Source organism: Thalia democratica, chromosome 6, assembly GCF_965202585.1.
Source record: "Thalia democratica chromosome 6, ktThaDemo2.hap1.1, whole genome shotgun sequence".
In the NCBI taxonomy this organism is placed as follows: Eukaryota; Metazoa; Chordata; class Thaliacea; order Salpida; family Salpidae; genus Thalia; species Thalia democratica.
The window spans coordinates 44,383,107-44,455,195 of NC_139170.1; the positions used below are offsets into that span (position 1 = coordinate 44,383,107).

Sequence of the window (72,089 nt, forward strand, 5' to 3'; positions counted from 1 at the left end):
AAAACAGTTTTATAATAACTAATTTACAATTTAGTTTTGATAACTTTTTTAGTTTTTATTAAATTTTTTAAGTTTTAAAATTAGCTTTGCTGCTATGAGAAGTTAAATCGTTTTTGTGATACAAGCAAACATAGTTTGATGGCGACTTTAAAAACTACTAATCCTTTATTCTACTTATACTTGTGTTGATGTGTTATTGAATTTTTTTTTCTTTTTTTCAAATTACAGCTAATAACATTTAAAATCTAATTGTAAATTTATATGTAAGAAACACACTGAAAATAAAATCTTTTTGTTTAAATAAAATCTATAGTAAACGAAAAAGACTAACGAAATATCTAAACTTCAATATTCTAAATAAGCGTAGAACACAAAAATTTTGAAAATCATCTGTGAAACCTTTACTTATATAAAACTAAGTGCTCCTTTCGTATAATGGGACTTTAATTTAAAACTTTTACGCTTGAAAATATAAAAAAATTCACACGATACTATTAGTTAAAAAAATTTCACGATGAAGTTTTTTATTTTTTACTTAACTTTTTATAACATTCTGTGGTACAAATAGCTATAAATTATTATTTAATTAGATAGTGTGTTTAGCTGTTAAACTGGATTTTGTACGTAAACAATAAAAAAAAGTCTTTGAAATTAATTATAATTTAAAACTATGTATATAGAGTTTTTATAAAATTATTAAGTAGATATTTTGTTTTTTATCAATTAAGCATAAAATTGTCACACAATTCAACTATTTGTTTTACTGTACAAAATGAATGTACCTATAAAGATAATAAAGTATTATTATTTTAATAGTATAGTAACTAATCCTTATAGGACATGACATGTAAACAAAACTTATGTAGGGTGTGCGATTCGATGCAACTCTTTTCACTTCGTGCACCCAAGTCCTTGACCAAAAGTTTGTTTGTGCATATGTTTATTTCGTTTTGTTTTCATTAAACTTCTAATATACTCGTTTATATTTCGCTAGTTCGACCAGAAATATACTTTATATAAACAAAATATTAAAAATGTTGCTCATTTATATAAGAACTATCAAAAACTAAAGATTAATCAAAATATTTTAAACATATTTAACTTAACAAAAATAAAGGTTAAACAAAGTTTTGTTTTCAAAAAATTTGGTCTACTAAAACAACATAAATAAATCTGATACAAAAGTCTACCTAAAAATTATGAGCTCTTCTAGCAAAGTAAGTTGTTAGCTTTTGTTGAGTTTTTATCACTGTGACACTGTTTTATACTTCTGAACAAAAAATACTGTGTATTCGTAAAGTTTTTGACTTTTGGTTTTAAAGTTGTGAATTAGATGTTTAAACCTATTTATTACTAAAACAAATTTAATTCAGTTACAAAGATAAAAATACTTACTATTTCACACTCTTAAGCTGTTTTTAATACTATACTAATTAAAATCGTTTGCTTTCAAACTAATTAAATTATGTTACTGTTAAATATTTTAATTTACTATGTAACGATTCGGATCAAATCAATTACTAATCCTTTAATCTACAAAGTGCTGTTCGAACAGCAGATTAAAAATAATCATACGTTCCGATTTGGCCAAGCTTACTTAAACTTTGAAAAATATATAATGAAGTTTACATGAAAGTTATTCGAAGTGTTCTTAATAAAGCTCGTTTTATTTTTAAAACTTTACATTAAGCAAATTAACCGTAAAAATATTGCTTCATCAGTGTTTGGAAAACAAACTAATTTTTTGAACTTATTTTGATTACTGTTTAAATTTCAAGCTCTTAAATTTGCTATACTTATCAATAACTTTTGTTAAATTTATGCTTTAAAACTTAGTTTACTTTTAAGATGATTTATTTGATAGAAACAAAAAAGTCTGTTTATTTAAAACAAATTAAATTTTTATATATTTTAGAAATAACGGCCAAAAAGAATAATTGCAGTAATAACATCAAGACAAAGTTTATTCAACTCCAAAAATTATTGCATTTTAAACTCTAAAGTATTTTGTACTTCATCTTTGTAAGTCAAAATACAGATTAAAAAATGTGTAAGTAAATCTTTTACTTTGATGTCGACTAATTAAATTACTTGGCTCACAAATTTAATCAATGTTCCACAAAATGATATAATTTTGTTTACATGCTAATGATTCACTTTTAATTACGTTTGATTACAAAATTTGTAACGAAAATCAAAATTTTTTATTCAAAAACCGTTGAAGTTGTTTAGGGTTTTTGTAAAATAAACAGAAAAAAAACTATTATTATAAAAAAATTTGATAACTAAACATTATTTAGTACTTAATAAATCGTTTTATCGTTTTGATATATTGAGAAGAACCAATGTTTTTTGTACAACTAATATTATTATATTCCTAAGTTATAGTCGTAATTTCAAAAGAACTTAATAAGCTTCACTATTTAACTTTCGTAAGACTATTTTAATACTTCATCAATAATAAAACATTGATGTAGATTCATAAATTGTAAAAATATGATAACTGAATGATTTATACTTAACTGTGTTTGTAAAAAAAGTACTACTGAACAACAGTTTTTGAAATACTTTTGTGATTATTTACTTGAAAAAATTTTGTAGAACACTTGTTTTTTTTTCTACTAATTAACTATCAAGTAATATTTATAGGCGATAACTTTTAATTTACAAAGTTTAATGTTGTAAAAGTTAATGTTTTATTAACTACAAAGCACAAAAACTTGCAGTAGTTTAGCAACTGCAATAGTAAGTTACTTTAATGTCAAGTTTAATTGTGTTTTTTGTTTGAGTTCAATCATCAAAACTCACTTTTTAAAAGTTATAAGAAGAGTAAAACTTGTGGGTGGTAAGCATTTAAATCTTTTTCATAAAATTTTGTGTAATAAAAAACTGTAACAGTTTTGTTAAGTACAATTTTCTAGGCCTGTAATTTAATACTTAAAGTAAAAAAAAATATAAATACAAATAAACAGGTTAATTTATAAAAAAATTAATCACTAATCAGTATAAAACAAAGCTATTTTAACCCAAAACTTAAAAAAACCGCTTATATCAAATCTTGAATAGTGTAATAACTACAACCAAAACATAACATATAAAAGTTTATCCTTAAACTGAAATTACAAACTAATTGCTCTTTTTTAAGCCTAAAAATATCTAAAAAGTGACAGTTATTGCTATTGTTTGACCTATCAACATTAAGTTGTGTTTTTTGTAACTAAATAGTTCGAAACGTTTGCATTGGTAATGATACGTTACTTGAAACGCGCAAATGTTTCTGCATTGTGTTACGTTTTACTGAACAGAAAACTTTTTTATCGGTTTTTTGTGCATAGGATGCTATTTAGATTAAATAAAATTGTTGCGGAAGCATTTAGTAGCATAGCTGTTAACATTTTTACATTAAACTTAATGTTGTTGCTAATGTATAATTTAAATATTTTAGCTAATCTTATAAATACATTTAAAATAAGTTTCTATCTTAAAAAAAACAATAAACTGAGCAATAAAACTGTATTCAATTTTTTCATTTTAAAGTGAGTGCTAAAGTTATTCGATTATAGATTGTCATATATTTTATTATATAACTAAAATTATGTAATTAACTAAAGTTATTTTGTAGCTGTTTGTATCAAGTCACTTTTCAACACTGATGAAGCTTTATACAAACTTTATTCTTTTTAACTGTTTGTTGTATTATTTGTTTCAAAAGCCTATGATTGTACTAGTAGCTATGTTTAAAAAACAAATAAATTACAAAACGCATCGCACTGATTGTTTATCCTACAAACGTTTCATTCTTTTAAGTATCTGATATCTTGCACTGGGTATAGATTATTAAATAATACAAATATTTTTATGAAACTGGTAAGAAAGTATAAACACTTTTGTGTTACTTTTAATTTATAAATATCAAATGTCTGATTTTAGGCTTTGTAAGCTTTAATCATCAAAAATTAATATAGGTAAGTTGTTTTTTTGTATAATTTTACAAACTTAATAAAGTTTACGTTTGTATGCATTATAGCTTATCACTAAACTCAGTAGTAATTTTAATTAAAACTTAATGTTTGTTTACTAAAACTATACAAAAATTGCATAAACTTAAATAAAGCAAACATTTATAACAGTCATGTACTTTAATTATTATGTTTTTGATGCAGCTCCAAATAATGTTTTTGACCCATTAGTTTTGGTTACGTAATTAAACATATGTTGTTTTAAAAAAAAATCCTTCATTAATTCAGAACATAAATGTGGATCATTAACTTCATCTGAAAATAAATTATTTAATTTGTTTAATAATAAATAGTTTAAAGTATTAAGCTATAATAACAGATTTCTTATAATTAGTTTTGAGTTTATCTTATACTCAATTAGCAAGCACTGAACAGTAAACCAAAACTAGAATTTTTTTTTTTGCAATATTTAACATGAAAAAAGGACTTTATATTAATGTAGTGATATTGATGTAATCAATATAAAGCGTTAAAACATACAAAATTGCTTTAAATTATAATAAAAGCCAATTAGTTTTCAAAAAAAATTAAACTAACTTAGTTTAAGTAATAAATGATACATAAAATTTAAGTTATTGAAACATTTTTGAGTTCAAGACTTTTTTTAGATTAAGGTTAGTTTTTTTTTTTTATTATTATTATATTGTTTATTGTGCAATGTTGGACTCAGGTATCAAAACCTGAGCCACTTAAACAGGACACACAAAAAGAGAAAAAGAAAATAGACTTATATTCAAAACTTTAAGATAAATTATACATATATATATATACAAACATAATTTAAATGGAAACACAAAGTTAAACACAATATGATAAACAAATGAACTAAATTGAAAACTCAGTTCAAAAAATTCAAATTTATATGTTACTTAGTACACACAGTAAAGAAGTTTGTCTAAAATCATGGCTTATAAAACAATATTCATAACTACAAAATATATAAGTAAACTAATAGTTTGTAGGGGGGAGGCGTAGGGAAACGAATATTTTTCCTTTTGTTACAGTGGAAAATTAGTTAATTTTACTGGTATTTATCGTATTTAAGTCAAATCTTTTTAGCTTTAAACGAAATTGTTCTACCCTCTCACAAGATACTATATCCTGAGGTAGTCTGTTCCACATAGCTTTTGCTCTGTGAAAAAATGCGCCTTGCCACTGACTGTTTTGAAAATCATGTTTACATTTTATTTTAAAATTATTTCCTCTTAGTTGATATTTATTTTGGGAAAAATTAAAAAACTGGTCAAAAAAACTTTTATATTTGCCATTGATAATTTTGTAAAGAATTAATAAATCAAATTCCCATCTTCTATATTCCAGTGATTTCAATCCAAATTTAATCATTCTATCATTATATGACGTGTAAGATATGTTGCAACGATTACAAATATGACGGGTAAAACTCTTTTGCACAGATTCAATTTTGTTAATATCCTTTTTTAAATGGGGTGACCAAATTTGGGTACTAAACTCAAGTTTAGGGCGAAGGTATGTTTTAAATAGTTTTGTCAGAATTGAAGCAGAATTAGTTTTAAAACTTTTCAATATTTGATAACATGTAGTTTTTGCAATCTTATATAAATAGTTGATATGTTCATTCCATTTCAAATCTTTGGAAATATAAATTCCTAAATCTTTAAAAACTTTAATTTCTGGTAACTTGATGTTATTGATTAAGAGGTCAGTTGGAGAAGATTCTTTTTTGTTAATGGTTAGAATTTTACATTTGCTAGGATTTAAGTTTAGTTTTCTTGTTTTTAACCATATGTAAATATTATCTAAAGATAGTTGTAATGAAGTATTTGACTGACTAAAGATTTTGGCATCATCTGCAAATAAGCTTAACTCACTTTTAATATCAATGTTTGAACAAATATCATTAATATAAATTAAAAAGAGAAGGGGACCAACTACACCACCTTGTGGTACTCCACTGTAGATTGTTAAAGAGTCAGAAAGCGTATTATTGATGAGTACTCTTTGTGATCTATTATTTAAAAAGTTATCAAACCAATCAATTAAGCTTTCATGTAGCCCATACTGATTTAAAATTTTTAATAATCTTTTGTGTGATACTGAATCAAAGGCTTTTTGAATATCCGTATAAACGACTTTAGTAAATTCATTTTTGAGATAAGGAACTAACCAAGAATGTAAGCATGTTAACAGTTGAATGGTTGATGAGCGGTTTGGAACAAAACCAAACTGTTTGTTAGTTAATAATTTGTTATCAAAGAGGTGATTGAGAATTTTTACAGTTTTAGTTGACAGTTTAGTTGACAGTTTATTTAGTTTAAACAGTTTACTAACGGTTGAGTATACTTACATTCTAAGTAGTTAAAATTGGCACATTTAAAAAGTTTAAAACTCTTCAGTGCAAAATGTTACACCTAAACTAAACAGGTTTAATTTTTAGATAAAACAGATTATTTTGTCCTATAATAGTAATTTTTAGATAGTAAATATATTTCTTACATTTCATAAAATTTTATCTAGAAGCAAAGCAATAACAATTTTATGTACATACTTCATTTATAAAGCTCGCGGCAATAACAATTAAATTAGTTTTTTGTTGTTATGATTTGTACACAAACAAATCATTTGTCAAAAGATGCAACTAAGGTGGTGGTCTGTCAAATTAAACATAAAAATAAAATATTTTAAGTTTAAATTTAATGCAAGTTATGTCAATAAAAATAAAACTGTGAAAACTAACTACGAAATTATATCTGGGGAACCATTGAGTTTTATTTTTCTTTAAAACAGGTGATTTAATGTTCTATATGACAAAGTTAATATATTAAAAACTATTTTAAGTGTTAACTGTTTTCTTTACACAATTGCTGAAAACTTACACACTGTTGAGTGAAATAATTCTTATAATTAAAGACACGAATAAAAAAAAGGTAATAGAACTTGTAACAAAACTAGTTTCATAAAACTTTTAGCAAAACACATCTATAATAAAACGAATTTATTTTTTAATCAATTTCTTTAATTCTTTAAAGCAAGTTCTAAGTGATAAACTTTCTGCAATACAAAAATCTACTTTTTTTTATAAATTGTAAATCTTAATATTGAAATCTAAATATTGGACAACAAAAAGTTAGTTATAATAAACTTGTATGTAAAATATTTCAATATATAACATAAAACATTTACAAACAACATTTTACCTAAACATGTTTTTATCTATACTAGCTCAACAAAAAACTCACATTTGACATTTTCATTTTTGTATATACTAAACATATAAAAGTTTTGTAGCTGTAAGTATATACACTTACAAGAAAGGTTAATTTCTAATTTTAACATTAACTAGAGTAATTAACAAAACAACTAGAAAGTAAAGATTTTGTAAAACAAGATAACATGCTTGTATTTAATTTTAGTTTTTACGAGTTACTTCTTTGATACAATTTTTCTAAATAAGTAAATATATTTATTTTAATTTATGCTCTAAGTGCTCTTAAAATTATTTTACATTTTCTTATACTTAGAATTATTTTGTTAATGTTTACAGTAGCTTTTATTTTAAGTGCTCAAAAAATAAACTATTTGAATGGAGTCACAATTTAATTTTGTATATAATTTCAACTTTTTTTACTATAGAAGACAAACATCAACCTACAATGTTTATTTATTTAGTTATACTCATTTGCAAAAATAAAAGCTTGATTAAACCATCTAAAAGGAATAATACTTAAACACATATAAATTTGTATACATTTTATAACTTACTGCAGACTTTAAAATCTTAAAAGACCGTTAAAACTATCAAGGCTAAACATACTGTAATATTTTACTAGTTTAAAAGTATTTTCATGTAAGAGTTTTCAGAGATAAATATTTAGGATAAAGTTTTATGTTTTTTTACACTTAGTTAACAATTTACTTGAAAAAAATTGATTTTTCTGCTAACAAACTGTTTAGCTACACAATCTGTATCAGCCTCAACCTGGAAATTTTGCAATTAATTTCTGAGTGTTAAAAAAAAAATTTACCAACAGTGTTCTAAGTTTAAATAATAGTTTAACTTTATACGCAGTGTAATAAGTTACGGACTCAATTTGTTTATTTTAGAAGCTTATACAAGTTATTTATTTACATTTTACAACAACCGATCTACATAAGACTGAAAAAATAGTTAGATTTTCTATAAAAAAAAGGCGTTTTACTTTTGTTGTTGAGTGAACAAATTCTAGTACATAACTAAACCAATAGAAAATAATTTTAATTACTAATAAATATTTGTTGAATAATTCAGACAGTTTGAGTTTCACCGGATTATCAAAATATGATTCTGAAAAATTCAACAAAATGACTAACCATTTAAAAATTTTGTTAAATTTATATAAACAATTTTAAAAATAATAACAATATTATATAATGATATAGTTGTATATTCTTTAAAAACTAAAAAATTATTATCTGAATTTTTTACAAAAATTTTAAAATAAAAACGAATATAGTTGAATAGTTGTTTTTTTTAATAACTTAAATGTATTAAAACTTGCTGTAATATAATTATAATAAAGTTTTATGCTTTAGTTAAGAATTGTGTTACTATTTAGTACAACAATTTTTAATTGAAAACGATTATTTACAAAAACTAAAATGGTATAATAAACTTAAAATTTTATTTTGAATGGGGTTTTTACTAATGTAAAGAAAATTTATACACTAAAACACAAAAATTCACTAATAAACCCACTATAACTAATAAAATCATAAAAATGAACAAAATTTATAGTATCCTTTAACAAAAAAAAATATAAATAAATGAACCATTTAAATACTAAGGATGGGTACAACACTTGTTTAAAGCAATAAATATATTTGAAAAATGTTTATCAATAAAACATCCTTTAAATAACGCGGTAATTGAATTATTGATTTACTTCTTCAATTTATGGATTTTATTTATTCTGATAGTGTAATATTCTTTTAGATTTCACAGGGTGAGCATATTAATTCGGTTGGCGTCACAGGCTCAGTAATACTCGATTTCATTGAATATTTAGATTATTATCGTTTAAGTTTCATAAGTTGTTTGCTAATTGTGTTCAGTTTTATGCTTGTTTTTACTAGTATTAGGAAAAAAGTTTTATGCTGACAGTATCTTGTTTTGAACTTAATTTTTGTTATTAGTGTTTTTAGTTTTCTTTTTGTTGATCCTTTATATAATTTATAACCGGTTTCAGAATTATAAACTTTTGCTTGGTAGATTACGTTAGGTAAAGAACACTTAATATTAACCGAATTAAATTTTGGATTCGCAATTACATAAGCTTTTATCATTAATTCTCTTTTTCACGAGTTTATTTGTTGTGTCTTGTTATGACAGCCGTAATAGTTAGTGTCGAAATTAGATATTATCACCCAATTTCTGTTAATGATTTTACGGTAGATGCTGTCATTGTATTTTTTTTTTCAATAACTCTATAACATGTTTTCCATTTTTAAATTGAATTTATTTATAAAATGGGGGGAGGGAGCTATAGTATAGTTTTTTTGTTTTTATTTTTATTCTCACAGCAGTGAAACTTAGTAACTGTCTAATTTTTTAATAAACATATGATTTTTTTAAATATGAGTCTTCATCTTTAATTTCGTTCTTAAGCCTGTTTTAATTACTTACTTAAGCTATAGCTACCATTATGTTTAAAAATATAAGTCATTTTAGAAAGCTCCAGAGTTAACTAAAAAGTTATCTTTTAAATTGTGATTCTCAAGGTTATTAGTGATCATTCCTACTCGTCTATTGACTTTTGTTTAGGGAGTTAATAGTGTTTGTCATTTAATACCCAATCTTTTTATTAATGTTCTTTTTAAAGTTGATTTGTTTGGTTACGATAGCAGTGGTTTAGTTTAGGTTGTAGCATTTTCTAGCTCAGGGGTCGGCAAACTGTGGCCCTCGAAGGATAAATCTGCGGCCCGTGAGCACGTAATTCTTTTGAACGGAATGCGGCCCTCGAAAGAAAATCTTACGGCCCGCGAGCATGCAAATGTGGCCCGCTGAGCAGAAATATATTTTTAGAATTTTTTTTGTTATTTGGTTTAAATTGTTTTATTTCGTTTTAGTTCCTGTATAACATTTTAAAAGAATTAAAAAACTTTACTACTTTAGCTTAAAAATGTAAAAACGACAGATTAGCATTCCATCAGGATTTTATCTCAGTTTTATAACAATTTACTTCTCACAACACCAACTTATTATCTGAAAAAACAGTGTTAAGAGTGCTTTGTTTTAGTAAGTTACTTATATAACACGTATTTAGTAAGTAAACTACATGTAATTTTTTCCATTTTGTACGAAAGTAATGAACAGCAAATTAACTACGATGTCATTTATTTGCAGTTTAGATACTTTTTTAAGTTTTTTATTTATAAGTCTAATTTATAGATGTTTTTTTACTAAATATTATATTTTAGAGCGCAAAAAAAAAAAGATAATAATAAGAAATTAAGTTTATTTTGTTTTGGTTTTGACACGTTTACATTTTTTAGAAGTTTTCTGTGCACTTTAAATAAACTCCTATGCACCGCAATGTACAAAGATGCATATATTTTAAACCAATTTTTATAAAATAACTAAGTTAGATTAAGTTTAGTATATGCATAACTTTCGAAGATAGTTGTTTCTACAGGTAATATCTAATTGTGTACAAATACATTATAAAAAATGTATAAGACATACATTAAAATAGGTTTTGTCTGGTGTACATTTTCATTTTAAAAACAATTTTTTTTTTGGAAACTAAGTTATTTTTTATGCGTAGCATACTGATATACACAGTTGCTGTTTTTTGGAAATAGCTATTTAATACAAGCTAGATTTGGGTATGGCAAATTTGTTAAGTTTGTAAATTTTTTATCTAAGTAGTTCAAATTCAAGCAATTAAACAACTAAACATTGCGAAAAATTCAGACTATGACTATTTGAAGACGTCAAATTTCAGTCCAATTTATTATTTTTTAAGTTTTGGATATAAGTTTAAATCTTTTTAAATTATAATTATTAGCACAATTAAATTTTAACAAAAAAAGTGTTAAAATTTGTTTTCACATTTCGGATTTAATTAAACTTGAGGCTATTTGTATTTTAATAAGAAAACCTAAATTTTGTAAACATAAAGATTTTGATTATACTGTTTCGTTGTTTTCTTAAATTATTTTATAAGTTGTTGCTCTATTTTATTATTTTTTTAGTTGTATTGTAATTAGAAGTACTTATGTATTGTTAATTACTCTTTGCTTTATCATTATTAATTACGTTGATTGCATTTTCACTATATAAGTTAGATTTCAAATTTTATTTTTATTGTTTAGTATACAACTGATGAAAGAAGCATGAAATATATTTTGTTCTGAAAAATTGAGTCTTATTTATATTGTTTGAAAGAATTTATTTTAGTGTCAAATAATGTGTATTTACTCTTTTTAAATACAATATTTTTATTGCAGATAAAGATTGCTATAATGCTTAATAAGTTTTCTCTACTTCATTAATGGCTTAATAAAATGTTATATTTTTTTTAGAAATATTTTAGTAACTTAATTGTCCATTCAAGCTGACTTATTATGTTTTTTTTGCTATATTTTAACTTACTGTTATTAAACTTTATTATTTCTTTATTTTTTGAACTTTATTTTAAACAGCGTTGCCAAACACACAGGCTAGTTTAAAAATTTGAAAAACTCAGACTATTTTATACCTATTAAAGATAATTTTTAACAACTCAAGTGTGTGTTAAGCATCGATTTCGATCACTTTGAATAATTCTTCGAAGTCTCAGAATAATTTTATGTGTAGTGAAGCTCACTAATTGTTTTTTAAATATTGTGCTATTTTTTTAATGATGATATTTTAGTTAGGTATTTAACCTTGATTTTTAATTTTTTTAACTTTAATAAATTTAAGCTGGTTTGATATAACTCAGATATTTTTTGCTTTTAAAGTGGCAACCATGAAAAAAACTAATTAGTTACTAATAATGTATTTTATGAAAGTGTTTGACCATTAATTATGTTAAAGAATTTGTTTTAGATTTCTATAACACAAATAGGTATAAGTTTTATTTCATTTACTAATTACTGATATTTTAAAAACTGAAAATGAAAAACTTTAGACGCAAAAAGTTTTTTTCAAATGTAAGTTTTTTTAAAATATGAAAAGTTGTTCATAGTACAAAAAATGTTTAAAAATATCCCAAAAATGTTTTTCAAGCTCGGTTATTATAGATAGTTAGGTTGCAAGTAAAATAAAAGAAAACATTAAGTTTAGCTTATTAAGTTTTTAAGAAAGTTGGTATTATATTAAAACTTAAGTATACTAGTCAATGTAAATTTATTCTAATACATATTTATAGTTTAAATTTAAACTATTTGAGCATAAAAGTCTTTTATAAATATTACAGTAATTAAAAGTAAACATTTTCTGTAGAGTGACTAAAACTAAAACAAAATTAATATTAAAATATCACTAAAACTAAAACTTGCGGCCCGCAAACATTTTGGGAACTTGAATTTTGGCCCGCAAGCACCAACTGCCTGTTCTAGCTAGTTATTCTTAAGATTATTCTTTAAGATTACTATTTTGAATTAAGTTCAGAATACTTTCAAACATTTTTTTTCTTATGCTTACAATTTCTTTTTTAGCATGCAAATATTGAAAAAAATATAGTTATAGATGTTTATAATCTAGTAGAAACTACAGTGTTCAAGTAGTAAGCTGAGATAGCTGTTTCAAGCAAACTTATATTAAAAACCCTCTTTTTTTGAGAAAATCAACGAAAAATTCTTCATTTTATGTTTGCAAATATTGTTAGCTCTCTATTATTACAGTTTTAGACTTGGACAAGTATTCAAAAAGAATAAAAAAGTATATTTTAAAGTAGAAGGAAACTTGTTGTCGTTAACATTAGTATATTTAAATTAATTATTGTTTTTTTTCTTATTAAAACCATAAATTTTACAGTACTTATCTTCATATTTTTATTAATAAAAGTTAAATTCAGATATACTAGAATTAACTTCTTATAAATTCTTTAAAAATATTACAATAGTATATTTAACTATAAATTACTATTAAATTATTTTTACTGTTCAAGTTAAATTATTAAATAAAAAAAAAATTACCTTTTTAGTACAAAATACTGATAAAAATTTTGATAAAAATATTTCAGCGTATTACATTTTTACTTTCGTAAAAAAAGTTGGAACCTATAATTCAAGTATTCACACGTTTGCTATTAGTGTTGTTTAACTTCTTTTAAAATTTAATTTAAAGTTATATATACTTTTCAGTTTTTATGTTACTTAACAAAATTTAAAGTACATTATTAAAACAAAATTCTGTTAATTTCATAAAGTTTTTATTTCTTTCAATTTTCATTTAATTTAATTGATTTTTTTATTACTAAACATTTAAATATTTAAATGATAAAAAAACTATGTGTAATAGCTCGTAAGAAACTTTATAAGCATGTGGTGTACGACTCGAAAACCAAAAGGTTCCTCTTTACACCAGATCCTTAGACCAAAATTTTCGAGCGCTTTTTTTATCATTTAATGAACCACATGTAAATCAAAATATAGTATACACATGTCTAAAATCTCGAACTGTTTATAAAAATTCAAAGAAGTAACTCTGAAATTGTATGGAAATTAAAGTATAAAACGATTAATATTTTAAATCTTTTAAGCTGCTTCTAAAATATTTTTTTTAAGTTAAACTAAAATGCAGATTTTTATACGGAAAAGGTTTATTATATTTTAGTTATTTAGTTATATTTTTTAAACCACTGATCATAACGACTTGTTACAGACAATATTTTAGAACTTTGTTTGCGGTCGAAACTAATATTAAGCTTTGAAAAGTTACAAAAGTTAATTAATTTTAAAATAGTTTTTAACTAAAGTAAAAACTTACTAATTTTTTACATTAAAATTTTTAATAAAACCAGATAAATAATTTTTCTTTGTACAAAGTGTATGTTTTGTATAGGTAAACTCAGTTTTTTTCAGTTTTATATATTTATGATCTATTTTTAAATAACAAGTTTAAATAGACCAATTAAATGTATCTACTGAAAAAGGTTTACAGTAGAAAAATAGAAATGTATAAAAAATAACTCTACATTTTAATCGAGTATAAAGAAGGTATAATAATACGCCAAGTGTGTTATCTTACCTAAACTAACAAAACGTTATTTTTCTAAACAAAAACAAAACTTATGGCTGGCAAACTTTTTCTAAATCCTAATTTCTGAAAACTCCTACCTTAGTTAAAATTAAACGAAATGTATTTTTTTAAAACCGTGTTTCAATAATTGCATAGAGTTTTGAAATAAATAGGTAGTCTAAATTTGTAATGCTTTAACATAAAAAAAAATGACTCAGATTCTTTTTTGCCACATTTCAGTGACTGCAAAAATTTAGGTACATATTTTATTATTGTTTAATATATTATTGTCAGAAAACTTTCTAAGTATATATTCTAGCTTTGTGATGTGAGCTACTAAAAAAGAATTGTTACGTCACAAAGGCCCTCACAAACCATATTCCTTATAACTATCATTACGCGTGAATCATGCTGTACTAAAATATTTTAGCTTTTGCATTTTATTATTGTTATCAGTACATGTTTGCATCAATTCATGAGCAAGTTGTAAAGTTATAAAAGTTAAACTACTGTTACTTAAGGGTAGAAAATAAGTTATGTGTTGCAAACTTTTAACAGTTTAAATTTTATAGCATTTGAAAACGCGGTCATATTAAAGAAGATTTTCATACTTCTTTTATTACGATTTTTTTTCTTTGGTATCTTTGAAAGTTTAAAGTTAACTAAACCTACCCATTTCATTCGAACTACTCAAACACGACACAACTATAGTGACATTTAAACATTTTCCTTGTACAATATTTAACTTGGACATTTTTTATTGTTTTATCTTACTAAGATAGTTTTATGATACTGACATAACAACAGTAATTTTTTAATAGTTAAGTTTACAATTTTAATGTAAAAGTCAATGTATTTTAATTACATAATCTTATTAAAAAGTTGTTAATCAACTTGTTTACCTAAGAGTATATTTTTCCGTATCTGACTCATAATTTAATTTGTCTTAAAGTTTTAATCAACTGATAATACAACAAATAGCTGTAATTTAGTTTAATAAAACTTTTTAACAGTTTTTTTAAGCTGTTAGTGTGTTATGTTTTTTATTAACTTCTTAGTCAAAAGTTAAAGTCTACTACTACTATATTCTACATTACTCCAGTATTTTCCAGGTTTCTTTGTTTTTAATAACTATATAGAAGTTTAGCTTATTTCAAGAGGCACTGTTTATCAGAAAAAAATTAGAAAATAAAAGTAAACATAATTGACTTAAAATATAATGTAAGTTTACATTCCAATAAACAAATGCTTAAAAACTTTAGTTGACAGTTGCATAATTTAAAAAAAGTGTTTTGTTAAATGCAATTATAGAAAATATTCAGCAACTAAACAAATAATATAAGGGCTACTAAATGTTTAAAAGATAAGAATCAATTTTAAAAAAATTAACTTTAAACTAATTTTACAAGTATACTTCTTAGTGTTATACAAATAAGCTTTTTTTCAAAGCTAAGAGATACTCAACTTTAGCTAGTGGTTAAAATTTTGAAACCTAGAATACTAAACTTTAAATGATCTGTTTTCTAGTTCAATTTATAACTAAACTTTTAACAATAGATAACAATGTTTGTTTTTACTATTAGATTTCAGTTATAAATTCAAAAAAAACGTCTTCGGCAGACTTCGAACCTTTTATACTGAATCCAAATGTTTTAGAGCTAATAACATTGGACCATCACAAGTTATTGTTTTTTTTTCGACATTTTTAATTGTGTTTTATTTTAGCAAAAAAAGTGAGTCTAATAAGTTTACTTGTAGATATTCTTAAAATACGCAATTTAAAAAAAAATAAAAACTATAGTATTGTTGGTAATTTTATTAGCATAAGAATATAAACAAGTGTTGTAAGAACTGAATAAGTTTATAAAAAGAATCATTTTATTTTACACAAATGAAGGTTTATGCTAGATTCACTTAGAATGTTAGTTTGTGTTTACCTGGAAACTTTGCTGTCTTAAAGCTCTTTTAAAATAATTATTATCAATAAATGCTATAATACTAAATTATCTAGCCATCGTAAACTTGTAAATTAAACCTACATGAAATTTTTAAAGTGAAAATGTGTTTTTTGTTTTTTGAGATAAAGCTAAAATAATTTTTCAAATCTAGTAAACTGGAATCTTAATACCTAGACCACAATTAGATTTTTTCTTTTTTCTTTTACTTCTAATAAGTAGTTCATAAACATTATTTAAAGAACTTGAATTGTCAGAATCTTAATTGTCATGTCACAATTTTTTTTAAGGTGACCACTGTAATCAATTTTATCTACACCAGGGTTTTCTTTTAATAAGTTCTTTTAATAAAACCCCCTTTAAAGAATTAAAAACAACTATGGCCCCCTCCGTCAAGATTTTTAAGAAAACTACCATTATATACGCCTAAGACATTTATCTATTTTTTTATGCTTTTCATCATCAACTCCAGAGAAAAATTATAATAAAAAACTGAATACGTTGCTTAATTTTCAAATTATGGCCTGTGGCCCCGCTGTGGCTCTACTACTACTCACGCCCCCTTTTGCTGCTTATTTCTGTAATGGCCCACTCTTGGAAACCCTGCAAAACATGTTTACTTTTTATATTAGAAGAATGTGACACTTTTATATAAATCGTGTATAACTATCAAACTTTTGTTTTCTCATTCATTTAGTTCAAAACTTGCTTAAACTAATTTTTTAAAGCAGAAACATTGTTAAGGTTTAAATGATGTTTTATTAACAAATATTAGCAAATATTAGCTCATTTCTATCTTGTCATCACACGTAATAAGGTTCGTTAATGAAACGTGTTTGTGCAACTGTTGTTTATTTTACCTTTTTATATATTTTTTTTTTCGCTTCAAAGGGCTTATGTAATACAGAAAACAAATGTTTTTTAGAAAGTGTTAACAAAAAAGTTTTTTTTATGTTTTATGACACTTATAAACTACTAGTATGTGAAAGTAGTTTTGTTTTTATTTTTTTATTTCCTTTTTATAATTTAATTTTACCAGGTGTAGTTTAGTTTAAAGTTGGGAAAAAAAACATTAAAATATAAAATCTAAACACTATTGAAATTGCTAGAACAAATATAAACTCATGTAATATTTTGTCTAAATTAAGTATTTCATATGCTAACTAAAACTGAGTTCTTTAAAAATAACAATGCTAAATATATCTTGTATTACTTAGGGAAATTAAAAAATATATATCACTTTCCTATGCTAGTAGTAAAGTGAAAACTTTTAGGTTTCGAAAATTTCAGGTTTAATCTTTTTTTCTGAAAATAAAAACGATTTGCTTAATTATTTGTAGTAAAAAGCTATTAACTTTCATTAAGATACACAAAAACTTATATTAAACATTTAGGAGCATTTAAATTTTTTTTTTTTGAAGCCAAATTAGGTAAATAATTTTTGTTTGTTTACCGCTAAATTTAGTTTTAGCATTTTTGCTTAATGTTATCTTAGCTAAAATATATAATAAGTATAGCAATTTTTAGTACGACTTACTTCTAGTTTTAATTAAAATTGCTTAAGTACAAGTTCACAGCTTATAGCAGTATTTATGTTTGCTCAAAAAATAAATCTACCTAAGGCGTTTTATGTTAAATTTCTTAGAAAAACCACATTAAACCACTTTTAGTGTATTTGCTGAGTAAACAATTGTAAAGCTAGAATAGCACTTGTATTACTCCCATACACTGCAATAAAGTTGCTTCTCTTTTTTCAATTACACTGTTCATTTCAACCGCCACTCAAGCCAATCGATTTCCTTTATTAAAAAATAACACAGTTGGGCAACACATGGTAGTAAATTTGTGTTATTTTTGTTTTTTTATGTAGTATATAGCTGAAGAGTGTTACATTTTTTAGCAAATGTAGTTCTGTTTATAAAAGTTTGTTTGTAGATTACTCAAGTTATCATACTTTTTATATTGGTTTTAGTTAAAATGATAATACTTCGAAATGGTTTTAGTAGTTGTTTTAGAAGTATAACTTGTTGAAATTTATTTCCATCTGAGTTTAAATTATAAAGAGATAGAAAACAAGTTAAAGTAAACCATTTATTACAGAAAGTATTAGTTTTTGTTTTATTTCATGGTAAGTTTAAAATTTTATAAATTAATAGATTTATCAATACAAATATTTAAACATTTTGTACCTGATTAGAATATTTAAAAAAAACTTCTAGATATAACACATGATCATTTTTTTTTAATTTAAGTAAAAAGTTTTAAGTAGAAGGTATGTTTAGTCAAATGTATTTTCGTTCTTTTGTTTAAAATTTCTTTTTTTTTACTGCAAAAAATGTATTATTTTAAAATGTTTGACAATAAGTAAATTTAATTTTGTTTTCAAAACGATAATAGATGTTTTATACTAGAGCTTTATGATTAGGCTTAAATTTGATTAGTAAAATAAAACTTGAAACAGATTTTAATTTGGTTAACAGTACACAAAAACATATACATCAAAGTTTAGAAAAGACCTAAATAAGAAATGTGGTATAAAATGCTTTGTTTAGCTTTTATGATAATAATTACCAGTTTATGAAAATAACAGTAAAGTTCTAATTTGTTTATAAGCAACTTATATGTAAACTTTTAGAAATTTCATAAAATAGAACAGTTGTTTTATAGAAATACAAATAAATTTGATATATAAATCAGTATTTAGCTAACTTTTTGTTATTTTAATGTATATAAACAAATCTTCGTAGTTTCTGAGTTTAAAACTGAATACGTTCTTTTGTACTTTAAACATCTTTCAAAATATAATAATAAAAAGCAAACCAGTCCATAGCTTACATTTATTCGCTTTAAAATGTACTTAATTGTCTTGGATAGTTGGAAAAACGACGTATTTAAATGCTTGATTTATTTTACAACGCAACTTTATACATTTTAGTTTAACTATACTGCAATCGCTATATAAAAGTTTTTGTTTTATTAAAATTAATATTATACGTACTTACGAATCAGTAAGCCGCAACAATCTACTTGATAATACACGTCCTATATAGCTTAGAAGTAAAAAGAAGTTTAGCTAAAAAGTTATAAAAAGTAAAACAATGAGACCAGAATAAAAATCTAAGTAAAATGTCTTTATACACTAGCTGTTATGATCTAAGTTGTAGATGTCAATAGAATAATTTTTAAATTAAAAACTACTCCAAACTTATTTTTAAACAAAACTTGCATAGCATAGTGAATTATAATTTTCATTTGTTTTTCTATTGATTCCGTGCATTTAGCTTTTATGTAATTAATACTTTTATTCTTAGTATCATACAAAAGATATATTGAAAATACATAAAAGTAATTTTGTATAAAATCAAACAGGTAATAAATACATATTTTTATTATAACAAAGCAACAGAGATGCCTAAAAAGTTCCCTGATGGTAGCCCTGACAAGTTTCTTGAACACGTGATCGCGAATGCGGAGAAAGGAAACTTATCTGACGTCATAGCAACCATCGACGAGTACTGCTGGAACAAGGAGTGGCACATGAACGTTGGCGACGTCAAAGGAGAAATTCTCGATAAAATGATTGAAGAACAAGCTCCGAAGACTTTGCTGGTGAGAAAGTACATCTAAAACCTAGCTGTAGTCCGATAAATACCAAGTTATTTCAAAATAAGATTCTTCAATGTTACGTAGAAAGTATAAAAAATAAAGGAGTGAGTATGAGCTATGTAACTAGGAATATATAATGTTCTATATTTGTTTAGCTGGTAACATTTTTAAACGTTACGTTGAATCAATTCTTTCTTGAGCTAAAGTTCCGCTTTTTTTTAATAATAATATTTAAGTTTTATAATCCACATGAGTTGAGTAATAACAAATTGAAATAAAAGTAGAATTGAAAAATAAAATCAACAATGAAAACATTTAGTTGAAATAACAAAAGTTTGAGTGATATCCGACAGGATTACTTTTCTCTTTAGTATTTTATAAAAATAACTGTATATTGTACAAGTTTTTCGTAAAGGGATTTAATTTTTTCCGAATTTTAGCTAGTTAGCATGGACTTTGAGTTTAAAATTTGTTTTAACTTTCAATTGCTCGATCTTAAGTTGGTTTACATAGAGCTTAAGCAATTAACCAGTATAAATAAACATAATTAAATTACAACATAATTTCCTTAGTCGAGCCAATCGTAAAAAAGGTAACTGTTGCAAAACATTCATGTAATAAAAAGATTTAATTTTTTTTTATACTCTTTTTAAAAAAGATATAATCACCATCAACAACTATTAACAAACTAATACTACTATCAATATCATTAAAACTTCCAGAAAGAAATTAATATACTACAAAGTTTAAATATAATAACCACTCCCAGGAACTGGGAACGTATCTGGGTTACAGCGGTCTGCGAACGGTGCGAAAGATGCCCTCCGACGCCACCCTGTGGACGGCCGAAGTGAACCCGAAGCACGCGGAGATCGCCAGGCAGGTGTTCGCGCACGCCGGGGTGTCCGGCAGGGTGAACGTGGTGGAGGGCGACTCGGGGGAGGTGATCAAGGGGATGAAGGGTCAAGGGGTGGACAAGTTCGACTTCGTGTTCATCGACCACTGGAAGAACTTGTACAAGCGGGACCTGATCTTGCTGGAGGAGGAGGGTCTGCTGAGGAAGGGGTGCGTCGTCGCTGCTGACAACGTCGTTTATCCGGGTTACTTTTAAGTTTTTACAATAGAGTTATGTCAAACACTATATGCTGAGTTTGAGTTTTTTGTTAGTGCAACTGAGTGAGGTAGAAACAAAGTTTTACAATTTTTAATATTTTTGCTTAGCTGTACATTTGTCCTATACAGTAACCTCTCGGATCTTTACGCACTCTCGTTTAGTTACGCGTTTCAAAATTCTATAAAATTCAGAAAATAAAAATTTTAATTTTTTTAATATTGCACAAATACGTTTAATGTATATTTTTAAATTAAAATATGTTTTTGAATGCTAACACACCTCTCTATATCTTTAGACTTTGTAAATTTATGTTCTTTCACTAATTAATAAACATTTAGTTATACCTCAGAATATCAGAAATTTTGTTAACAATAAGAGATTAAATCGAAATTCTGAAATAAACAAGACTGAGTTTAATAATGAAAGTATAATAAAATAGTTAGAGTTTAAAACACAAAGAAATAATACAGCAGTCTTGCCCTATATATTAATAAACACCATTTTATAATTGTAAAGAAATTCTTAATTATAAATTGAATTTGTAAGTAGAATACAATATAAATGTCACATATAAATAGAGATAAATATAATTTCTACTTATTATTAAAATAGTAAAATTATTTCTACTCGTATTATTATTATTTTATAGAAATTCAAATCCTTTTTTTTAATATATGTATAGTTTTATCTGTTGTTTTCATATTTATAAATGAAGTAAACAAATAGTTATAAGAGGGAAAGTGCCCAGTCTGCTTTTAATTGAAGCAATATTAAAAAACAGCGATTGTAGTGTGTATATTTGGTACCTCTCGTTTTTTTACGATCTCTCATATCTTTACGCACTTTTTCTGTGGACACAATGTGCGTAAATAAGCGAGAGGTTACTGTAATTGCTTTTTGAATAAAAAAATGCATATGCTGATTTTCTAACACAAAAAACATATGTAAACACTCGTTCATTTTATTAAAAACAAGTCTAAAAAAGCTTTTATTAATAATTTATTTTTTTTTTTTTGCTTGTTATTTTTATTTTTTACTATGTGATTTTTTCTTGTTTTGATAAACATTTTTTTTTGTTGCATAGTAAATATATTGAAGCGAAAAAATAAAACGATGGTTTGTGTGTACCAGTGCTTATCAAAACTAAAAGTTTACGCGCCAGTTTCAGCTTTGTGCTTCATAAACTTGTTTAAACAAACAAACATGATTTGTATTTTTAGCTTCACTGTATGTTTAGGTAAAAAATGCGAAATCATTGAACTAAGTGTAGACAGTTTTTTTTTTTTTCAAACTTTGTTATAATTTAATTAAAAGATATTTTTTAGTATAGTACTTTTAAGTAAAACAAGTAACGTTTGTAAAAAACATCCATATTTTTAAGTTTATTATCAAACTTGTTTCAAAAGAAAATAATTAAATGTACTTAATAAAACAAAAAGATTATTCAACTGTTTACATTTAATCAACAGGTGCTCCGGAGTACTTAGAATACGTTCGAAACAATCCAAAGTACAAATGTGAGAACTTTCCTTCTAAGTTAGAATATTCAAAAGATCAAGAAGACGCTATTGAAAAATCAACTTATCTTGTTGATTAAATACTGCTGCTACAAAAACATCTACGATTAATAAAATATCGACAATTTAATAACCGTAATTTTTTGCTAAATTTTTGATATGCATTTAACTTTTATAATTAAACAAGTTATCTTCTTTTTTGTGTTCTGTTGTCGGTTGAAATTTTCTTAAAGCAGTAAATTTGTTTAATAGAACTTTGTTTGTTATCTATTTTATTTATTGATGTGAAGTTAGTTATAATACGAATGTAATTTAAAAGTAAATTCATCTACCGAGTAGCTCAAATAAAGCTCTTGTTTGTATTTGTCAAGCAAGTTTGATTTTTCTAATCACAAATCCTAAAAGATTTTGAAGCTTTTAAACACATAACAAATTCCATTAATACCGAGATATAGTTTTAACTAATTTAAAGGTTAGTCAAGTTTAAAAAAAAAGAAGTTGGTGTTTGCGCTTTTATACATTATATACGTTGAAACTAATTGATTCTCGATATTGAATTATAAGTATTACTATTAAGTCAAAATTATAATGTCGAAACAGAACAAACCTCAATTTTGTTATACATATATTTTACTTTCTCTTTATTTTATCTTGTTTAAATAACACATTGTTCGTAAGAAACCTTCTATGTTTGCATTTGTTCGGCGATTCGCTTTTAATTTCATTTAAGGCGTAGCAAAATGAATTACATAAGTAGTTTAAAAGCTTAACAGTGTTTCATATTTAAATAATTTCAATTTATGTTTTGGTTATTTAATTGTTGTTAATAGTACTTTTAGCACTTTATCATTTCTAAGCGCTTAGTTGAAATTAGAAAAGTACTTGATAATGGTTCTGCGTTTTATCCCGATAACTCGACATTGTAATTTGAAAATGATTATCGTTTCTACATAGCGTAAAAACTAATATACAAATCATTCGATATTTAAAAGATTTAAATCACGTTAAAAATTTCTGTCCCCTTTGTGGAGACAAACAACATATACTAAAACTATGCTTTGACATTAAAACATTTTTAGAAGTTGTAAACTAATGCTAAATAGTTTATAAATATTTTAAACCTTTAAAAGTGAATGCTTAAACAAATTATCATTTTTAAAACTTTTTACATGTTGATAATCGGTAGTTTTATAGAATTTTATGAGTTTATTTTATTTTAGTTCTTTGAATATCTTAAATAAATTAATAGTTTGAGATTTCTCTACAAGTTGAAACAATACAAGTTTTTATAATCTAATGATTGCTAATACATTGAGGAAAATGAATTCAAAAACAATTGCATAGTAAAACAACAAAAATCAATAACATAAACGTATAAAAACTAGCGCACTCATGAAAACAGTTAGAACGATTAATGTAATATCTGTAATATTTTATATTAGTATACAACTTAAGAATCTTATTGTTTGACAAAAGTATCTTTTAAACTTACAGTAGATCACAAAAAACATAATACAATATTTTTTTTTTCTGTTAATACAGTAAAAGAATAAGACTAGATTTATACATAAAAGTAAGTTTAATCTGAAGAAAAGTACACAGCTTTTATAAAAATCCTGATTCAAGTTTTAAACAAATTAGTAGCCCGAGTAATCAAAGTATGTATCAGTGTTTGCATCAGTATATGTATCAGTGTTTGCATCAGTGTATGTATCAGTATTTGCATAAGTATATGTACCAGTGTTTGCATCAGTATATGTACCAGTATTTGCATTGGTGTTTGTATCAGTATTTGTTTGTGCTGCTTCACACCAATCGTATTGAGCTCGTGAATTTCCACTTGCCCTCTCAGCTACCTCTATTTCATATTTTATTTTAAATTCAGATAAATAAACTTATTAGTTATAAATTTGTAAATATTTATTATCTACACATACCACAAAAATTTAATAATTGAGAGTACATATTTATAAAATCAGCCAATAATAAAACAGCTGTAAAACTAGGTACAATTTTCAAACAGCTATTAGCATGTGACATGTATTACACCCAAAGTTACTCACCGAGGTTGGTAAACTTCAGGTTGTCCAGGTAGACATCGTTACTGGCGGCAAACACCTCGGACGGCCTGAAGTCCAGCTGGAAAGGGACGTCTACCGTGCTGAAGTCCACCGGCGCCTGCTGCCACGAATCGCCCTGACACCCGTCCCTCGACCACAGCTTGTAGTGGGACATGACGTTCTGGTCCCATCCTTAACTAAACTTTGGTATTTAGTAGCCTTATCGAAACCTTTTAAAAAAATAATCGAAGAAAATATTGATGCAACAAGCATGTTTCAAAAAGTATCTAGACAACGGAAAGCAACAAAATAAACCTTGGTGTAATAAACAATCATTTGTGACAGAAATTTTTAAGCAAAATTGAAGCATTTTAAATTAATTAAAGCCATTATATAACAACAAGCATGACTGTATCAAATACGCTTAAATACTGTTTATTTTTTTCAAATATAAACAATAACAGAATGTTTATCAATTAAGTAAGAAGCTAGAGCTACAATTATAAGACTATAAGTAGTTTTTCAAGATTAGCAGCTTAATTGTGAAGTAAGGAGAGCATATATATATAAAAGATATATATAAGGACATACATAAGGAGCATATATATAAGGAGTATAAATAAACAAGATTTGTTGAAAGTTTCTATTTTTTAAATATTTTTTATTTATTGAAATGCAATTCTTATCATATAATTTTGCATTGATTAACTTTAAGTTAAAACTTTTAAGCTTATCAAGTTGAAGCAATTCTTTTCAATATGTTATAATATTAAATGTTTAGCTTTAATAAACCTTTTCAAGACCAGTTTGTTAATCAATTTTTCTGAGAAAGATTTTCTTGGTAGATTTAAACAAACTTATTTCTAAACGCTTTGTAATTAAATTACTTTATACTATTTATGGTAATTTTGTTGAATGTTTTACACTAAATCACCGTTTTTGTTTAAACTTAGTAAAAGACAAAACTGTTTTTCTTTTTTAAATATCTTAACATTTATTTATTTCACTTAAGACTAAACAATTGTTTATTTTGTTAAACACGTGTAAATAAAACTAAAATTATAACTCATTTAAATAAGCAAAAATTGGCTGAAAAATATATTTAAAACCATTTAAACGTTGTGTCAAATACTTATTTTTTTCTTTTTATCAAGTATTCATTTTAATTTTGAGATGTAGGTGTGGCTTATTCAGTTTAGAACTCTTTTACATTGAACCTTACAACAGTTTTATAAAATAATTAAAACTGGTTTAATAAATTCTGCAAAAAATATATCAACTTTTTTCGTTGAAACACGTTACTGTATTTATTTCACTATATAAATAATTTAATTAATTAAAAAAGAGTTTAAAACTTTTCATTGTGTTATTTTCTGCAACGCAGTGTTCAATTCTTATGTGAAGATATTTTATTAATTTCTAGAGCACTTTTTACTTAATTCTAACCTCTTGAATTACCTTATACATACATTGTTAATTACAAACATTTTTGTTTAAATTTGTACAATTTTTAAAGTCACTATCCCTTTTGTAAATATCAGAACTGGATAAGATTTAGAAAATTTTTAAATGGTTTTACTACAACTGCTAAAAGACATACGAGTCCTAAATCATTTTTTATGTCAGGAAAAAGTTATAACTTGATAGAATAGAATTTTAGTAAACACTTACTCATGAATAAAAGATAAAAGGTTTTGGTTAGGGCACATAGTAAAACAAAACGTTAAGTGATTATAGTATTGTACGCTTAATACTTAATTTATCAAAAATGCTGTTGAAATCATTTTCAAAAAAGATGTGTGTAAATACAATGCGTATAACACAATCAACAATGTAATGTAATAGCTACATTAGCTTAATCAGTATTTGACTTAATTTAAAAAAGTAGTTTGCAGTTATTGCTAATCAAAAAACTTTTTTTTTTGTGACTTTTAAACAGTAGGTGAATTATTGTTTCTATACAACACAACGTTGAAAATTTCAAAAACTATTTGTTTTGTCATTGTATAATCAACTTTTAACTTTTGGTTTCACAAATTTATGCTCTAAGAGTGTTCTTCTCGATTTTTAGGGACAAAACTTGTACATAACCTATAAACGAACTTTTATTGGATGATAGGTAGATAGGTAAAAAGATAAGGCTTGATTGCAAGTAAAACAGTAAGTAAATAGAATACTTGAAGTAAGTGCAATTGAAGTTGTTTAGAAAATATACCTAATGTTTCAAAATAACGAGTTTTTTAATGGCATGTCTGGAAACCTTTCATAAAAATACACAAGGTTTGTTTACTTAATTTATATACATACCTTTATCCGTTTAAAAGAAACTTTAAGCTAGATCGAGTTTTGTAAGAAGCGTTAGTTATAAATACTTTCCATAAAGAAAGTAATTAAGAAAATATAAATTTTAAACAAGTTATTTAAAACAACGAGTGTCCAATTGCTGAAAAAGTTAGCTCATTTACCTGAAGTCCAGAGCTTTTAAGCAAACATTTTTATTGTTTCTTTAGAATTTTATAAAGTACATTAAGATGCTAGTTTTTATAATGATTTTGTAACTAACCTTATCTTAACCTAAAAATTAAAATATTACCCTTCCTTTACGAAAGCGTTATTCACTAAACACTTTCGACTTAAACAATGAGAGTTAATTTACTAAAAATATTTCAGGTGAATATTTTTATGTGAACCGGTTTAATGTAGCAGCAATGGTACTTTATATTGCATGAAATGCAGCACTTGAAAGCATTCAATCTTGTAACATGTGCAAGTATTATATTAATAACTTCCATTGTTTTAACTCTAAAAAAAAATTAAACTTTTTATTCGAGTTCTATTTTAACTTATAAAGCATGTTTTAATAATCTTCTACAATTTTAAAGAATTTATAAAGTTAGAACTTCGCTAAAAGACTTTAACGTCTAGTTAGAAGTTGTACAAAATCAACTTTTATAAAAACATAAAACACTAAAACCTGGAAGGTGCTATTTATTCTGTTAAACTACTATTAAAATTTTAAGATAGTGTTTTAGTGACAATAATTATAATTTTTTTTTTTTACTAGACGCCTAAATAAATAACAAATGTTTTAGTTTACTACACCAACGACTACCATACAATGCTGCAAAGTTAAATGCGTTAATATCAACATATACACTGAATTATTACTTTTTTCGTTTGTTTTACTAAACAAACACATTTATCATTTCTACTATTTTAAATGAGTTGATCCTTATTGAAATAACTTAGCTGGGTAATAATTATTACTTTAATGGCAAAAATGTATTAATTCTTTTGTAAAGACATTCTTATTTTATATTAAAAATGTAAGTTATTGTACAACATTTTATCAATTTCAAGCACTAGTAAATTTGAATATACATTTTGTACATGGAAAAAGTTCATCTCATTATAAGTCTTAAAATTAAAATTTCTCTTGTTTTTAAATTTTTTTTTTGTAGTAGTCAACGTTAATTGTAGTAATGACAGTAAAAGTACTGTTTTCTCGATAGTTACAAAACTAATTAAATATTGTTTCACGAAAGTTTTGACTTTAAGAAAACTTGAGAAGTGTAAAGAGAAATACTAACAAACAAAATGCACATTCACTATTTCGAGCTTAAACTTGATTTTTATTAACAAAGTTGTTCTAGAATACTTGTTTAAGACTACACAACGTACAAAAATGTTGATGCTGTAAACGTTAAGTAGGCATTAGCAAAAGTAGATTTTTTCATTCGAGCTAAAACCTAGATGTTTCAAAATTAGTTCTCAAATTATCATGAACACTAAACGGATAAGCTATTTAAAAATTTTTTTATTATCGTTGACTTATTTTGTCAGTTTAATGACTAAAACTGTCACCAAATGATATTCAAACACACTCGTAAGTTACTTCAATACGAAATGAACTTAATTCATAAAGTACACAAAAACATATTATAGAAAATAACTGTGTTTTCCTAAAATTTAATTAACATGTGATATACACCTTAAAAATAGAGTCTCGTAATATAACATATGAGACCATATAAAAGTTGATTAAACGAAAAATTATTTTGAACAGATTTGCGACAAAATACATTCGGTCTTTTTTATGTGAAGTAAAGTACTGGGTTTTTAAACTATTTTGTGCTACTACATTGTGATATTTAATACAAGGAAAAATAATCTTTATTAAACTTAAACAATAACTAGATATTATTTTGTATAAACTACGCTTCTTATAGTTTAAATGTATTTTTTAAACTATAATATAAAAACTTATTAATTAACAAGACTAGAAAATCTACTTTAAAACATTTTTTTCGTTATGAAAGTAATCTAGAGAACTTAGTTTTAATTTTTACTCAATTATCTGCAGAATAAAGGCTTCAAGCATATTTATATGTTCCAAAAGACATCCTTTTTAAGTGTTATCTAATTTGCTAAATCTAGATTAAAAGAATCTTAAACACCTGTGGTTGATGTTTTACTACTTTTTATTATAATTAAAAGCAGTTTTGTTTGTTTATTTTTAGTTGTATACTTAAGGTTTTGTTGAACATATTTAAAAACTGCCGCACGTTGCCAATACCTCTAGTTTTCTCAAAGTGCTTATAAACTTTTATGTCGCATATTTGCAAAAAAAGCCACCAGTTTTGTCTTAAGAAAAAAGCATAGTAACTTGTTAGCTAAACTAATACTATTTAAACACAACACGCTTTTTAATTTTTTGTTTTTTAATACATCACACTTTTATTTATAAATCATAAATCAGTTCTTAGCTTTAAACGTTTAAGACATAGTTTCAAGAAGTACTTATATTAGTATCAATAAAAAAACTTGTCTAAGTTGTAAAAAAAAAATTGAAATGATTTTCCTATTTAGACGTTATAACATACCACACCAAGACAAATATCAAACATTGCTTAAAATTAATTGCTTTTTTTATAACGTAAATTTAATTTTCGCATTTTAAATCTAATATAAAAAATAATTCTAAATGTTAAATTGTTTCCAAAGCAACACAAGTTACATAAAACTTTAAACCTTCGAACATGAAACGCTCATTTGTAGGTGAAGGCGTGCAAATAGTCAATCCTGATGACCATCTCGTCCTTCGTCGGTTCCGCATCACTGAACACGTGAGCCAGGTCGCCGATCGTTCCGTTCGTCAGATCTTCGCTCAGCGGAAAGAAGACACCGCCCAGCTCGAACGAGCAGTCGACGTGCTGCGACGTCAAACCGCCAACGTTCAGGTGCTTGGTGCAGCCGTTGAGGATTTTCAAGCAGTATCTTCTCGCGGTGTAATTTTCAAACTTGTACCAGTTGGCAGCTTCTCGGGTGAAGAAACGTTTGTGGCACCTGCCTCTTCGGAGTGTAGTGAAACAAACTTCAAACTTGAGTACGAGAGGACCCATTGCGCTTTAGTGTGGTTAACAAAAACTGTGATAATATTCTGTGGTTTACACATTTAATAAATAATCATTTTGATAACAAAAGAAAGCTATGTTTTTATAGCCAATGATTGATAGAACAAGTGGAATCGACGAAATTAATGTTTTTATTTTACACTTATCAAATAATTTCAAAGTTTTAATTATTTTTAATTTTAATTAATTTTTCTAAAATTAAACAGTGACACAACAAAACTTAGGAAACCTTATTAAAATTCTATTAAAATTCTATTAAAAAAAGTAAAAAAAAAAAAAAAGATGAATTGAGTTGTTATTTTATGTTATGTCTAGTTTTAAAAAAATTCTAGTATAAAGAATTCTTTATATTCAACATTAAACAAATAATATAATGTTCATACATATTTACCTGTAATTGGTATTTGTTTTTAATTTAAATTATATTTGATAAATAAATTTTATTTATATAGTTTATTACTTTTTACACTTACTATATTATCAGACTAATTTTTTACAATTTAAAAAGTATAGCTGCACATGTTCTAAAACATAATCGTACTTGTGATTTTAAAAAGCTTATTTTTGTGAGTTGTAAAACTTAATTGATTATATTTATTGTACATTATAACATTATAAATTACAACTTTAATTATTAATTAGCTGTGCCTCACTCAAACAAACTAAATTAAGAGAAATTAAATGTTAATAACCTGTAATTAATATTAATCTAGTACTTTAGAATTTTATATTGTTCTTTCGCCTGGCATTTTTATCAGTCTTTTTCAAGTAACTTTAAATAACCAAATTGGTGTCCAGTTAAAATTTATATGAAGGCCGTCTATTTGTATAACTTTACATAACTTTATATGTACAGTTATGCAAAAGTAATCTTTTTGTTAAGTCTACTAAAATAGCAGTTCTCCACTTTAAGTAAAACTTTTCTAAAATATTTTGTTGCTTTAAAAATATTCTGACAAATTTTTCTATATTCTTTTTATAGATATAAATAGTTTGGCTTGAACATCGTTGTTCGATATAAAAACTTTTAGATAACAACAGTTATTAGCTTAATTAAAAATGTAAAATGAAAAATATGTTAGCCATGAATAATCGAATGTCTTGAGTTGTAAAACTTAATAGTTTTTTTATAGTACAAAAAGGATGTTAAAACTTTTAAGTTAACTTTTTTATAATTATTAATAATTAAAAAATAGTTTATGTACATTTCAAAAACATTTAAAAAAATTTTTCACGTGAAATACTTTGTTCAAAAAAAAACCGGTGTTTAATTTTTTTTTACTTAATACTTTTCTAAAATAGTTGTGTTTTGCATTGAAATAACGAGTTTTCAAAACAGATACAGTTTTTGTTATATTTTTTGTCAAAACTTTTGTCGATAAAGTCAAAATGTTGTTGCTTAAAAGTACTGTAAAGTGCTGAAACATTCGTTGAGCCAAAAATCATCATAACTTCACAAATAATGTATACAAAACAGAGTTGTTGTTTATTGTTAAAAAAACTGAATACTTAAGTAACTGATTTGAAAGATTTTTTAGTTTAATTAAAATACTTTTATTTTAAAACTTAACATTATTAAAGATTAGTTCGATTTATTTTAAAAAGAATAAGTATGTATATACGATATAAAATTGCATTGTATTGTACTTGTAACTTTTTGATTCAAATTAAATAAGTAAGTTAGCGGTGGATATTTATTATAAGTAGTAATACATATATCTAATTCTTTATTATGTTATTTACTTTTCTTCGCTGTTAACTAAGTAGTTTTTAAATAAAAATATTTTTTAAAATTGCAACATTAAAAAAAAAATTCATAGTTGAATAAGCTGACAATAGTTTTGCTCAAAAAAAACATGTTAAACCTATGCACTAAATAAAATGTAATTTTTACCAATACTTTCAGTCACAAAAACTAAATATTCTTTTTATTGATTATTTGTTATCTAATGTTACGCCAATTAGTTTGTACAGCAATACAAGCAACCGTGTTTGCAAACACATTTTAATTTTCTTTTTTATGTTTTTTTATTATAACTTTTAGTACGAGTATAGTTAACTTATACCAGTGGGTACCAAGCTAATCAAATTTGGCACTTACTTAATCGCAAAAAAAAAGTTCTCCCCATTTTGCTTTTCATCAAAGAAATCTAGTACAAGCTTCAAAAATATCCGTAAAAACACTTAAGACTTTCTTGTGTTTTCTGTTTCTAGAACTTCAGAGCATCTAGTATAAGTTTTTAATTTTAAATCAATTTTCCAAAAAAGATTTGTTACACCCCAAAAGTTTCGTGCAACCCAAAGTATTCTTAGCCCAGACTAGTGACTCCCGAAGTATACTTCGACTTATACTATCAAATCTTGTTCGAGTCTCTACATGCGGTTATATCAATTTCAATTTTAGCTGTAACGACTAATAAAAAAATAAGTTAATAAAACGTTGGGTTATATTAAAATAAACTTTTCAGAAACACTTTTAATTGGTAAGGGTTATTAACTTCGGGAACAACCGATAATACAGTTGTTGTAATGTTCCAAAGGAAGGAAAACTTGTTGACGGTTGTCTACTAGGTATTTTAAAACAGTATAAGATACAGTTTCTACTTATATTTTGTTCAAGAAAAGCTATAAAAATTAACAATCATGAAATAATGGGAAGTTCTTAATCATTTAGTCATAGTTTGATATGTTATGTCTTGTAAGTTTAAAATTTAATAAAAACTGAAGTTTTGACAAAGGTTGCTTAATTTAATCTCAATGGTGTTTTTAATAGCTTTAATAATTTTATCAAAAAACTCGACTTCACTTTTTTAGTATTATTCACTAATAGAAATATGTTTCATTAAGTTCTTTCTGTTCCAAACTATTTTATTTTAGCGATATTAATGAAAACCTATGAATTACAAGAAGCTCATTAGTAAGCAATATCTAGTTTCAAAACTCCTATTGTAAAAAAAAATAAGAATAAAACTCTAGTTCAGTGCTTCTGAAATGGGGTTCCGCGGAACCCTAGGGTTCCGCGACGCCTCTCAGGGGTTCCGCAAAGCCTTTCGAAATTTAAAAAAAGAAATTTGAAAGAAAAAAAAATAAATCATAAAACTTCAAAAAAAATGGAACACATAAAATGGAAAACATATATAATTATAGCATCCATTGATCTGCTTAGTGTGTATCTAGGGGTAGGACTTTTAATGGGTATTCAATGGGTATTTAATGGGTAATTAATGGATAAAATTTGGCAACAAAACATCTTCCTTCTTGTTTACAAGAAGTTCTCTCAGCGTCGATTAAAACTGTTAATTTTATAAAGAAAAGTGACACAAAGACCAGATGTTTTAAAGACCTATGTGAAAGTTTAGATGCTGACCATCTGCGACTTCTTTAAATGAAGTTCGCTGGCTGTCGAAGGGACGGACACTAGTTCGTCTCGATGAATTAAAGAATCAGGTGTTCACCTTTCTTAAAGAAAAAGGCTCAGAATTAGTGAAGTTCTTTGAAGATGATGTTTTTTTGGCCAGGCTAGCTTATCTCACTGATATTTTTGAAGAATTGAACGCTTTGAACTTAAGCATGCAAGGGAAGCAAAATTCCATTTTTGTCATGACAGACAAGATTAAGGCGTTTAAAAATAGAATTACATTTTGGAAGAAAAAGGTTAGCAATGGTAATTTTGCGATGTTTCACCGGTTTTATGAGGCCCATGAAAAATGCATAGAATTCAAATTCTCTGACGAATTATACAACCACCTTGATCTTTTGTCTATAAAGTTTCAACATTATTTTTCTGAAGATGTTCGCATTGGAAGTTTGTGGATTTTGAATCCTTTTATGTGTGATATTGCTTTAGAAGAAGTGAATCTTCCTACAGATACAGAAAACAAATTGCTGCAACTATCTGAAGATAGTAATTTAAAATTGATTTTCAAATGTAAGGAGATTTTAGATTTTTGTATATGTGCAATTTCAGAGTACCCCGTCTTAGCAAAGCGTGCAGTAAAGTTTCTTTTACCATTCACCACCAACTTATCTTTGCGAGTCCGGCTTTTCGCATGTAACAAACATTAAAACGAAGCAAAGGAACTGTATGCTGACTCCAACCTTATCTGCCTGTCTCCTTCTCAGTCTATCCAAAATCAAACCGCGCATTGACATGCATGTTGCTTAGAGACAAGTTCAAGTTTCGTACTAAATGTTTTTTTTTTAATTTTTCGTTAGGTATTTTACCCGTTTATTACAGTAATCTGTGAATTCGATTAGGTTCATGTTCATCTCGTTATTGTTTGTAGCTCTCATTTTGTTTTTATTATGCAAGGAAAGATTTTTATGACATTGCGATTAATCATGTTTGTTTTCGTTTATTTAATATAGAATCATAAAATACCTATTGCCTCTGGCGCACTTTGAGTTTGACTCGACTTAATACTATTACAATTGGTATGATTTCTAACAATGATATAGTTTTGCTAAAAGAATTTTTTTTATTGAAATTCTTTTGTTTTTTGCAGGAAATACTATATTAAACATTTTATGTAAAATTAAACTAGGGGTTCCGCGGAAAAGTTGAACTTTTTAAAAGGGTTCCGCCACTAGAAAAAGGTTCAGAAGCACTGCTCTAGTTTAACATACTAATGATAATCAGTAAGTAAAAATAATGAGTTGTCAATATTTTTTTTTTCACAAAGGTGGTGCTCGCATAGATATAATTGGAAAAACATGGATAAAAACGAGGTTAAAGATCGAGCTGCACTTAAACTTCATTATAACAAAAATCATCCAACTATATTTAAAGAATTTGAAAATGCTTTCACAATAACTTTTTTGGACAGCTCAGAAGATCAAACAGAAATAGATTTTTTAGAAAGCAAATGGACAAATAAACTACAAGCTAAAATTTATATAAACAAAACAATACTACCTTTTTACAGATAAACAATCAAACTAAAAAAAAATTTAATATTTTCAGTTTACTTAAATTTATTTTAGTTTTTTAAAATTTGTATCTTAATCTTTACTAAATAATTTAAGTACTCCTTTTTTATTTAAACCTTTTTTCTAAACTTTCAATTAGTACGTAAAGAAGTTACTTTATTTCAAGAAAACTAATTCAAGTGGTATAAAATGTTATTATTTTTTACTTAAAATTAAAGATGAATGTTACGTCGCTATATTGTATGTTTTCACTTTTTTATACTAAACTAAAAATGCTCTGTTCATAATTCTTATATCTACTTGAAAATAACTTTTTGAAACTAGTCGTAGATTTTTTTAAGCAAAAATATTGCAGATTTCTTTTAAAAATTTTTGAAGTACAACTTCCTAAATAATTAACTACGATCAAGAAAAAAATAAATCCAATAAAGAAAAGTATACTGTGCTGGAAAGATTTAAGGTAATTTTAAAATTAGTTTGTATTCTGTTGTCAATATTTTGAAACATTTTATTATTTATTTTTATATTTACTTCTTCTTGAAGACTACCTTTTGTTAATTTACTCTAAGCTTTGTTGTTTTACATATCAAAATTATTTACATATCTTGTTAATAATTACGAAGTTGAACAAAGGTACAAATTCAGTCTTACGACAAAGAAAAACAAGTTTTCAGTTCTCAAACAAAGTAACGTAATTATTTGTTTATTTTTACAATAATAATGTTAACTGAAGTTTCAAACACGACATAAAAAAAGCTTAATTGTTTGTAAACATAAACTTATTTAGTTTGATTTTGTACTGTACATTTGCTAAACTAACAACAATACTATGTTTAATTCGATACATTTTTTTTTTTAAATGAGTGCGTTCCTTTGTTCTGTATGCATACCAATAGACCTTTTAAAGATTATTAAGTATGTGTTTTTTCTTAGGGTTAGTAGATAATTTTGTTATACATTATCTCCTTTAGATTTTTAAAAACAATAATTATTATAATTATGTTTAAAGTTTAAAAGTTTTAAAACTTCAAAATTTTTGAAAATAATTATAATGAATTTAAATATATAAATTTAGGTAGCGAAGTATAGTGTGTTCTTCAGACCTTATCATTTTACTTGTCAGTTATTAAATTCAAATTGCATAAACAAAGATCACTAACAAAAACTACTTTGCAAAAAAGTATTAGCCTTAAAACTTTACTGAATACTGATCAGTAGGCCAACTGGAAACATCAAAAAAATGGGAACTTATCTTTTAAAATTTGTGGGTAGAAAGCTAAGGTTCTAACGCATTTATTGTTTTATACTAGACAAAACAAATCATGTATAACAAAAGTTATGTCAGCTGGCACAAGGCAACTTGAAGGTGTTTTGTTTAGTTAAAGTTTCAATATCTTAAAAAATCAAAAATAAACAACTAAATAAAAAAATACTTAAACACAAAAAAAAGTTATTTTTTTCAGAGTTTACAATAGATATTTTCAAGAATTGTTTATTAAATAAAAGAAACCTTTAAATATTTTTTAACTTTTCTTTTTTAAAAAAAGTTAAAAAACAAAAAAAAAAGTATCTTATTCATGAAGTTTTATCGACATTATATTAAAAATTTTAATATAACAATATATTGGTAACATGGACCATATATGTTATATAATTTAAAATTATCAGATTTAGAACATTAAAAACCCAAGAAAAAAAACCTTAAACAAACGCTGTAATAGCGTTTAAAAAATTAAAAACAAAAAAATAGTCTATAAAATTATATTAGTTGTAACAGTTTTATTAAAATGGTAACACTAAATTACGTATTATAAGTAAAAGTAGTTAAATAGCGAAAATATTGTAGTAACTTTAATTAGTTTTATTAACATTATTTTTCAGAAAACGTAAAACATCGCTTGATCGCGGAAGAAGAGATGAAAAAAATGTTGACCAGCAGTGAGTTACAGTTCATTGGTTGGAACATTTAATGCATGTTTGTTGAGTTATTAATCTTTACGCAAAACATTAGAAAACACATCTATTGTGTGTATTGATTTTTTATGATAGAATCAAAAAAAGTATAAAAGTTTAAAAATGTCAGAAACATCAGTGGTATGATTTTGTAATAGATAGAAATTTGAAACTTTCTTATGCTTTTCTGTAAAGTTTGAATAGTTTAAGTAGTTTTTAATGTTACATTTGTAAACTTTCGACGAGTTTATTTGTTTTGATACCTATCTTGTCGTATTGTAAATTAAAATACCATTTCCTCTTATACAGTACAAATTCACACATAATGATCAGTAGTTGATAACTTTAAGTCTTTTGTTTTAATTTATTAAAGTTTACAAACTTTTATGACGACAAAAATATTATATAAACCAAAAAAAACACGTTTGCAACAAACTTTATTACTAAAGTAATTTTTTAATTTTTGCTGTTTGATTTTTATAAACTTAAAAATTAATCATTTGGTTTAAATGTTAAATGGTTATGCTTTGTTGAAATTTGTACAAAATATTAAGATGTAAATGTTTAATTAAGATTTTTATTATTTCAGTAGTTTGTTTATACGACAATATATTATACGTTCTTTAAAATATTTGTTAAGTTTAGTAAAAATAATTTGAGTTTTATTTATCAAGAAGTTTTTAATATCTTATAATCTAACTTCTTTCTATCTCCGGTGCCCAATACAATGCTAACCCCTTTGTTCAGACAGTGAACTGTTAAACTTTTAGTGAGAACAAAATTATTGTAAAAAAAAACAATATTATTTCTGCTGTTTTTGACCTGAACAAATGCACGCTTTTTATTTTACAAGTACATCGTTTTATTAAAAACATTTTCAAGTGAAAAACGGCTTATTCAAATAAAATGTTATTATAAGTAAATGTATTCTATTTGGATAAACCGTTTTTCACTTAAAAATGTTTTTAATGAAACGAAGTACTTGTTAAATAAAAACCGTGTATTTGTTCAAGTCGAAGACAGTAGAAATAATATTTTTTTATTACAATAAAGAAGTTTTCAAAACTTCGTTTAATTTTCCATTCTTATCTGGCAGAGAAACAACTCAACCCATTTTGTTTTTTATACGAAAGAAACAGTTTATAAATTTCTTTTATGATCTTTTTTTATTTTTTTATTAACATTTTCATGAAGGTTTAATTTTTCTTTATAAACTTAACGAACTTAATGTTAAATAATTTAGTTTATAACATTTATTTATTCTAATCTACTTATAAAAAAGTTTTTTATGCCAGAATTAGTTATCAAACATTTTTAGTACTTCTAAATTGATTTCGTTGTAAATTATTAGCAAGTATGCGTGTAGAAGTATACTGTTTTCCAAAAATAACTTGGTTTCTTTATACAAAAAATTAAAATTCATTATTATACTTTTAGCGTTTATGTGAAACTAAAACTATTTTAACTATTTCCAAAAATAAATCTACAGAAATTTTAGATATAATTCGTAAATCGAATAGTTACTTAGTTGCTGTTTTACCATAGTCGTAAGTTGTCTTTAGCTATTTTTGGTCGATTTTTATAAATTTTATGTGCTTTAGTTCAAAGATTTTTTCGCAGTATGTCTTGTACTCTTTGGTCGAAGCATTTTAGATTTTAGGCTACCTTTTTATGCGATTAAAAAAGACTAATAACAACAAGGCGTTTAAATCGTATTCATGATAGTTTAACAATGACCGATTTTAAAATTTAATACTTTTTAGTTTTTGTTTGAAAAACTGTTAGCTTATTTATTTAAAACTTCAAAAACATTTAATATTTCATAACATGCAATTTAACCAAGCGTTAATTAATCAACACTTTTTGTTTTCATGTTACGAAAACAAATACAATATGTTTTGTCTTTAATAATTTTAAACCAAGAAAAATATCTAATGCCAATAGTTATTTAATAATTTAAAGCCTTCAGGAGATTATCTTGTGTTTAATTTTATTTTTTGTTTCAAGTATCTACACTTAGTAAATATTGACGATATTAGCAAGTTTTGTTTATATTTTAATCGAATTATTTGTATAATGGACAGACAAGCTCTTTAAAAAAAGCTTTGTTTGCTTAAGAAACTTTAGAAAAAATAGAATTGCATTTGTTATTTTTCTAATAAGTTGAGATGTTAAAGGTTACTATAGCTTGTGCTTCTTTTCTTAAGTTTGTAATATCAATAGACGTCTAAAAAAACAATTTAAATAACTACAAAAAATCAGCAAATCTCAGAGCGTTGAAATTTTTTGACTGAATTTTATTAATCGAAATTCTTTAGAACCCAACGAAATGAATAATGGACAGTTTCTACTGATGTTCAACTCACTTTTCATAATGGTTTGTGTCTGGATAATAAGCAGCAGTGGCTGCCTCGATGAAACGACAAATGTTCTGTATTCTGTAAAAGAAAAGTTCGAATACAAAATACTCACAAGCTCTAACGCAAAAGGTAATTTTGTTTTGTAATTTACAATTGTTAAAGTTTAATTACTATTTTTTTCCTTTTTTTAGTGTTATAATTTTAAAAACAGTATTTCAACTTTTTTATAATTTAATATGATTGAGATAACACTCATGAGTAAAAAATAAATAAAAGATAAGTTTGAATAAAGTGAATTTTTTTTTACAAAAAATAACAAAGCTTTCGACAAGCTGTTGCTAAATATTCATATACACTCAAAATATAACTTGGTTATATTTTTAAAATACTACACTTTAAGTCGTTTTGATTTATGTGATATACTAAAATTTAAAAAATCTAATAACTATAGGTTGTTATTTTTAATAGAGCATTGTATGATTTATTGTTATTAACTGTTGTGAATTGTTTTTCCTGTCCATTGCTTATATCTGCAAAAGCATTCATTGCTGAGTATTCTACGATACACCAGAATTTTTAAATAGATCATGTTCGACTGCAAATAAGAAACAAGTCAAGCGTGTAATAGTGTATTCAAATCTAAATGTTGAATTTTCGCTAACCTTCAATAATACTGAATGCATGATCAACTGCTCGGAACAGAAATAATGTCTATTATTTTAAATTATTGAACCTGAAGTAGAATATTAAATTTAATGTTTTGTGTTTTTACTTTTTTGAAACTTTACATTTAAATATCATGTTTTATATTTATAATTGTTTAACACCCTCAATCTTTATAGAATAACTAAGTTTTTTACAAAACAATTATTTCAAAAAAAATATTGATAAATTAATTTAACAAAGTAAAAAAACACAAATAAATAAAATTTTAAATTTTGTACTGTGCTGACAGCCAAGAAATTAACTAAGAAAATAAGTTCTTTACTTCTTAAAATTCTTTAAACAAAACAAGTCTTTGAAAAAGAAATAATTTACCAATAAAAACTTTTACATTAATCAAACTGTAACGCATTGCAAGTTATACAATTGGTAAGACTTCTTTAGAAATATTATTATAGTTAAATGATTTAAAAATCAATGAATTTTATGTGAATATTTAACAGTTTGACTTTTTGATTACGCATGCATGTATACTTGAGTAATAATATTTTTGATATGAATTTCATCATTTTACTTTTTGAACGAAGAGTTAAAACTTGTTGAAGTTTCAGATGATTATTTTTTAAGATAAAAAAGTTTAACTACACGGTAATTTAACACGTGTTTGAAAAATAAATAAAAATTTCAAATGAGCTTTGTAAGTTTTTTATGTAAGTACAAGGCTGACTAATATATTCAAAACACTTTTAGTTTACAAAACAACGTAAATACTTTTACAAAAATGTGAGCTAAATGAAGTTTCTAAATTTGTTGTAATTTCTTAACGTAGAAAAATGTATTCAAACAGTTCGGCAAAAAATGTACTACAGTAATCTTAAGAATTTTTTCAGATGTTTTTATGTTTGTTTAGTATTAACTTTATCATAAATGTATAATATAGTTTTAAGACTCCCCATTAGTATATATGAATGTTCAGAAAATGTTTTGTTTATAAATTAGCTTTTAAACGCTTCTTTTTGTTAAAGTTTGATTTTTCGCTGTGTCTTATTTTAAATATGTGAATAAAAAAACAATTTTAAACTAGAATGTTACATTCACAATTGTTTTAATTCTTTAGTGTTTTTAATTGAATAGATTACTACCTCAGCGAATTAAAGTTCTCAACACTTGAAAATAAAAGCAGAAAATATAAAACTTGTTTTTAAATGTTTTTTTATTTAATTTTAATATTTCAATGTAAAATTAAATCTTTGAGAAGTAATTAGAATCAAATTAGTTTAAATTTGTTTTTTATAAACTATTATCATTCTTTGTAGCTTTACATCTGTATTAGATTGAATAAATAAACAAACAAAAGAGTTCAATGTCACTTATCTGTTTGCCACTACACATTTAACAATAATTATAAAAAAAATAGTATTTAATTTGTTTTTTAGGATTTTGAAATTTGTTTTAAGTTTAAAGTATTTTGTTTTTTAAGTTATTACCATATATGTACATTTGGGTTTAAACAAAGTTACTTCGATTTATCGTACTTTTTATTTTGCACTATTTCTACTTTGATACAAAAATTGTGGTTTTTGAAATTTAGGTAGTTAGCAATATATAATAGTTTACGTTTAAGCAATATCTCTTATTTAAGACTTATTAACAACTTGTACAATAACATTATAAAACGTTACGGTTTTGTTAAAACAGACGAAAACATCCCAATGAAAGTTGAACGTGAAGACAATGAAGTTACAAGCAAATCGTTGCCAAAATGTTCCAATGAGATTAAAGATTTAAAACTCGTGGTTTGAAATTTATTTCAAAATTTGCTGAGAAAAGTTTTATGGTTTTTATTTTAACTTTTAATTTAGAACGTTTTTCTGTTCAAAAGAATGCATTTTATTTAAATAATTGAATTTTATTTTTAGGTTAAACTATAAACGTTGAATAAAATTATGTGTATGTTTAAAGAATAGTTATAAAAAAGTTATGTTTTAAAACTTTATTTTTAATCAAGGGTACTCGTTTAAAACATATTTTTTGCACAGCAATACACTAGAGTTTAAGAAGATAAGTTTTTTTATTTTAATTTATTTACTGATTATAACTCACAAGTTTAAAATTAAACTAGAATGTATATATTGTTAATGTATTATGTAGCTTGTTTTACTTCATTACTATGCTATTTAAATATTTAAAAAACCTAACATTTTATTATATAACTTAATTTAAAAAGTTAATAGTAATCTTTATTAGAATCTAAGTATTTGTTAAGCGTAGTTTAATAATAACTGAATTAGAATACTTTCAATTTACCTTTAAAAACATGTTGTTAGATGTTAGTTGACCTCAATCGAATTAAAGTGAGACAATTAATTTTTAAACAAACCTCATTTTTGTGTTAAACAATTTTAACTGTAACAGATTCACTTTAATAGTTTTTATAGGTCGTTCGCGTCACAATTATTGAGCGAAAATAACATAAATAAAGCTTTAATTATAAAACTACTTTAAAAAATTAAAATGTTATAAATTCTATGTTACTTCAAAAAAAAAGAAAATACGATGTATTACAGGATTTAAAAAATCTTTATTTAATAAGAAATTTTTAACTAATTCAGGGTCCTTTGAAAATAGAATTTGAAGGGGATCCACCGACATTTAGCGAATTGGAGACAAAATACCCTGAAGTGAAACAGGGTGGATTTTACCAGCCTTCAGACTGTATTGCGCAACATTGGGTTTGCTTATGACGTCATAATTATTTCATTATTTTATTATTCTGCTTGATTCATGCAATGTTACAAAATTTTATTTCAATATCAACAAACAATTTGAATTAACTTTTTTTCAAATGTAATTTATTGTTTCTTATTTAGAACGCCATAATAGTTCCATATAGAAATAGAGAATGCCACCTGAGATGGTTCTTGGAATACATTCACCCAATCTTAATGAGGCAAAAAATTGCATACCAAATTTACGTTATTAATCAGGTTTGTCCGAATTTAAAAAGTCTTTCACCATTATCATTTTTGTTTGTTTAGTAGTATCTTATGAAAACATTTTAATCGATTTATTTGTTTGTAATAGGTTGTGATAACTTAAAACAGATAGAAAACAAAAATGATTAAATTCAAGCACAAACAAGGTCTGTGTTAACAACTTAATTTTGCTAAAAACGGCACAACAAAACTTAATTAGTAAAAGCTAACTACTTTTAGTATGTTTCAAACCTTTTATTTTTTCCAATCTATTTTGAAAAACATTAAACTAATGAAATAGAATAAGTAGTTTTGTATTAGATATTGTTGTAAAAATATAAGAAGATAATGTTTTTGGAATCTAATTGCTAATGATTTAAAGTTTATAACCTAAAAACTAAACAAAAGTTTTACTTTTGAATTAAACTACTTTTTATCTTAAGTTATTTTGTTATTTGAATATTTAAACTTTTTTTTGTATATACGAAAATACCTAAATCTAAAATTATATATTGTAGTTAGTGCTAAAGAACTTTTTTATTTTAAAAAATTACTTAGATAAAACAATTAAATACTTAAACTTAAAGCTTTATGGGAATTTAAATAAGTTTCACTTAGAAATTCCTGCAATGAAATTACAATATTATAAAGATAAACTATATTTACAAATCCCTACGTAAATTTGTTATTTGTAGTTTCAATAAGTATTAGCTTGGTAATTTTTTATAATTTAAACCGTTTTCATCTCATGTATCAAAGACAATGTTAACTCCTTTGTTCAGAGAGTAAATTATTCCATTTTTAGTAAGAACAAAACTATTGTAATAAAACAATATTACTTTTACTGTCTTTGACCTGAACAAATGCACGCCTTTTATTTCACAAGTTTTTATTTGAAGTTTTTGGTTTTATTTAAAACTTTTATTACTTTTACCAGTAAAGCTGAAATAGTTTATTTAGCTAATTAAGTGCGATAAATACTGAAACTTAAACAGTATGTAGTAAATCGAGCAGAACACTTTAAACAAAAAACAGGTTATTAGGCATGTGATGGACCATAAACCAATAACACAAACACGTTAACACTTTAACTTCCAAATTTAGCACATTCCTGACCAGAATAACCTCGTCTAAACAATTTTAAATTATTTATCTAGATTCTAGATAAACTTATCAAATAACAAACACATTAACAAATCAAAAGGCAGAAGACCAAAGCCCGTTCAACCGAGCGAAACTGCTGAACGTGGGCTACGTGGAGTCCCTGCACGACCACCAGTGGCAGTGCTTCACCTTCCACGACGTGGATGAAGTTCCCGAAAACGACAGGGTGCTGTACACCTGCCCCCAGCAACCCAGGCACCTGGCCCGGTCCGTTTCGAACTTCAACTACCAGCTGCCCTACAGTTATTTCTTCGGTGAGTGGTTGCAAGACTGTTTTGAAATCTAAGAAATAATAATAATTTTCAAAATAAAGCCTAGTTTAGCATTTAAAAAACTGCAATGACTTTAACGAACATTATCAAATAAATTATTTCGTATTTTTTTATTATTTCTTACATAAATAAATGGGTAAATTAAAGAATAGCTTTGTAGAGAAGTACTGAAGTAATGTTAATCCAATGATTTTTCTTTAATAAAAAGCCTTACTTAGCAGAAACATTAATATAAAACACATGAAAACTTTAAGATAGTACTTTGAATTGTTTTATTATTTTATTAATTTTCAGATTTTTCCGATTTAATTATTTTTGTTAATATTTTGACAAACAAACAAACTTAAAAATTTACTCAACAAAAGGCGGAGTATCACAGCTGTCGAAGGAGCATTTTGTCAAGGTCAACGGCTTTCCCAACAGGTAAGAACATTTTTTTAAATCTATGACGTCACATTTACGCAATTATGACATCACACAGATACTGGGGGTGGGGAGGTGAGGATGATGACATGAGCAAACGTGTGACCGGATCAGGTCTGAAAATAACCAGGTATCCCGTCGACATTGCGAGGTATACATACACTATACACATTTTTCACAATGTATATGATGTTTTTGGTAAAATGTAAAATAATATTTATAATACGTAATACTTAATTTTCATCTGTGTGCTTTTATTTAAAAACAAACTTAGAGCAAATACTGATTAAATTATTGTTAAAATTAACTTTAATTAACATTAAATTTGCTTATGTTTTTTATATCTTATTTTGTAGATTTTAAGAATTATACTACTAAAATTCTATATACTTTTTTCTTTTCAATTATTGTTGGCAATAAAACATTAGTTTGAGTTTTAAGTGTAAAAGACTATCAACACGTTTGACATTATTGTTTAAAATAAAGTAATTCATTTTTTGTTTGAAAATATTTAGAGAAAGCATTGAACTTTTATACTGATAGATTTAAAAGGTTTAACGAAAGTCTATAAAGGTGCAAATTTAAAATAGATGTTCTATTTTACTAAACACAAAAAACTAAAAAAGTAGTAATTGCATTCTTGTAACGCGAGAATTTTCTATTAAAAAAGACGAGAAAAAGCTGCTCAAGGCATTTCAGCGACGAAGTAGGGGGCAGGGCAGTTTTATTTGTCGGTCAGACTGAATTAAAGGAAAAATTGGTTCGCGGGTCGATTTAGTTTTATTAGTAGGCCACGTTATTTAAGAAAGCCATCCTAAAAAAGTTTATAAAAAGTTTTCAATAGCAAAATTGTATTTAAGTTATATGTTCTTTTACACTACTATGCAATTAAAATTAAGTTAAGAAACGTTTTAAAGCATTTGCATTTAAAAATTCAGATTTATCTGTTTCGAGCTAGAAAAACGTCGCGTCCTAAAAGTTAGGCTTAGCGTGCTATAAGTTGCAAATTGTATTTCGAGTGCAGTTTTGGTAAGTAATTCGTTTCAAAAACTTTGTTTACTGGTGACTGACTGTTGTTGTTATGTTGTTTTTTTTTTTAATTACATCAAGTGTTTAGGCTTTTATTAATTGTGTTTGCGTATTAATAACAGTCGCATTTTAAAATTGTTTTTTTACACTGTGTAGTATTTAAAAGTACATATTGCTGAAAAGCTTAAAAACATAAACCAGTAGAAGTAAACCTTATAGCTTGATAAGCAACCATTGATAATACTCGCTATGTTGTTATTAATGAAACTATTTTTTTGATTTTGTTGTTTTCGAACTCTTTTGTAGATTTAAATACTTTGAGGTTTACACGTACTAATAAGCTGACTTTAACTTTGTTTACATTTTTTCATATAGATTTGTTGTTTTTTGCTAACAGCTATGAAAATCTCAGAATTAATAGTTATTTGAACATGGTTTATATTTAAAAAGGTGTCAGAAACAATTTTTTTAGGTATAAAATGCACAAACACAAGAGAGATAAAGGAAACAAAGACAATCCGCAAAGATTCAATTTGCTTAACGATTGGCGCAAACACAAAGATACAGATGGTCTCAACTCGCTTGTTTACAAGGTTTGTTGTTTCTTTGGCTTAAAATTGATTAAATTTATAAGCAAAGTGTTTTATAGTTGTTTATAAAAACAAGTATTAATAGTTTTTTTTTTACAATATTTAAAAATTTAGTTTTAATTGTTATTAATTGCAATAATTATAAAAAATCAATCTTTTTTTTTGAATACAAAAAAAAAAAAAGGTTTAGAAAATTTATCATTTACCAGTTTAAAAAATGACTGGTAAATTTTAAATTATGTTTCAATATGTTTTTACTACTAATAAATTTTTACTTATAAGTGCAACTAATATTTTTTTTTAAAACTTACAAGAATTAAAAAAACAGGTTTTGGAAGTGAACAGGCAACATTTGTACACTAACATAACAGTAGATGTTCTCGATACTCAACGGTAGTTCTTAAAATAAGTATAAAACCAAAGTTTTTTTGAGTAGTATAGAAGTAATTTGTAATTTACATGCGAAGTATTAGTATTTATGTACTTATTACACTAAAATTTCAAAGATTTTTTTCACATAACTTTTGAAAACTTAATTGTTTACATATTATAACGTAAAATAAACGAAGTAGCGCGTACTATAAAAACTAACATTAAATTTAAAATAAAGTTAATTTTTATCAGCCATTTCATTTCTCTTTAGTCAAAAAATAATGCAATGTCTATTACTTGCTAAATTTTATCAAGTTGCAGTTAAGTATTATAGCTTTTATTAGAATATTAAGTTTTTTTGAAACAAATTAAAAAGCATACACAACATTTTTTACCAACAAATAAATGTATCTTTAGAAAATACATGCTACTTTGTGAATTTTAAATTAGTACTCTTAAGTTTTTAAAAAGTAAGTGATATTTTCTAAGTGTAACTACTTTATTAAAAAAACAAAATATTTAATATGTATTTATTTTTACTGTAAACTTGTTCTTTATTTTTCTTATTTGCATTATTTTTTTACTTATTTGCAAATAACTACGCATTTTAAATATTAACAAAGATTGCTTTAACTTATACATTAAGTCTAACTTGAATAAGTAAACAATTAAATTGTACTTTAGTAACATATTTGTTTTTTGAAACTGACTTTGTATTTTTAAGTGTATAAGTTAAAGAAGCTTTTTTAATTTCTACCAACAAATTACTATGCACATTTATTTATATGTTTTTTTTTTTTAGCTTTAACAGTTTTAATACATAACTTTGATCTGTAGATGCTATTACATTCTTTGAAATTTATAACTCGTAATAAACTTAATATAAAAAAAAATAATTTTAAACTGATTCATTTGTTTTCATCTTTACAGCGACTCGTTTAACTAAGTTTGGTAATTTGGTTTATTATTTTTTGATCTTATGCTCAAAGTTTTATTGAAAAAATTGCATAAATATTTTGAATAGTTAATAAGGTGTGATACAATTTACAAGCTAATTAAAACTACTAGCAACAGGGGAACGGGTCATATAAGCATGGCGTTAGTTAAGCACGGAGTGACACTTAAATTAACTTTATAACTTTATTTTCTTTGCTTAAATAATATTTGTACTTCTATATCTAAAAATTTAATAACGAACATTTAAACTAAAATTTAACAAGCTTTAAATGTGTTGTAAGCTTTAGCTTTAATTAAACTAAAAATAAAAATAAATTTATAAAACTTCTTAACTAATTTTAGTAAAGAATTTTTAACTTTTTTTTTTACTTTGATATTCTAGACATTAAACTATTCCTATAAACCTAACAATATATACAAGGTCTAACATCTAGATTGATTCTTAAAAAAAATTTTAAAAAGCTTTTTTTAATTTTAATAAAGTTAAACTTGTGCGTAATTTTAAAATAAAAGATGACATATATAAACGTTAATAAAAGTTGATAAACAGTTTACCTTTGTTTTTACAAGCTCTGATATATTTATTTCTTATAAAATATCTACTTGCGTCGTTTTATATATAGCTCTAAATGTCAAAATACATAAAGATGTTAAGTTTCTCATTTTTCTTTATGCACGCATCTCGATTTTTTTCTTTATATTTATCTATGTGTTATAAAAACTTTATAAATACTACAAGAGTAAATAAATTTAATTTAACAATTTTTCTACCCGTTAAGCTTTATTATTATTTTTATTATTTCGAACCCTTTAAAAACAGCTTAATTTATAGTGCTACAAGTAATAACTTTATTGATAGTTTTCTTTTGGACGATTCATTCAATAGAGTTAGAACTAATTTTTCCGTTTGTTAGTTAGTTAACTTAATAATTATTAAGCAATTGAAAATCAGTTAAATGAATATTTTAATATATTACAACTTCGCCGTGCTAAGATGTCACTCTCTGCTAAATGACGCCGTGCCAAAGTGTCACTCCGTGCTAAAGTGACGAGCCGTGTTAATGTGACGCTGTACTTTTATGACACCTATCCTGAAATTTTAGCCTCTTTTTCAACAAAAAATAAAACTAATTTGTATATAAAAGAATTTGATGAAAATGATTTAAGTAGCAAAAAAACACATAAGGGAATAAAAGAAACGTTTACGAAAGCTATGATGATAAAAATCATTACAGATACTATGTTTGAAACAATTAATAAACAAATATTAGAACATCGAGTGTTTTCCTAAGTTTAAATTGCTAAAGTAAAGGCTTGTATATTAATAGTCAGTCTAAAGCATAAATGTTATTGTAAAAACGTTACATTTCTTAATAGTTGTTCAATTCTAATTTCAATTGAATGTACCTTTACAATTTATTAAAAATTGTTAAAAAAAGTTATGCTATTTAAATCTTGGAACCTAATAAGTTCTAAAACCAAGAAGACAATTATCTGTGAATCGGTTTTACAAATATTAAATCGGTTTAACATGATTTTACTAAATACCTAAAATATTTGTTTAAATGTTAGTTTTGAAATTTATAGTTATCCTTTAAAAAGTAATTTGTAAATGCTTCATTTAAAGAAATAAAACCTGTTTTGATATTTGACTTTCTTTGAAAACTATCAATTTATTTTTGTAGTAAGAAATTTATAATACGAATACAAAGCCAAACTACCTTTATATGAGTATCAAGATATTTTTATACTTTTTTTTAAATATAAAAGGTCTCATCGAAACTGTCATTATCATCAACTGAGTTTAAAATATTTACTATTTGACTACAAAAATTATTGTTCAAACGTTTTTTAGGTAAAAAGGTAGAAATTAAAATTTTGTAAATTGTTTTATGAACTAAATTCTGTTTTTGAGTTTTTGATTTAAGCTTAGGTATGTATATGTAACTTAACTGTTTTTGCTGTTTAAGCGTTTAGTAATTTAAAGTAATTAAAAAAAAAACTAAAAACTAATTGAATATCAATGCTTAGTCGTTTCAAAAGGACATGTGTTTATTATGTTTTAAAGTTAGCATCGTTTTGTTAAATAATCATGGAAACAACATAAGTTTTAAAAATTCGAAATTTTATATACTTGATCTTTTCGAAATATACTTAAAAATAATTATAATAATTATAAATTCGAAATATACTTGATCTTTTAGTTTTAACAATTTCTGAGAAAGTTATTTAAAAATGAAAAAAGTGAAGTCAAAACAATTTATAAAATTTGACAAAATTTGCTTTATAATTCTCATAAAAGTTTTGAAAAAAACTTCAACAGAAAACTTATTATTATTCTCACAGTATATACTTTAAAGCTGTATTTATTAACGTATCGTGTAAATGTGTATCTTACACACTTTAAGTATTGATAACAAAAAAAAAGTATTTAACAAAAATATTGTTATGTTTTATCTCAGTCGTTTATTTATAAGAAATATATGTTATTAACATATGATACATAGTTAATGATTGAAAAATTTATGTATAGTGGTTTTTAAGCAAAATTTTTTTTTTAATGAATAATAATCTTAAACTTTTTTTAGTTTTTCAATTCATCAATTAAACTTTTCTGGTCTGATTGTTTTGCATAATCAGCTGTTTGATTCCCCTCTGAAAATTTGAATATGTAATTAACATTTGTAAAAAAAGTATAACATTTTAGTAACAATCAATTAAAAAACAAAATTAAAAGGCTTTAAAGACAGTTTACTTATCTTAAATTTAACTTTATGTTCGTATCTGACGTTGAAAAACGACCTAAATTAATTTTAATTTTACCTTTATACAAGATTATTATAGTTTGAAGTAATATTACGAACCATTTTCTTTAATCACACACATTTCTGACTTGATTTCTGCTTCTACTCTATAATAATCATCAGAACTCTGCAAAAAACAATTAAAAAATTACCAAGTTGCCTTATTACAGCTTTTAATTTAAAGTTTAAACAAAAAGCTAAAAATGTACAATTAGAAAAATTTAGGGTCGTGTTGAAAACTCAAATTTAGATAAGAATCTATAAACAACTAACATGTTTTATACAACATAGAAGTTTGAATGATAGTATAATACTTGCCGAGAACAACAAAAAAACCGTTACACATACAACCCAACTAATTATGTTGAAAAATCCAACCCAACCCTGAATAAAAATATTATATTTTAGTTAAATAAATGAATTCAATTAACAACTAAAGTAAAACAGTAGTAGTGATGGAAAAAAAAACTTTAGTTTAAAAGTTGATAGTTCTTTTAAACCACGATTTCTACCAATGTTCTAGTAAAATAAGAACTCATTTCAGGTTGTATGTGTATTTTTTGTATAAAAAACATTACTATCTAAACTTTGTCTTGTTATACAAAAGGTTCCAGCTAATTTAAATAACCAAATTGAACATTGAAAACTACTCACATGATATGCCGTTATATAAAAATCAGGGTAGTTGTTTGAAAAGTATACTGTCCAATATATATTATCACAGAGAAAGTATGTAATCGCTATAAATCCTAAGATTGCTAAAACCAAATGTATGGTAATCTAAAAAGTAAGTTGAAGTTTCAAATAAACTATATCTTATGTTTTTAAACAAAGGTTTACGACTTTTATGTTTAAGAACTAAATTCATGTTTGACAAACGCAACGACCGCTAGTAGTTTTAGTTATTACACTTAGAAATCATAGTACATTTCAATTCTATTAAAAAAAAAATTGTATAGTTTAATTTTGACAATACAATAAAATAAAAGTTTGACTTTTTGAATTCTAGATGAATAAATTAATTATTCTCCTAAACTAGTTGAACTTTAAACTTGATTTTATAAAATATAAAGCAATGCTTTTAACTCAAAAAACAGCTAGTATATGTTTTCTTAATATTAAGCAGGGTTGTTTTAAAGTCAACATTAAGCCATATAGCCGCGAATTATTACCGTGATAAGTGCAATTTTAGCCATCAGGGGTCAATAACAAGTAAAAAAGTGGAAAGTAAATGACTAGTTAACTTTTAAAAGAGCAATTTAATAAATAGTGATTTTTTCATTTTCTGTCAAGCGGGCGAGAAATATGAGTTTGAGGTTCCTTGGTTTAAACTAAATTGGTAATTGAAATAAAAGTTGTGCAACTATAATGTCTTTTGGTTGAATTAAAACTTTAAGTTTTGATTAGAAAATTATAGAAATATTATTCTGTAAGAAGCTTTTTAAAAATAGTTTTAGTTTAATAAATATATGTCTCTAACCTTAGTTCCTGTTAAGTTTTTTGTTTCTCTACACACGAATACACCAGTGAATATCGTCTGTATCATTTTGTTTTATTAATTAGACTTTTACCATTTTATAGTAGATTTTATTTTTGCTTGTCTTATTTTATATAACGTTTTAGCGTTTATAATTATTTAAAACAAATAAAACATAGAAAGTTATAACTTACATAGAGTCCAGTTAGCAAAGACAGGTACCAAAAATCATAGAAGTAAATAGCAGTGAGATAAAAAATTGCCAACGACAAATCTAAAGTTCCGACTACTACAATTGCTTTCTGTGCAAAAGCTTTATGTTAAATATTAGAGACATATTTTTAGACTTTTAAAACAATTATTTGCTGTAAGAACAACTTTAAAGTATAGAACAATTTTATTAGCTACAATATTTAACGTTGTAATAAATTGAACAAAAACTTAATTTAAAATGCTACATTTTATGAACAATGTAAAATGTAAAGTTTACTACAAATAAAACAAGGTTTTTAGTTTTTCAGAGTGTTTCTACTAAATGTAAAAATATAAATAAATAAACATTTAAAAGATAAAGATTTACTAAAAAAGTTCACATAGTTATAATGACAGAAACTACGTTTTTCTGTTTTTGTTACAATTGAATCAAAATTAGAACTTGTAAATATTTATAGATATCATTGTTTATATAAAAAGCAATAAAATAAACATTATAAGCAGGTCTTAACTTTTTAAGCCTTAAAAACATTTTTTATTTAAATCGTAATTATAAGAAACGGTTGTATAAAAGTTGTTTCTTACCCCAACTATAGTGAGAAGGTTCATTATTGTTTTTGCCACTTGGCTTGCTGATTTGAAATCCTCCATGTTTTTATATTAGAATATATTTAATTTTTGAAAAAACTTTAAGAAAAGCTGTAACATTTAAACATACTAAGAATAAATGATAACAGTACAGTTTATTTTTGTCAAAGCAACTCTAGTATTTTTAAATTAAAATAGTATGTTGCAAAACAGAAAGTAAATATTTTGATTTTTAATTATGTATAGCTTTTTATTCAAAACTTAAACCGACTATATCAAAACAAATACTTAAAAATTTAGAGTTTTTCATCTTATTTTTATCAAAGAAGTAATGTTCTTACTATACTTTATAAAAATTGTACCTAGAAATTAGTTTTTTAAATGTTTAACAAGACCTTAGTATACGTAAAAAATAATAATAAAATATAACTTCATTTTAATATTTTTAAAGTCGAAAATGTATTTTTAACGGGTAGCTATCAAATTTGCACGAGTGTACGAAATTTCACGAGGGCACAAAATTGTACTACGATCCTTTTGCACGAAGACACTTTTGCACCAGCAGACAACTTTGCACGGAATGATTTTTTTTTTACTATCACTGTCAACCCTTGGTCGTTAGCTTTTTTTAAATTTGTTTTCACTTATTCTTTTATTTATAAGGATTTTTGTTAGTTATTTTCAAAACTTTACTATCACTGTTACCCCTAACCCTTACCCTCGGTTAGTAACTTTTTTTTTCTTTTAGTTTTTTTATTGTTTTATCTTTCAACTTCTTTTTTCTGTTTTTTTTTTTGTAAATACTTAATTTCTGATTTTTTACTATTGTGCAAAACTAATTCTCCGGGCAAAATTGTAACTAGGGCAACATTGTCTTCATGCAATATCGTCCCCTCGTGCAAATTTGTCTTCTTGCAAAAGTATCTTCGTGCAATTTTGTGCACTCGTGCAATTTCGTCCCTCTAGCAATTTTGTACTCTCGTGCAAATTTGTCTTCGTGCCAAATTATCTTCGTGCAAATTTGTGCACTCGTGCAATTTTGTCCTCTTGTGCAATTTTGACCCGTGTCCATTTTTAACCATTAAAATCTTTTAGTACATTTTTTTTTTCGAAGCAACAAAACTGGGACTTGAAAAACTTTAAATGTGTTCTAAATCTTAATAAAACTCTGAAGAAAATAGTTAAAATAAAAATTAAACTGCTTAATTAAGTTTATTGTAGCTTTTAATTCCCTTTTTTCTCTTCAAAAACAAACTTCTAAATACAATTTAAAGTATTTCGTTGAGTAAAAATAAACATATTTAAAATAAATTAAACTGTTAACTTCTAAACTAAATTTATAACTAAAGCTAAAAAAATCTAAAAGGCCTACAATGTATATAACTTTAAACAAGTTTTCTGTAAAAAACAAAAAAGCTTCGATGAATTAAAAAAAATATGAACTTTATAAACAGATTAGTTTTTTACTGAAACTAGCCTTAAAAATAAAGTCTTAACATAGCTTTGATATAAAACTCAGCAAAACTGTATCAGCTTAATTAAAAATTGTTTTTTCAATAAATTTAAATTTTTTTCATTCAGAATCACTTAGTCTTTTTATTTCAGTAACTTCAACGTTTACAAGTTTATATTTTAAGTCTTAAGAGTTATGTATTTTTTAATTGTGCGTAAAACTTTAATTAAAAATTTAAAGTAGAATATATATATATCTTTTTTAAATTCAAACTTTAGCTACCAAACACAACGAAATAAATTAAGTTTTGTTTTAGACTTACTGTAGACTTATAAAACTTTCTTTAAATGCAAATTGTAAATGTTTCTAGAAAAAAACCTCAAAATCTTTTAAAACTCTAATTGTTGTTTATTTCATTGCTACTCAACGCCAAAGTGTTTCAAAGTAAATGACATTGCATTCACGACAGAAGTAGATTTCATTTAAAATTGGTAATTTTTAAAACAGCATATAAACAAACTACTATGCTAAACATAAAAAGTAAAGGCTTTAAAGTTTCTGTTGTTCAAATTTTTTTTTAATGTCTAGTCTTGTTTATTATGGTAATATAATTAAGCAGAATTAGAACTTCGCTGTACAACTATCACGTGTTAGCTGCATGACTGTAAAAATAACCACAGCTGCGTGAAAAATTACTTATTTGGCTTTTTTTTTTTGAACTTGTACAAACAAAATAAACAAGTAACTTAACATGTAATCGTTTAAGTTTTATTGTTTAAGATTATTTGGACTAAAACCTCAGAAAAAAAAACAAGATTATTAAAATTAAACTAGACTAAATTATGAATTAAACAAACTAACTAATGCATTTGTAAACTAATTGTTGAATTGTTTTTAATTGTTGTGCTCCTTTTTTAAAGTGCTTTAAAAATACTATATAAATTACTCTTTTTTTTATATACACTTTGTATGTTTAGATCAATACTTTTCTTTCAATGTCGTTTATGACATTAGGTATTAGAAATCATATACAATTTTATACAGATTAATAAAACCAAGTATACAGTATAGGTGTTCTATAAGAAAAATATATCGACTTTTTATTAACAAAAAAATTTTATATTCAAAAGCTCTTTTAAACTTTTTCAATATAAAGTTTTAGTTTATTTTACTAGCAGAAAAAAAACTAGTTATTTAAGACTTATAGTACGAAAGAATAAATCAATTTTTAGAAAATAAATATAAATTTTTAAAAAACACAGTTTTCGAAGCAACAAAAACAAAATAATACAAAAGATATTCAAACTGTTAAATGTTTTTAGGTGTAAAATTTCAAAAACATTGTTTGTGCCAAGTATTGCACAATTAAACTAAAAATATTCTTGTTTAAAACATTCAAAACAATCTAATATGATTTAAATGTGTCAAAGCAGGTATAAGCTTAATTAAAAAAATATTCAAGGTAATTTGTAGATCATTTCCTAATATTTAATAAAAATTACGTCACATAACTCATTTTAGCTTGTTGGCTTATCCGTTTATAAACAATAAAAAAGTATTAATCTTTTAAAAGCGACTTTTTTAAACATGGATACAAACTTGATTAAAGATGACAACAAAAACGGATAAAATTATGTACTAACTATTAGTTTACTTAAAAAAAATATATATAAAAAACATCAAAACTTTTATTCTAAACTAATAAATAGTAATAGTATCTATTGTTTCAACCTAAATATATTTTAAAAGTTTCAAAATAGCCCTTTGTGAAGAGCTTTTGTTTAATTAATGATTTATAATTTTTTGTTTAAATCTATTTTTATTCTGTAAAAACGTCTAATAATCAAAAGGCTAAAACATTTTTGTCTAAAGCGTGTTTTTTCTAAGCAAACTTCTGATTTTCCATGTTAATTTTTAATGTTAATTTTGTTCATGAAAATGTTAATTTTTATATTTTCCTTAATTGTTTTTCTTTTGTTGCAAACGTTTTTAAATCAGTTTGCTAAATATTTACTTTAGATAACTAATTATTAACTATCTTTCTATTTTGATAGACTTTTTTAATTGGAGCTTTTATTTTTTTAATTATCGATTATTAAATGCAGCTACATATTTAAACTAAATTGATAAAACATAACAAACAAATCAAACCTAGGATTTACGATAGAGTTAATTTTTTTATTTAAATACAGTAAAAGTAATACCTTATTCTAAACTTTTAACTGTTCTCGTATAAACTTAAACTTACTCTTTATTTTTATCATTATTTTTTTTATTACAATAATTTAAAAACAAAAATAAAATGTTAATTACTACATAAAATAATAAATGCACTAGTTTTTACAACATCTTAGATTATAAAATATTTTGTTATTCGCAATAAATAACAGGACTAGTTATCAAAGCTAAAACTTATTATTAAAAATTTACAACTCGTAAAATTTACAACAAAAGTTTTTAGCTTTTTTCTTTTACTAATTTAGCCCAACTCATTTATTACTGGTATAAAACAGTTTAGCTGATAAAAACATTTGTATTATTAATTTATTACTATTTGATAAAAACACTAGTAAAGTAATTGACCAATTAAACTTATAAGTACTTTTACTTTTGATACTGATTTGGAAATACAGTTTTTAGTTTCTAGTAAATAAGCAGATACTACAAATCATTAAAATCTATTAAAAAAGTATGAACTATCTACTTCATATAAAAAAGTAAAAAAAAAGTTGTCAAAGTTAGTTAAATTAAATTTTGTTTTCATTAGATAAAAAACTGATCGCTTTAAATAGTTCTAACCCAATGTTTTCAATAGTTTTTTATCAGGTAGCTGTTATTTACAAAACTATTCAAAAAGTTTATATTTATTCATAAACATTATGTAAACTAAATAATTTAATTGTTAAAGTAAAACTTATAAAACTGTTTTACACTTATTAAATTTATGAAAATTAACTTTTTTGCAATCGCTTATGATATAATTTAAAGTTTGAAAATGTAAATTTTTATAATTTACATTTATTTTGTATGTTCTAAAGGTTATGATGTAATTCATGTCTAAATAATTTTACATTTAATAGTTTGAAACTTGTATCAAGTGAATTATAATAAACTGATAAAAATTAGTTTTAATGCTACCTCAAAGCTGAAATATACTTCAAAAAAAATTTAAGTTCGAATTATAAAGAAAAAAACTATATAATATTTAATATTTTGACATAACAAATTGGCTAACTAAAGCGTTACAAATTTGTTTTGAAATATTGAGAACATGTATTAGTGAACAAAAAAAATATTTTTATTGTGCCAAAATAAAATTTTAAGTAGTTATGTGACAGGTATATTTTTTAACAGTAAAACTACTTGATGTTTTCTAATAAAAAAATAAAATTCATATGTAATCTTTATGGAATGCAATTCAAAATTATCGGAACAAACTTTTTTACAATAATTATTGCTTTAATGGCATTAAAAGGAAGTTAAACGACTTAGGTTTAAGTTCAACTACAAACAAAACTAAATAAATAATGTTTTTCAACAATGAAACTTAATAACCTCTTTTTGAATGTAAACCGCAATAACCTATTTAATATAATCTATTTTCTTCCTTTTAATAGTTGTTTATTGGTTATAAACGGTATACTTTGCACATTCAAAAACATATTATCTTTCATAGTATAACTTTTTTTTGATAGCTAGAAATTTTGAATTTGAAAATAAAGTAGAATAAACTGTATTATGTTTAGTGTTTGTTATGTTAAAAACATATATTAAAATGTTTTTCAACATAAGTCACATGGTTAAGTTTTTACATTACCATTGCATCGGTTGTTATTGTTAGTACATTTAGTTTTCTTTTATTTATAGCAAATATTTTTTGATTAGTACTTTTGTTCATTAAATTTTAAGTTTTTGTACAAATTATATGTTGTTGTCTACTTTATCGATAAATTTTGTTTTATAGATTTAGATAAAGAATTTTACATAAAAAAATCGTGTTTTTTTTGACCAAGACTAAGATTTTTTTTTAATATTTATAAAACATAATAATATAAATTATATAATCATATAAAATAAAAGAAAAACTGAAAGCTACTTGTAGCTAGGTAATTTAGAGTAATCTTTTGATATAATGACATTTTTACCAAGATTTAACTCATTTTGCAGTATAATTTGTTTGTGTAGGCTAGTGCGAGTAAAAACTTGATGTGTACAACTGTCTTGTAAAAGTAAGTAGAAATAAAAGTTGTAATGTTTTTTTTGCTTGTTTTAAGTTTTTACGAATAACTTTTAAGCTTTTTCTAACTAAATTAAGCACCTTTAAATAGATAAATGTAATGAAAACAAAAATAGTTGTGCTGTTTTATTACTACATACTTATATAAATATACTTTTTGAACTATTTTCATATTAAGTTTAAAATTTGATTCTGATCAAATTTAATAAAAGTACCGTAATAACACTTTAGATAAAAGTAGGTTTGTTTTTATTGTAAATCAGCAAACTTAAAATATTCAGCATGACTTGCATACTATTTTCTTTAGCAAAAATAAAAAACCGAGTTATTGTATTAAAAAATACATTTGAACTTAAAGTATTTTTACTAAAAATGGCATTCTTTAATTTCCTTGTATTTACAGTTTAATTATAATTAAAATAATCTAATTACTTTCCCTGTTTACTGCAAAGAGGTTGGAACAGTAAGTTAAATATGGTGATACTTTACTTAAATCTTCTAAAATTAGTTATCACAATCGAAGTTTAGCTTTATTTAAGTTGTTCAAAGTACATTACCTAACAGTTTAAAAAACCTAAAGAAAAACATCGTGATTAATGTTCATAAAATTTGCTTAAAACCAAGTACTTAATAAATATGACCTATAAGAAACTTTATTGTTTATTAAGAATTGACTAAAAAATAATACCAATTAATATTAAAAATCAACAAATGTTTTAGTTTTTGAATTGTTTACCTGAATTAACACATAACAAAATAAAAAGAAATATTTTTTTAGATTTGAAAGTCTGAGTATGTTGAAATTTTCCGGAGATGCGAATAAAACCGTGAGAGAAAGACTCAAAGATCTTTCTTCTATTGCGGTTAGAATTTAATGATTACTAGATAGTTTATACCAATTAAGTTTTTATAAAACTCAACGAATATAATAATATTCTAGAAAGAATAAAACATTTGTAAATATTTATATTCTGTACAACTAAAACCTACTTTTTTGTACTTATATATTTGTTAGTTATACTACAAGTAGTGTTAGCAAAATTGAGGATTTTGTTTAACTTCAAGGTTTATTAACTTTATGGAAAGTCTCACAATTTTTTTGCATACTGCGTGCTTGTTTAAATTTCCACAACACTTTGGTTTTTATTTAAAAAAAATCAACTTAAAAGTAATAAACATGAAAGGTAATAAACAAAATAATAGCTAGCAGCTAAACTTTTTCCACACGTGTCATGATCACATGACTTAGTATATCCAGCTATGAACACGAAGCAAAGAAAAACAAAGTTTAAAATAAAATAAAAGTATTAAACTTCAATAATAAAATCTTAGCAATTAATAATACCAACAAATATATAATTTTGTTTGCATAATACATAAAAAATTATGCAAAGTAAAATCATTTTATTGCAGTTAGACAGACTTCAATATTAATCTAATTTATCAACAACTTTCAGCTACAACCAATAAAAACTTTAACAGAAACTATTGATAGTAGTGGGAATACTGAACACACTAACAACGTTTGTGCACATAAAATTTCATGTAAGGCACATTAACTGGTATGCATCGTTGATTTCAGGATCTTATGTTAGTTGATTTCGTTAACTGTGTTTGAGCTAATTTTTAAAGATGTTGTATCATTGTTAATAAAGCTTGATAATTTTTAAAACACAAATGTTTATACTTAAAAAACACTGTAAACTTTTTTCTTAATCAGTTAGTAAATATTATTAGAAAAATAACACTTTTTCGTCAACTTAAATACCGTATTTTTTGATTTTTTCACAAACTATTTACTTTTTTGAATGAGTCTTGTATTTTTTGATGTTCATAAAGTAACATTAACTGTTAAACTTGTTGAAAAATGTTAAGATCTCACGGGCTATTTTTTATAGTTTTTTAAAACCAATTAAAAAGTTAAAAAGCTGTAGTTGGTTAATTGTGGTAAATAATGTTAACTTTTTAATGCTGAGAAACGCTTTTAAATCTTCAAAGTTGTTAAAAATTTCAAGTTAAAATATTTTTTAGTACATCATTTCTCAACAAGTTTGCTTTTACTACAATTAAAATTTGTGTATTAAATCAGTGTTAATAACAGATGGCATCTACTGGCACTTTTATTTGGTTAAAAACTGAAAACTTATCCAAATTCAAGGTTTAATTTGTTTATTTGTTTTTGCATTTACGTTCATAACTTATTAAAAGGAAGTCATGTGCTTTTTTTCTTTTGGCATACACAATTAACTATTATTCTCTTTTAAATAAACTTTTCACCTTTTAACATTAAAAGAAGTCTAAGAAAAGAAAGATTTTTTTAAGCATAAAGGTCAACATCTGTTACAGTTTCTTAAACCGGTTGGCACTTTAAAAGTATTTTACTCTTAATAAACTAAAGCTTTAAAGTCTAATAAAATTATTTAAGAAATTTAAAAACAATCTATCATAATCATACTAACTTTCATAAAGTTTTTATAAAACATAGATTTTTCAAATAGTTTTATTATTAGCTTCAGATTTTAAAAACATTTTGATTATAACTTTGAGTAACTATTAATTTGTTTATAACGGATACACATTGATACAATTGCTTGAAAAACAGTCTTCTGTATATTATAATGCATGACCTTTAAAGTTTATGAACTTTATTTTATTACTAATAAATTCACTGTATCTTATAAAAAAAAACCACTATTTAAAATAGAATATAAAAATAAAAACTATAGTTGTATTTTGATAATACTTTCTTTAATAATACTTCTTTAAATAATGTACTCAGTATATCTTTTACAGTTTGTATACTTGAAATGAGTTGTATATTAATTTTAAATTAATACAAAACTAACTATATAAATTTTTTTAACTTGTTTTTTAGGTCGTCCTTCATTTGGTTTTAGCATTGTTAGGAACTGTTCTAACTGCGTGTTTTATTATAATAAAACTTTCACATGCAGTTTGGTCAATCAATTATCAACCAGATTTGTACGCTTTTTTAGTGAAGGTAAATTGACTATCGTTTACAAAACGATAAGATAAATTTGTATAAGCTGTTTAAATTTTTAATCTTCAAATAACCTAGAAAGGTCAAATAAATTAAAAAAAAACTGTTGTTGTAAAAGGATAGATAACAAGGATAGTATTAAAATAGCTTTTACATAAGAAACTACGTTTTAAATACTTCATACTATGTATCTTTTAAACGCAGGTTTTTTGTCTCAAGTAGCTTCTTTACAAATAACTTTTACTTTTAAATTACTTTTTCAAGCAAAAACTATGTAAAAAGTGTTAATTAAACATTTAAAAATTTTATTATTGTAACTGTATCATCAGGGAAAGCGTGGATGGGTGTATTGGTTGGATGCTGTGCTTATCCTCACAAATTTCTTCTTGTTTGTTATTTTTTCGGTTGTTTTATCAAAGGTCTTACTTCTATATAAGCAGGTTAGATTATTGTTTGTTAAACTTTACTATAAGTAGTTATACTTTAGATTTAGGTCTGTCACGTAATTTTAATCGTTTAAAAATTTTTGATGAGAATTTAAAGATTTTATTATGTAATATTACTTTTACTAAAACTGATGTCTTTAATAAATTTCACTTAGTGCTTTTATATAAAATTATTAATGCTACAAAACTAAATTTTAAGCAAAATTGTATTAAGAGTAGTTCTAATAAAAAAAAAACTTTTTAGTAGTCAGTTTTATGTAACTCATTTGATACTGAATTGAAGTAAATGCTAAATATGTAGCTATTTATATTAATAGGGCGTTATAGTTGTACTACCAATATACATATTTATAACGTAAAATCATTTTACTACCACCTCTATATCTTGAGTTTAGTGTTTAAAAAACAAATTTTTAGTCTAAATGATTTTTTTACTAATAATGATTCTTAAGACTGCTGAAAATTCTGACAAAGCAAAAGACGAAATGAGGGTGGTAGAAGTAAAAACAGACAACTGCATCATCAGAAAGGCAACTTACAAAAAACTATAGTGGTTGGTTGGTACAAAACATGTTAAATTCCATAATGAAATAAACTAAAATAAATTCCAGTAATCAACAATGGTTGGTTAATATTTTAACATAGTAGTTCCTAATTTTTAAATCTTTTAGTGTTTAAATTACACGATAGTCTTAGGTTGTTTATGAAAAAAACACTTTGATTGCTATTAAAATAACTTATTGTAGTGTATATAGTTTGTTTGTAACACTTAACTTTTTATAAATTATTATTTTTTAATGTACTTAACTGTTATAAATTTAGACAGAAAACAAGACTGAGAAATTTCTGAAAACTTCATCCAGTAAAAGCAAATTATTTAATTATTCAAGAATATTTTAAAACAACTTATTTTGTATATGATTTTATTGTAAAATTCAAAACTATAAGGCTTCGCTATTTTGTTTTTAACCTTTAAAAAAATTACATTAAATTATGCTTTTAAGTAGATCTTACTTTATAATCAACTTTTAATGTTTAAGATACTTTTTTTTACTTAAGTGACTTAGAGTGAAATGTATAAAGCATTTTTATTAAAACTACAGAGATAAAAACGTATTTACTGTACGCTATCATGTTCACAATTACAACTAAGTGTAACGTTTTTATATCGAAGCCAAAAAATATTTATAGCTTAAAAACTATACTTAAGGTTTTACATATTCTTAATAAGTAGTCATCAAAGCAAAAGCAGTACAAATATTTTTCTTCATATTAATTATTTTCTCAGATAAGTTTACCGTTATTGCTTATAAAGTTACAATTATAAAGCTTTTATTTTCTATAAACAAACAACAATAGTTTTAAATTATTTTATTTTACTTAACAAATGTTTGTCAAAATAACAATTAAATTTTGATCGTTTCATAACTTCGAAGTTATTGTAGTTTGAAATTTAAATATATTTTTTTTAAATTTCTCAATTATCAAAGTAATAGGTAAAAAATTAAAGTACTTATTATAATAAAAAACTCTTTTCTTCTTTTAAACTACTGTAAACAATAAATACTTGTTTTTATATTAAGTCTAGTGAGGAATATTATAGCTTGAGAAATAGCTTTTTAAATAGTACTTAATGTTTACTTTAATACTGTAAAAATATAAACTGCAGCTTTTGTTTTCAAGTTTTATAATTAATGTGTTATTTATGGAGCTAATATTTAGTATTGTTGATAATATAAAAGTGCTTCAAACTTCTTTTTTTTTAATATGAATGTAACAGCTTAGACTTAAAGTATAATTCAAAATTTAAACAACTAATTAAATTAATTTTCATGCGTTTAATGTTTGTTATTTAATAAACATTACTAAAAGAAATTCAAGTTATTAGATATAAATTATAGTTTAATTGAACTACAATGTTTTTCCGATATATATAAAGTATTTTTATACGTTGATTAAACAAAGTAAAACAATTACCAAATGAAGTAAAAGCTTGTTAAAAAATAGTATTGGTTTAAAATATAATACTTTTATAATTACTATACACTTTATGAGAGTAGTTTTGTGCACATAGTAGATATAAATAAATATATTATATAAATGATATAGAGTTCTAGAAAACATATTGGAACTCACAAAAATGTTGTTTACGCATTCATATATTTAAAGCATATATTTTCAAAACTGTTTTGTTCACTAGTTGTTCAAGGCTCGAAACTAAAAAAAAAATTATTTTTATAAAGTAAACTAAAATTTTTTAAGTATATTAAAGTAAATATTGCTTAGTTAAAATTCTGGTTTATAGGTTAATGTACTAACTTAGTTCAACGTTCTTGAACTGTAAGAAATACCAAAATTTTTAGTGTTTTACTTAGTTGTTTAACTTAATTATAATGCTTCTTGTAATCAACTTATTTAGTTAATTTAGTTACAAGTTAATAGTTTGTGACGCATTAATACGTGGACAAAGAAAATGCTAATAGTTACTATGGTATTTCAGCACTGAAGCGTATAAACTTTGGTTTGTTTTAAGTTAGTAATTCCACGCTCGAGTAAAAAAAGCAGTGCCTTTTACCATGCTACCGTGGGCATCACTGTTCATTCAGCAGAAGCTATTTCTAACCAGAATTGCAAATGACAGAATAAACAGTTAAACGAAATTTCAAACATTTGCTTTTAATAAAAACAGTAAAACTGGAACTTTAATTTACAAATTGTTCGGGTTAGCGTAGCAGAAAACCATTCTGTCTGCAGTCTAATTGGCTACCGTTGTGGTGGTACACGTTCAAAATCTACCCGATCAAATTCTAGAACCGCTTACCAATAGAGGGCAAGGGTTAGGAACAATAGTGATAGTGAAAAATAAATAGAAAGTAAATAAAATGCAATAATTATATGAAATAAATTAATAAACAAAGAAAAATTATAAAAAAAATGGGTGAATTTTAATAGTATACCGTTGTGGTAGCTGTTTTGGCAATGAAACTTTGGAATTCACCCAATAAAAAACAAGGAGCGCTAACAGAAGTACCAACAAATAGTTTTGACTATTAAGTACTTAGATTCAACTTTTGGTATATTAAGATATAAAGTTTTATTACATTTGTTGTAAAGCCCGACTTTAGTTTTTTGAAAAGTTTTAAAACAAACTAAAGTCAGGCTTTACAACAAATGTTATAAAACTTTTCTATTTTTAAACTGTATTAATTTGTTAACAACAAACCTTTACATAATGACGTTTAATTTTTGTAACTAAAAAACAAACTTAACTTGAAACAAAAATTTTTGATTTAAAAGGAGTGCATCGTTGGACTTAATTTAATATTAAAGAGTTAAACTACTTTGCTTTTAAAAATAGTACATTTATTTCTAATAAAAGTTTACAAAGTTTCCACTATGCTTTATTTATATAAACCAATACAAATTAAAACTAAAATGTTGATAAAATACTAAAGCGTTTAGGATTTAAAGAGCAAAATAAACAAAAATCATCAAAGTTTAAGCTCCGTATTTGAGGTCCACAATTCCGATGACGGAGACGGCAAACTTGTTATGAAAAATATTCTGAAAGAGATCAGTACTGCAAGGATAAACTCAAAGGTAAGTTGGCCAAATCAAAAAACTTAATTGATTAGGTGGATGCTGCGTCAAGAAAGTGATTTGATAACCTTCAACTAAAACATCTCATAAAAAACTAAACTAATCGAAATATTATGTTGCTTCAAATACTTAGCAACACTTTACTTAAATATTTAAACTATACATGTTTGTCGTAAATTATCAACATTTATATTGCTAAGTTGAATAAAAAACTGTATATATGCTAAACTTAATAAAACTAGCACATTTCTCGGCGCCACAGTTAACAAACTAAACAGATAAAATTCAAATAAGTAACAAAAAACCTTTTACACTCTAACTTTTTAAAATCATCAAGTTCTTATTTTCACCTATCACTCAACACAAAAAGTACCTAAAAGACGTTATCGATAATGCCGTCGACAGAAGAGATCTCGATCGGGTTCACACCTGATCAGTTCATATATGTGACGTCATAGAGGCTGAGTCGGACTTCAAAGACTTTCAGGGAGGTGAGGAGTTTTCTGATGTCAACGGGTACTTTAGACTCGCTACAAGGTTGTTGGGTAGTTCTGAAAGGGCTTTTATTTCCCAACGCCATTAAAGGCAGTTTTTTATATAAAACAGTGCTTGTGTGTTTTTTAGTTTACACGATACAAATATAAAGCAAGACTGTAAAATGCTAAAAAATAAAGTAGCCGAAAATGCAGCATAAATTTATAGTAATTAGATATTTGATTTTCATAATATTTAAATATCTATAAATATTTTGCTTTTCTGAAACTAAAGAAATATATATTTTATGTTACTTATCATTTACAAACTATCGAAAAAAAATACTTTGAGACTTTTTAATACTAGAGAATACTTTTAAACTTTGAAAATTTAGTTATGTAAAATATATTTAACTCTGTATTTTGTAAAGTTTTGTGTACTTTATAAACTGCTTAAAAAAAGTATACACTTTAGTTTATTTTTTTCACAATTTAACGTTTTAACTTTTTAAAAGTAAATCACGTTTAGAGTTACTTCGTAATTCTGTAGAATTTTTTAAAAAAAAAAGTTAAAAGTTATTAGTAACATATTTTAGTATGGTTTTATAAAAATTAATTACGTAAAATATTATTTTTATTAACCTTTATAAATCAAAACATAAAGATATACTAGTACAAACTTTTATATAAAATTATTAGAGCACAATATTGTTTATTTTTACATTGTTACACGTTTATAACTTAAAATTTAAGTTTTCAGCATTGATATACAGTTTGAATAAAAATAGTAAAATCATGGTAAACCATTACTTTTATAATAACAAATATAATTTTGAAAAGTGTTTGCAATCATCCGTAAACCATTTGTAATTTTTTAAATACTAGCATTTTTTCTTTGTTTATAAATTTTAAAGTAAATACTTTACATTTAAGCTTTTATAAAGGCCCCAATTGCAATAACTTCCAATAACTACATTAGTTTAAATAAAATTTATCGCTTCTCTTTTATTCATACTATATTAGCAGTGTTTTCTATGTAATGTCATCAAAACTAGCCACGTAAAACACTGTTGACTTAGAAAATTACGTAAAATTATGAAGAAATAGCTGTTGTATTTGGTTTTAGATTTATTTTTGAAGCTGTAAATTAAAGTTTGAGGTGTATATTAAAACTATACGTTTAAAAAACAACTTTATATATATTAAGCAAAAAAAACTTCCACCTACATTTCTATTACACTACTAAGATTATGATACGAAGTTTAAGATAATAGGGTTTTCATCAAAAAAATATATATATTTTATCTATAAAATAGCTTATTTATGAAATGAAATAGTTATTGAATAGTTTTAAAATTACTTAAAGGGAGCTTTAAAACACTGAACTAAAGCAAACTGATATTTTTTGTGTGTCATTAATCATTTCAATTTATATCATCGTCTTAATACTCTAATTTTCAATATCTGTAGAAAAAATGTTTAATCTAACAAGGTAAACTTAAAAAGACATACCATAATTAAAAAAAGTTATTCAATCAAGTTGAACAACATCAAATAAAAGTAGCTCGTGATAAAATAGTTACGACTATCAAAACTTTATAGTTATTCAAACAAAAGGTAATAAAGTTAAATTAACTTTTTGTTTAAACCAAATTTTAGCTATAAAGCAACTGTTTGTTATAGTTGGCTTTTTTTTTTGATAACCATCTATATATTTTATACTTTAGTTTAAGTCGTTTTGCTTTAAACCTTTAACATCATTGAAGGTTATACGAAATTAGCTTACTTAGTGAAACTATAACAATTATATAATTAGTATAACTTTAACATCAGACCAAGTTTTTGGGTTCTTTTAAAATTTATTTTTGTTTATATTTTATAAATTTGAGAGAACAGTTTGCATGTGGAAACCAAAAATAAAATAGAAAAGTCAGAAATCATGAAAATGCATGTTTAACTCGCTGCTTGCATTAAGAACATGGTCAAGCCATCAGTTTTTAAAATCATAAATGTGCAAAGGATTTTGAAAATTTGTAAGTTCGAATTGTTCTCGATTCTTAAGCAGGTCACCTTCGTCGTCGCCTCCTGAGTAAACGTTTGTGCAAAAAGTTAAAAATGTTTCACATAAAGATATCTATTTTCGTATCTAAAAACTTTTTAAATAGAAACATCGGCTCAAACCTTTCTGACAGTATCAAAAATAGTTTAAGTCTAGTAAAATGAACTAAAAAGAATAATGTGATCAAACACAAGTAAGAGTACCTGAATTGTTGCAACATTTATTCCTGCACACCCTGACAGCTAAGAACAAAGCAACTAATGTGATAATTGCACAAACACCAACTATCGCAACATATAGATATGTGGATGATGATGTGTTTGGTGTTTCAGTGGTTTCCAATTTGTACTTTTTTAATAACGAAAGAAAGACGAGTTTTTTATCCTCAACAACAATTTCATAATACATTTCATCTGTGAAGTTTGTCTACAAAAATAAACAACTGTTTGTGTTGAACAGTTAGATTTTTATTTAACTAGACTAATATAAAACAATTTGTATAAATAGTTGACTTAAAACTAATTTCTACATCAAATGTATGCTGAATACTTTTTAATGTTTGTAATAAAAAGTAATTTAGAGTTTGAAATACTTCTTTTTTCATAAAGTCTTACATTATATTTTAATGTAAACAGTGTAAACTTGTATTACTTAACGCATTTGACAATTTCTTTTTTACAAAATATTTTTAAGGTAACAAAAAAAAATTTAATGATAATGGTTTTACTTTGTAAATCAACTAAATTTTGAAATTTAAATACACAAGGCTTTGCAACAAAAGTATTCAAAAAACAGTATCTGTCTTACTTACATGGGAAAATACTTGAAAATTTTTAATTTTAGCTGCCATACTATACTCAGATGTTTTTACTTCGATTAAATTGGAATCAGTTTCATTGAATTTTTCATTTTCAAAGTTATAAACTGTGAAAATAACTAATAACTACATTTACGTTTTTATTAACAAAAACAAAGTTTAACTTTTATCTTTAGTTTTTAAAAGAGGCTAAATGTAAAAAATACATTTTAATTTTCAAAAGTTACAAAAATTAACAGTTACAATTAATCATTAAGATAAATAGTTAGCAGCTTAAGAACTTTGAGATACACTTTAATCTATTGTATAAGTTAAGCTACGAAGTTAAAAGTTTTTAAAAAGCAAAAAACTTTTATGCCTTACCTTTGATGTTTTTACAGTCAACTACGTCATCTGTTGTAACATTAAAAACGCAAGGTTTAACAACGACACCTTTTTCATTGAAGTAGCATTGGACTTTTTCCTTAGAAAAAATGTTTCAATTAATTAAAATAATAGTAAAAAGTTTAAGCATATAGAACATTCATTTTATTTGATTATTATGTATAAAAAAAATAACTTTATCGATAATATTACAACTAGTTACGTTTTCAATAGGCAAATTGTTATTATGCTTTCCTTGTTTTCTTTTGTCAACAAGAACCAATAGTAGCCTTTCTTCTCCAATAACTACACTAATGTTACCAGCCACCATCCATTCCTACAAATGATATTAAAACTAAGTTGCTTTGTCTAGCGTATATAAGTTAGTATAAATTATTATTACGCTGTATATCAGTTCAACTGTCTGTTCTCTGCTCTCTTGATCGTATTTCGAAGTGTTGAATTTCAGGTACTGAGTTAAATAGCTGATGACTTCTTTGTTGTTAACTACATTAAAGGCTGAAAAGATGGTTAAACTTTTAAAATACAAACTTATCTATCTATGCCAATATAGAAATGATTTTGCTTTTAAATAGTTATACCTGATAAAATGTTTTTTTTTTGTAAAATACTTTTTTAAATACTTATTGTAAAAGTTTTTGTTTTTTTCGTTGTTTTATAGCTTTGATGACATAATTACATTTATCATTACATCGGAAAAGTTCATGCCTTAAATGTATATGTTTTCACTATATTAAACACAGTATAAGTCATATTTTGTAATAAAAATCATAAGTTTAACCATTTATGTTTTCGATTCGGTATTCAGGGTTTGTCCTCAACTTAAAAGTACATGCTTTTGTAAAGCCACTTTTGTTTATTTCACACGTAGATGTTCGTTGTTCAAGTATAGGTTGAACTGCAATTAAATATTTATTTAGTTGTAATTGTTTCTAATGTAACTGATACATACTATATAGTTTTATCATTGAGTAGATAGCAATTTAGTAGTATAACGATATTTTAATTAATTGCAAATTTATATAAATATTGTAATTGATAAAACATAAAAACTGTTTAAGGTAGTTATAGAAATATTTACTTTTTAACTTTAAAACAGTATTCTAAAACATTTTTATAGATAAAAGAAAATATTTGAATAAAAATAGTTTTTTTGGACTAGATTTGAAAGAATTTTTTTTGCAGGTTTCTTTAGTTTAGAAAAAACTGTACTAAAAAGTTTCAAAAGATCTCTTTAAACAATTATTAAAAATAAAAAATAGGCTCTGCTATTTACTTAATGTAATATTATTTAATTATTTTTTATTTTCCATTGTAATAAAGCTAAATTTTACCTAATTCGCATAAACAATTTTAAGCTAAAATTGCGTTGCCGGCCGGAGATTTTACTTAATAGAATTAGACTTTCCGAATAAAATTTGCCGAATTGAGCTTTACGAAGTGAAAGAAAATAAATAAATTTAAAACATACTAAAATAAATAGATATATAAGCTAAAACAATGTTTCATTTTGTCTTTTAAAAGATTTAAAGCTTTAATTAAACAATTTTAACAATAAGAATAAAAACTATTATACATTAATTTTACTTACAAATCACATTTAAGATTTCAATTTTGGACTTTCCTTCATCATTTAAACTATCATGCACTGTATAATTGCTTATGACTTGGCAATACACTTTCTTATGGTCATCTAAGGCATTTGGTTTAAATCTTAACGGTTCATTCTATAAAGAAGATTTGTTATCAAATTATAAAAATATAAATAAAAACAGTGCAGTTTTATTCATTTTGTAATTAAAGTGTAAAATACAATACTTTAAGAATTCTATTTAAATCATTTTCAATATTTTATTTAGCTGTTAAAAAAAGAACAACTAACTGTTTCTCTGATGTAACTTTGGTTTCCAATAAAAAACTTAACTTCTTGAGGTTGGGGATTACCATCATTTGAAAACGAACATCTTATTTTTACCTCATGATTTTCTTTCATTACTTTTGGCAGTAACACTCTGACCAAGCTAGGTGCTGCAATGGTTTAATTATTAAAACATTTTACTTTTATTTTTCGTTCAATTTACTTAGATCTACTTCTATTTAACAATTAATCTATTAAAAACAACAATTAAACCGCTGTAACAAAGAGTTTTGTCAGAATTGAAAGACCACTTTGCGTTCTCATCACATCTCGCAGTTATGTTTGGTACTGAAGTGTCTTCATAGAACATCTTACCAACTTTACATAGGACCGTACCATTATCGTTGTAATTTGAAGATTTGCTTAACACTTGGAAGTTATCGCTTAATAGTTCACATTCTGTATTATTTTGTAAAACAAGTTAAGTTATTCATCTAGAACCTTATTGAATTTACACAACTTTGGTTTTAGTGCCAAATACCATATAGTTATATATCTATACGATTTTTCTGAATTTAGAAGCACTGGTAATGCAAAAGTTTAATTTAAACGTTTTTGTTTTTGATTAAAAAGTAGAACTAAATCTTATAAAAACTGTTAACAAACTTTAGTTAAATGTCAAAAAAAAAATTATGGATTTTCTTTTGTTTCAATTAAAGTTGTTCTTACGCACGCATGAACATAGCATAAAAGTGCGTACTATACGGAAATCACATGCCTAAGAAACTGAACACTCAAGGAAAGATTTATGTACTTAACATAATAAAAAGTAACATTTTACTCACCTCTTATCGTTATGCGACCCACTTCACACATTTGCTTCTTTCCGTGTATACGCAGACCCACATAGGGATCTTCATTTAGCCAATAAAACTTGTAGGTGTCTTGTTTTGCCATTGCAGCGTCGTAAGTAACATAGATAAGCAAATAATCATCCTCGTGTTCGCCCTTCGCTTCGAACATCTCGGCGTTGCTGTGCGATTTCAAAAAGTGGCAGCTGCAGCTTGCGTTGCATTCGAAAACAACGTGCATTTCGGAAAGTTTTCCGTCGGAACTTTCTA

General features: G+C 24.8%; 3 protein-coding genes across 4 annotated transcripts; 2 read left to right on the forward strand and 1 right to left on the reverse strand.

Moving 5' to 3' along the window:
• Positions 1 to 19,533: 19,533 nt before the first annotated feature.
• LOC145837942 (catechol O-methyltransferase A-like) lies at positions 19,534 to 22,732 on the forward strand. The gene is made up of 3 exons (XM_082945436.1): positions 19,534 to 19,769; positions 20,536 to 20,866; positions 22,350 to 22,732. The coding sequence occupies exons 1-3, from the start codon at positions 19,569 to 19,571 to the stop codon at positions 22,475 to 22,477; spliced, it is 660 nt and encodes a 219-aa protein (XP_082801562.1). The 5' UTR covers positions 19,534 to 19,568; the 3' UTR covers positions 22,478 to 22,732.
• Positions 22,733 to 36,711: 13,979 nt separating this feature from the next.
• Positions 36,712 to 47,035, forward strand: LOC145837759 (beta-1,4-galactosyltransferase 1-like). 2 transcript variants are annotated; one of them, XM_082945201.1, is made up of 10 exons: positions 36,712 to 36,775; positions 39,072 to 39,242; positions 41,475 to 41,572; positions 42,389 to 42,508; positions 42,647 to 42,763; positions 43,956 to 44,169; positions 44,553 to 44,610; positions 44,669 to 44,761; positions 46,112 to 46,232; positions 46,558 to 47,035. In XM_082945201.1, the coding sequence occupies exons 2-10, from the start codon at positions 39,083 to 39,085 to the stop codon at positions 46,624 to 46,626; spliced, it is 1,050 nt and encodes a 349-aa protein (XP_082801327.1). In that variant the 5' UTR covers positions 36,712 to 36,775; positions 39,072 to 39,082; the 3' UTR covers positions 46,627 to 47,035. The 2 variants fall into 2 exon arrangements, with proteins under 2 accessions (XP_082801327.1, XP_082801326.1); XM_082945200.1 differs by lacking the exon at positions 36,712 to 36,775 and adding an exon at positions 38,242 to 38,300.
• A 3,379-nt stretch (positions 47,036 to 50,414) lies between these two features.
• Positions 50,415 to 52,751, reverse strand: LOC145839122 (uncharacterized). The gene is made up of 6 exons (XM_082946732.1): positions 52,638 to 52,751; positions 52,034 to 52,141; positions 51,843 to 51,899; positions 51,017 to 51,142; positions 50,636 to 50,746; positions 50,415 to 50,489 (listed from the first exon to the last, which is right to left on the reverse strand). The coding sequence occupies exons 1-6, from the start codon at positions 52,701 to 52,703 to the stop codon at positions 50,415 to 50,417; spliced, it is 543 nt and encodes a 180-aa protein (XP_082802858.1). The 5' UTR covers positions 52,704 to 52,751.
• Positions 52,752 to 72,089: the final 19,338 nt, after the last annotated feature.

What these genes read in the sequence shown, in the direction of transcription:
- LOC145837942 (XM_082945436.1), top strand. Translation starts at nt 19,569, where the DNA reads ATGCCTAAAAAGTTCCCTGATGGTAGCCCTGACAAGTTTCTTGAACAC. An exon ending in AAGCTCCGAAGACTTTGCTG is followed by an intron (nt 19,770 to 20,535) that starts GTGAGAAAGTAC and finishes AACCACTCCCAG; the next exon opens with GAACTGGGAACGTATCTGGG. An exon ending in TGACAACGTCGTTTATCCGG is followed by an intron (nt 20,867 to 22,349) that starts GTTACTTTTAAG and finishes TTTAATCAACAG; the next exon opens with GTGCTCCGGAGTACTTAGAA.
- LOC145837759 (XM_082945201.1), top strand. Translation starts at nt 39,083, where the DNA reads ATGAATAATGGACAGTTTCTACTGATGTTCAACTCACTTTTCATAATG. An exon ending in TTAAAGATTTAAAACTCGTG is followed by an intron (nt 41,573 to 42,388) that starts GTTTGAAATTTA and finishes TAACTAATTCAG; the next exon opens with GGTCCTTTGAAAATAGAATT. An exon ending in GTCAACGGCTTTCCCAACAG is followed by an intron (nt 44,611 to 44,668) that starts GTAAGAACATTT and finishes GACATCACACAG; the next exon opens with ATACTGGGGGTGGGGAGGTG.
- LOC145839122 (XM_082946732.1), bottom strand. Translation starts at nt 52,703, where the DNA reads ATGGAGGATTTCAAATCAGCAAGCCAAGTGGCAAAAACAATAATGAAC. An exon ending in CTTTGCTAACTGGACTCTAT is followed by an intron (nt 51,900 to 52,033) that starts GTAAGTTATAAC and finishes AAAATGATACAG; the next exon opens with ACGATATTCACTGGTGTATT. An exon ending in AAAACTTAACAGGAACTAAG is followed by an intron (nt 51,143 to 51,842) that starts GTTAGAGACATA and finishes CTTACTTTTTAG; the next exon opens with ATTACCATACATTTGGTTTT.